The sequence below is a fragment of the Sciurus vulgaris genome, assembly GCF_902686455.1.
Source record: "Sciurus vulgaris genome assembly, chromosome: 2".
Lineage (NCBI taxonomy): Eukaryota > Metazoa > Chordata > Mammalia > Rodentia > Sciuridae > Sciurus > Sciurus vulgaris.
In genome coordinates, this window is record NC_136462.1 from 101,365,910 (window position 1) to 101,437,998 (window position 72,089).

The window sequence follows — 72,089 nt, forward strand, 5'->3', positions numbered from 1 at the left end:
GGGTGGGAGGTGGGGAAAGCAAAGACGTTAAGTGATGACGAGTAACAATCCGCAGGAAAAGGGGGAGAAGGATGAAAATCAATGAGCCTCCTCTCTAAATACCAAATCCAACGATAGGCTTTGAAGCTAGGTTAGCTTTAAAAGCATAATTTCTCATCTCATTTGGAGATAATAGAGTGCAATGGTTTAGAGTGTAGGCCCTGGCACTGACTACAATTTAGATTTCAACTGTGAAGCACTAGTCAGATTTGACCTCAAACAGTTTATCTGTAAAATGGGGCCGTTTATGCCTACCTTGCAGGATTGTTTTAAAAATAAAAAACAAGGTAAAATATGTGAAGCACTTAGCAGAACTATGGCAAATGATGAGTTCTCAATACAGTGCAGGTGGTAGAACAATTCTCTCTGGAGGATGCACCAAGAAAAACTCAAAATACTTCTTTGTCTTTTGGAACACAGCTTTTTGCATATTGTGCCTGGAGTCTACCCATAAGCACCTCAGGTTTGGAGGAACGTGGGTTCAAATGATTAAGGGTGAACAGGTAGCAGGAGGGCAACAGCTCCTTTCCAAATCTGAGTGGATTTATTCAGATGAGAAGTTGGTGGGGGATGGAGGGCAGGTCTAGAGGAGAACTGGGAGGTGGGCTGGGAGGCAAAATGTGAAGCCACATATGATAATGCAAACCACATTTCCTGGCTTGACCACTTAGTTCTTTCCCTTGGGAAATTTTTACTGGTATTTTGCCTTACTGTGAGTCTTTGCACTTCCTGTTATGAACTGGTTAAGAAGATGATTATAACATGGTTATGGGAAATGGTAATGAAATATACCTCACTATACAGCAAGAGAGAATGAGACCCTTGCCATTTGGGAGATACGGTAAAAGCACGTTGTTGTTATTATTATTGTTATTTAGTAATAGTAGGTGTAGTAACATGTATTATTTTTTAAATGATGAATTAACACTTATTTTATGAATTTTTGGAAAACACAGAAATGTAAGGATTATAGAAATGGCAAATGTTGCCACTATAATTATTGTTCACATTTTGTTAATTTTTTTCTCTCTGGAGTTTATATGTACTTCTGCAAGTATTGGCTATGAAACATATGATATTGAAACAGTTTATATAATATTTAGGGAAAATATGCATGAACCAGTATAAAGATATGTATTTGCATACAAAATTTTTCATGCTAATTTTAGCAATATTGTCTGGTAAATATTTCTTCATGTATTTCTTCTTAAAAGTGTATTTCATTATGTATTTAATGTAATTTATATAGTCAGACTGATATTTATGTTATTTCCAATTTTTTTAATGTAATGAATGAAGCTGCAAAAAGCAGTCTTTCACAGAATTTCCTGTGCATATTTGTGATTATTTCTTAAATTTCTTTCCAAGTATGTTAAGATTCCATGCATACTGCCAAGTTAGAATCTAGGAAGATGGGAGCTTGTTAAGGCATGAAATTTCTTATTTTAGTATATGCAATATATGAGAATTCTTAGTTTACTTCATCATCACCAAATTAATAATAAACTGTTGAATCTTGGTTAGTTTGCCATATAGACAGTTTCTTTTTTTTACTGTTTTTGTAATGTGTGTACATCTGTTTGTGTTGACTTTTTAATAATATAGATGAATTTGAAAAGATCTTAGCCATTTGTATTTCTTTAATTTGCTAAGTACTAATAATATCTTTTAACCAAAAATGGATGTTCTTACTAATTTTGTTATAAGACTTTCTATATATGCTCATGTGCACGTGTTTGTGTATAAATGTGTATTAAGGTATGCTGCTTGTCATGTTACAAACGTTTCCCTCTAATTTGTCATTTAGATTTGCATTTCGTGAAAGTATTATTTGATAGAGTTTTTTAAAATTTAGTATGTTCAACTCTATCAATTCTTTTCTTGGCATTTTAATGCTCACAAATTCCTGAGATCAATGTTTACTCTTAAAGAAAATGCACTTGTTAAATGGTTTCTGCTGTCATGTATAACTAAAAAGAACAAATAAAAAACAGAAAACTAAAAAGGCATAAACCCATTAAACATCAGGGCAAACAACAAAAAAATGGACTTGTATGGTTTAGTTTTTATTTGTAAAACAAAACCCTTTAATCCATCCAGAATTAATTTTGATATGGTGTATAAGATATTATACAAGTTAATAATCTTCTTTTGCATAAACCTAAAGTTTTTCTTTTTCTTTTAGGTAAGAAACAAAGATTGCCCTAAGCCAAGTTCAGACTGCAGAGGCAAAATAATCTGTCTCCTAGCTGCTGCAGGTCACATGAGATGGAATGGAAAGGGTGGGTCCCCGGCCCCTGGCCCTAGGGTCGTCTGAACGGTGGGCCAATGTTGCTGGGCAGAGCTGGCCTGTTTCTGTCTTGAGGGGCATTTAGAAGCTTATGCTCTCAAGGTTCCAAGTAAAGTCATAGAGGCAACAATCTTCCGTTGATTGAATTTTAACTTAATTTAATTTAATTTCCTGGGCAATCACAGATGGTGTCATCCAGTAGCTAGAGGCTAAAAAGGGGCACTCTACAACCTGAATGAAAACATATTGAGTTATAATCAGAAGCACAAGCAAATGGAGGCAAAAGTATGACTCTCAACAGTGAAATTCCCAGGAAAGGCCTGGACTGGATTCCAAGTGCTTCATCCAAGTTTAAGCAGGAACAGTAATGTCATCCAGGGGGTCTATTCTCAGGGTTAAAGTCTAGTAGGGAGGGTTCAAAAACATGAGATGAAACGTTGCAGGAAAGTATGGGGGTGTTCAGTAAAGGACTACAACCAGTGCCATTGAAGTTACATTTTATTAGAATCAACAGAAAGATTTTTTAGCAAAGAATAGAATCGTATCTCTGTCTAAAGCATGGAGAGACAAACACTTTGGCTTTGCTGTTTGTTCTTTGGTTTTTTCAAGGTAAAATATTTATTACAAAAACAGGGTGTGTTGGATGTTTGGTATTTCTTGTTGCCCGAAGTGACAGGGCCGACTGATGAAAAGATGAGGGCCGTGGGAGCGTCCCGCACGGGGAGAGCTGAGTGAGGAAGTCCGCGGGGAGGCCGCTCTGAGTCACAGCGGACCTCGGCCTCCAGATGTGTTATTTATTCATCCAGTTAACAGTGGTTTCCGGTAATCGGTGAAAGCTCCCGGCTGAAGATGGAGCCGAGAGGTGCCTGGCCAGGGCTTCTTCTGTGTCACTTCTGATCTATACACTCAAGGGCTGGGTGGGGGAAACGGCTCCTTCCGCTGGGCTGGAGCCGACCCACCCCAGCCCTCACCCCGCCGCTGCGGTCATCTTCACCGTGGGCTGTAGAGGTGCAGCCTGTGCCATTTTCTGATGCGACATTGATACGATGATTCTCTCTTTCTGTCAGTCTGTACTGTAGATTTCGATGTTTCCAGTCATATTCAATGGGGGTATGAATGCACTATTGTTCATTTTTTCCAATTTTGACAAATAATGGTATGCTTTCATGAAAAATTTGTTAAAACGCAACCCGATAAGCAAGTGGATCTAAAGGTGGCTGTCAAATATCCCCCTCCCCTTCTTTTAATAGAAAACCAGCACTCTGAAATGCTCAAATTGTACTATTTTCTATACCCTTGTAACAGGTCAGGTGCCAAAGCTTGATGAACGAGATAGAGTCGCACAATGGAATCAAAGGGACAGCCAGCCCAGTTTATTTCCAGAGGAAAAGCTTACCAGGACACAAAGGAGAAAAAAGGGCTCGGCTTGAAACCAATTCTTTGCTGGAGCACAAATTTAAGAAGAGCGGTGCTGTCTCTGGCTGCAGTCCACCTGGAAGCCCGAGCAACAGAAGTGAATAATTCGATGAATTGGCGAAATGTAAGCAGATCATTTGGATTAAAAGGAAATCCTCACCCAAAATATATCTTTAAAATTATCTGGATAATTCAGGTGAAGAACAGTCTTCTTTCCCTTCTGAATTATTTAAGTAATTGATTAAGTCCATCTGCTCCTCCTCAGAGAACTCAAGGACCAAATGCTTTTCCAGAGCTTCCTTTTCTATCCTTCCCTTTCATGTGACTAACTCCTGTTTGAGTCAGGAGAGTCTGTGAATAATCACCCGGCAGCTGTCTCCAGTTCTCTTTTCACCTGTTCTGTTTTTATCTGAGTCATCCCAACCTGCTGGGATAACATTCCCCAACTGGCCGAGAGTGCAAAAGTGGTCCTTCACCTCTGAGATTATCCTGTCACTGACCACATTAAAAAAAAATCTGTGATTAGTCTGCCTTAGGGGTATGTGAAATCTAATTGGAGGTACAGATAGAATTTTATTCCCTGGAGAGAGCTCCTTTCAGGGACAGTTGTCTCGACACCTGGAAAGTCAGGAATGTTTCTGGAGTCTCTTCTACTTGTGGTGATTCTGACCTGCGTGGTCATTTGTTTTCAAGTGGTTCGCTTGAGTTTCCTTGTGACTGGTTTTTGCTTGCTGGCTTTGGTCCTTTCCCTTGTGACTATGGAACATCTTAGACTCAAGAGATCAAATGAAAAAGGTGTAAGCTCTGGTTCCTGGGAAGGCTGCTTTCATCAGCTGAGGGCAAACCTGTGAACCTGCAGGCTGGATGAAGCCTCCTCAGCTGGATACAGAAGGAGATGCAGAGGGAACATGGAAGTATTCATTTTAATTAAATTAAATATTTCAACCAAAATTCTAAGTTGTGTTATATGTAAACAGAAGATCTCTAAACCTGAAACCTAAACCCTGGAGTCAGGTTCCCCTTTGATATTCATTAGGCTCACAGCTTTGGGTTAAACCCTTTAAACTTTCCAAGTCACGTAACTCCATCTGTAAAATGGGAATAAATTGTACCTGCCAGACATCCCTGGGATGTCATGAGATTTGAATGAGAAACTGAAAGCACACAGAGAGCTTTAAGCAAGCTAAGGAATTCCATAACGAAGAAGCACATTGTTCAGAATAATAAAGATGTGCACTGAGCACTTATTAAGTGTCAAGCATCTTCTAACTCTTCTAGATCTAACTTTGTTGTCACACCTCTTGAGATGGGTATTATTATTGTTCATTCCATTTTTTCAGATGGAGAAACTAAGTAATTGGTTTCCAAGAGAAGCTAAGTAACTCATCTCAGATGACCCATTAAAGAACCAGCCTGACTCTGGAGTCGCGAGCCCTTAACTTCTATACATCCAGTGCCTTTCTGGAAATAGCATGTATTGGTAAGTGGATGTGGATCCTTGAGAAGTGCCATTCTAGTCCTTGTTTTGGCTAAATTGGCTAATAGGGACCTTCTCCACCAGGGGATACCCAAGGCCTCAAACAGGTGGGCCCACAGGGCACGGGAGCTGTTGCGAAGAGCAGTGTAGTCACTGAGTGCCCCCCTCTGCCTCCCTCTCAGCTTCTCATTCACTCTTTTGGCTCTTCCATTGAGCTGTGGTGAAAAAATAGCAGGCTGTGGGGTATGCAGAGAGCACAGACAAGGAAATCTGGGGTCCTCCTTAAATTAGTCCTTCTTTCTGGTTTTCAGCACCCTCTGGAGGAACAGGAGCCAATAGTCCTTGCTAAATTCCAAATGGGTACCTACCAACCTCCTGTGTCTTCAGGAGTTCCAGGGCATTGTCCTGGTCAAATGCATGCCTGCTTACTAGAAATTCTCAGCTCCAACCCATGAGGTCCAATGATTGACTCTCCTTGGTCTACCTTTCTCAGCAGGATCAGACAAATCATCAGGAATCTTGAACATGTGTCTCTTAAACCCATGTTCATTTGCTGCTTGCTATACATGGTGAAATTTCATGATACAGCCTGAGATCCTGGCAGGACTCTGCTCATTTGCCAGTGAATTTTGATTTGGTTTTAGAGCAGTGGGAAGTGCAAATATAATTAGGTTTGAAAATTATTCAAGAGTAATTTTAATGCTACCCAGAGATTGCTCTGCTAACTCACATGGATTTCTTCTCCTTATTAGAATTTAACCACTTCAGAACAGCTTTTGATTTGAAAGAAGGTGTAAAATCTCTTAGATGAAGATAGTTTGCGAACTGACATAAATTATTGGACTATTGCCCATATTTGCTTAGTGTTTGGATAGTTATACTAGGATATAACAGATTTAACATTTCATATAATGTGACATCAGACAACTTGTTTTATGTGAAAGATTTTTTACATCATTATAAAAATGATAATGGCTGGGCTTGGTGGTGCACACCTATAATCCCAGCAGTTTGGGAGGCTGAGACAGGAGGATCATGAGTTCAAAGCCATCTTCAGCAAAAGTGAGGTGCTAAGCAACTCAGGGAGACCCTGTCTCTAAATAAAATACAAAATAAGCCTGGGGATGTGGCTCAATGGTCGAGTGCCCCTGAGTTCAATCCCTGGTAACAACAACAACAACAAAAATAATAATGATAATAATAATGGATAATAGCCATAAGTGTTAGCTACATTTTATGTAATAGATGCTTTATACCGTCTCTGTTATTTTCCCCAGGAATCTTTGCAGAGTAGAGATTGTAATTCTCATTTATTTATGATAGAACTATATGTATATATCTTCTCAGAGACATTAAGTAGTTTGCACAGTATCACAGAGTTGGTTTTCAGTCAAACTGGAATTCAAATCCTCGCCATTGTGACTCCATCCCCCAGCATCTTAGGCCTGCCGGCTCCTCAGAAGGAAGGGAAGGGCTAGGGACTTGAGCCTCACTCCTTCTCTGGCAGCACTAGTTACTGACTGAAATCACACCCTCAGCCTGTACTTGGCCAAGTGTAGCCAGGAACAGTCAGGAATCTCAAATGCCCTCAGGAGAGAAATTCGGAATAGACTCCTTTCATTCAAGGTTAGTTAAAATCAGATCATTGGCCCATTTGAAGTTAGGATAGCAGAACTTTTTCAGGTTTGGAGTTAATCAGACTTGATTCAAATTCCAGCTTTACCAATCTGGATGAATTTCTGGCTGTCTCTGAATTTAAGTTCTTTGGTTATAAACTGAGCATAATCATTGATTATAGCTTGCAAGAATTATACAAAGATTGTAGGCAAAGAATTGAACTAATATCTGGCATGGTGAGCTCAATACTGTGCTTTATCATTTGACATTATTGGTATTTGTTGCTGTAGAAGAGGAAAGGCTCATGGTTGGCAGAGATCATCCCCTTTATTTAGATTACAGCCTTCTCACATTTTTTCCTTGTTTTCCTAGGTGTCAAAGTCTCTTAAATAGTAAATCTGGAAAGCTGGAAGAAGAGCAAAGTGGATTTTATCTTATATCTGTGCAGTTTTTACCAAATACTCTCAAATATCAATGACATTGGGATATCTAAAGCAGATATCATATTCTCAACTTCACAGATAAGAATACCAAGGGATTCCTTAAAATAATTCATTTGAGACCTCTCCCTAACTAATAGCAGAATCAAAAAGGAAGACACAGGTCCTTTTTTGTTCATTTGTTTTTTTGTTTTTTATCTTTTCCAGTAATAGGGATTGAACCCAGGGGTGCTTAACCACTAAGACACATATCCAGTCCTTTTACATATTTTATTTAGAGACAGGATCTTACTGGATTACTTATGGCCTCCCTGAGTTTCCAAGGCTGACTTTGAACTCACGACCCTCCTACCTCAGCCCTCCTAAACCACTGGGATTATAGGGTGTGCCATTGTACCCAGCTAAGACAAAGGTCTTTAGACTCCACTCCCAGGGTTCTATTTAGTTCACAAGGGCAGGGTTTTGTAGAACCCCTGAATGTCTGGGATTGCCATCAGTACCATCACAACAAAAGTTTACAATGTACTTGTTGAACTGAACACTTTACACTCAGTATCTGACTTAGTCCTCAACACAATCTAAGAATTAGATACCTCTGTACAGATGAGGAAATTGATGCTTGGAGAGGTAAAGCAGCCTCAGGTCAGATATTACATGAATGCAGTGCCAAGATCCAAACTGCTTGTCTGTTTTTGTACTGAGATCTCAAAGTGCTATACCCTTTCTGGTGCAATTCCTTCTGGAATCAATAAACTCATAAATCAGAGGAACAGCCACTGCAGTAACCATTGAGACTCCAAGATGGTCTCACTGAGGCTGCTAGGAACATGGCTTCTCCGATAGAAGGATACGAAGCTCTGGAGGGGCATCGTCGGTGGACTGTGGGAATTACATGAGAGGGGAAACCTGTTCTTTTCATATTCTTTTATGTGAAAGCAAAAGTGGTAATAACATGGAAGAAGATGCTAAAGTACATAAATGCTAAAGAATGAACAGAAGGCTTCAACTACATTTTGATTCTATTTTGAAATTTCCAGTGAGCTCAAGCTTACTGGCTACAGTTGTCAGAGACACTTGGTAATAAAGTTTTGGAAATCCTGACTCAGCCAGTGCACAAAGTCCACTTCCTGTTCTGGCGAATGATGACCGTAATGATCACTGAGCTCCTATTGCTTTTTGCAACTCGTTGCAGCAAGATGCTGTTGGCCATTGATTAGCAATGGGCACATTTTTCACCAAAGGCTTTGCCCTCCCCTTGCTCTGCTAATCCTGTTTGCAAGCATTTCCCCACAGAGATCGCTACTTCCTAATAATGAATAAGCTTGCGCTTGTGAGTTCAAACTGGCAAATTGCCACCAGACATTTATTAGCTCTGGATTAATGGATCAAGACTCAAACTTTCTAGTTAAAAGAACAAGACAAGCCCTCAGGATTCAAGACTCTTAAAAAAAAAATCCCCATTCACTTGACATTACCATTTCTTGCAGTCCTACGAGTTTTTTCCTTTCTTTCCCCTCCCTTACAGAGTTCTATTTGTAAGTAAAGCAATAGGGAAGACTTACTTTTAAGCCGTTTTGGAGCAGGAAAAGTTATCAATTCCAGACTATGCTCATGTCATGGGAATTTTGAACAGGACTGATATTCTGGCAGAAGTTACTGGTCATTGCGTAGGGCACTAGAATATTTAGGTGGAAGGAGACTACATTGGGGGCTTAAAGTGTAGGTGGAGTCAAGGTGTGTTGGTGGGAGTCGGGCTGGAGAAGAAAAGACTGGAGGGGCTCTGTGAATTGTCTGAGGATTGCTGGCAGGCTGACTTGGGGGGAAACAAGTTCACCCTTATTCTTACTGCTCCAGATAAACTGTCCCAGGGCCATGGGAAACCCTGAGAAACAAATTTTCATTCAGAAAAAAAAAAAAAAAAAAAAAGGGATTTCTAGAATAGTTGAAGGTGCTCAAACTTAGAATGGCTACTTTGGGAAGCATTAGCTCCTCATTATTAGAGAGAAAGAGAGGGAGAGAGGGAGAAACTTGCTTTAGTTCCCTCTTGCTAGTTATCTCTTTTCGTCTTTTCCAGGACACTGCAAACTCTGTGCCACTACACTTATACACAGAAAGGAAAGACTCCCCAAGAGCTGCAAAGAGAGTGGAGGCTTGATCCACCTAAGAAGAGAGAAACAAAGTCACCGCTTGACAGGGAGATGATTGGGTGTGGGAGGAGGACATATGGCTTCAGATTTTCAAAAGGGACAGGTTAGTTAAGAGGGCTAAGTGATGATTTTTAGACTTTTGGCAGCTACAGTGAAGACTGTTTAAGGATGGAGTAACCAAATAGCTGTGAGCCAGAGTCATCTGGGTGGATACTGAAAGCCACAAAGAAAGGTGCCTAGCATTATGAGATCAGAGAGAGAATCCTAAAGAACAAATTTCTATCCTGAAAGCTTCAAGGACCAAAGGAAAGAAGTGAATAGTATTGGCTGCATAAGAACAGATTTTACTGATCTTTGGTAGAGAAACAATGATTTGGAAACCTTAGATGTTTAATAATAAGCCATCTCCCTCCCATTAATATCCTAAGCATTTACTGGCATAGTGTGCAGAACCATCATGTTGAAAGTCAGTGCAGCAACATATGAGTATACCTTTCTCCCCCACATCCTTGCCAACATTTATTGTTGCTTGTATTGCTGTTGGGACTATAAATTATTGCAATCATTATGGAAAGCAGTATGGAGATTCCTCAAAAAACTTGGAATGGAACCACCATTTGACCCAGCTATCCCCTCTTGGTTTATACCCAAAGGACTTAAAACCAGCATACTACAGTAACATAGTCACATCAACATTTATAGCAGCTCAATTCACCATAGCTAAACTATGGAACCAACCTAGCTGCCCTTCAACCAGTGAATGGATAAAGAAAATGTGGTATATATGCACAATGGAATATTACATAGTCTTAAAAAAGAATGAAATATGTCCTTTTTCAGGTAAATGGATGGAGCTGGAGAATATCATGCTACGTGAAATGAGCCAATTCCAAAAAACCAAAGACTGATGTTTTCTCTGATATGTGGATGCTAACTCACAACAAGGGTGGAAGGGCTAGGGAAGAATAGAATTACTTTAGATAAGGTAAAGGGGAGTGAAGGGAGGGGAAAGAGGTGGGGGTAGGAAGAATAGCACAACAGATCAGACATTATTACCCTGTGTACATATATGACCCCAGGACCAGTGGGGTTCTACATCAGGTAGAACATATACATTGTTAATGCCCAGGGAAACGAGAACTTATACTACATTCATGTATGATGTATCATAGTGCATTCTGTTGTCATGGATAACTAATTACAGCTCATTAAAACATATAAAATAAAAAATAAAGTCAGTGCAGGATCAAAAAGGAGCACTCTATACTTGCGTTCTTAAGGGTTTTGTGCTGTGCTTGGGTAGATAAGACATATACAAAGCAAAGGACAATCATGGGGACTCTTAGGTTTAGAACAGCTTTCTGTGCTTTTGAGTTTGGGTTTTGAAAGAACAGCCAAGGATCCACCTTGAGGGCAATGGCTTGAGCAATACTACTGAGGGGTGATCACTTCCCGTATGTTGTCTTAACAAAGCCGAATTATCTTATTATTGAGGTATTCCAGAAACACACATTTAACCAATGCTCATTTTAATCTTTAGTTCTCAAGACACCAAATAATGTTACTGAAGAGTCCCAAATCTATTTTGAACTATATATAACTTCACATTATTGTTCAAGACACTTTGCAGAGATTGCTTCTTGCCCCCTACTCTGTGCATTATTTAGTTGCCAGCATGATTCCAGCTTGGGGAATCACTCTCTTGTCCCTGATACTATACCTACAACATCCATATCTAAGCTCTGATGTGGGACCATAGTGGTCCCTTCTTTCTGGTACTTTCCAACCCCAAGAGAGTCTCCTTTCTTTTACTCACTGCTTCTGCCTACAATGGGTTCCTGCTCTGTGATTTTACTTCACCGAAAATTGATTTAAAATATCTGAAGAAGCCAGGCACAGTGATGCACACCTGTAATCCCAGTGGCTGAGGAGGTTGAGGCAGGAGGATCGTGAGTTCAAAGCCAGCCTCAGCAAAAGTGAGGTGCTAAGCAACTTGGTGAGACCCTGTTTCTAATTAAAATTAAAAAATAGGACTGAGGATGTGGCTCAGTGGTCAAGTGCTCCTGAGTTTAATCCCTGGCATCCCCCCAAAAAATCTGAAGAAAGAGTATTTCTTTTTTACACTGTAGAAAAAAATATCCACATTATTTAATGTTTCTCATGTAATATTCACAAAGAAAAGTCCTTTGGGAAATGTTTGTTGGGGAAATGTTTATCTTTCTTAATTATGTGATGCTTGTTTTTAAAACAATCAGAGAATGAGATAGTTTGTCTTTTATCTTTTAGTTTCCTTCCTGGAAGCTCAGACCTAAGTTTAGTGTCTAACTGTAGTAACCATGTTAGCCAAAGTTTTTGGAATAAAGATTACCATCCCCACTTTTAATGCAAAGCATTTGAAAAATTATTTTCCAATTTTACACTTTTTACCTCAGCTTGCTTCATCCAATTATTTGTTCATTCAACAAATCTTTATTCTACCACCTCTATACTTAGGTCCTGTGGTAGGTTCAGGGTTGGGGCACACTTGGTTTCTGCACGACAGGAATAATCATCATCATAATCATAATTGACAACTTCTTGTTGCAATTTTTCCATGACAAACCTAATGTTAGGCAATTATGACATTAATGATTTTTCACTCATGTAAACAAGGGAGACCCAAGCATGGCAAGAGGTTGAGGAAATTACTAGTAACCACACAGAGGGTTGGAAAAAACCTTCATTGCATTGAAGTCACTGGGACTGGGTCGTTACAGGTGAACAGGTGTTTGTCTTGCATGGAAATGGAATGACATGTACAAAGGCGGGAATCTCCCTAGGGACTGGTCTACTTGGGAGGAGGGGGAGGATCAGTGTAGCTATTGTAAGTCGTATTGCGATGACAGGCAAGAGAACGACACTCAAGTAGGAATTTCGTGTCAGGCAGCCACATCACTTGTAAGGCAAGCTGAAGAGTCTGTCATGAGGAATTCTTTAAAGAAGGTTGATTTTGGGGTATTACTATTCAGAGAGCAAGGCAGAGAAGAGATTGGAGAAGAGAGAGGGTTGTAGTGGGGAGTGTGTGATCTAGCCCCCGGTGAGAAATGATCCTATGGCAATGAGAATGAAAAGGAAGTGATTAAATCAGTGATTGGCATAAGAATGGCATCATTTCATTGTTTTGATTAGTTATAGAAATAAGAGAGAGGAAATTGATGAGGCTACTTGAGATTTCCCATATGGCTTGAAGGTGTTGTGTGTGTGTGTGTGTGTGTGTGTGTGTGTGTGTTTCTCTTTTCTTCAATAGTAGTCAAATTTCATGTGGGTGGTGATCACCTCTTAAATTTCTCTCCCTCAAACAACCAGAACAGTGGCCACTAAATGCTGGGTAATGAACATTTTCAGGTCCTTGGTATGTGCTCAGCCCTGACCAAAGTAGCACGTACCTAGTAACCCATTTAATATTCCCAATAGAACTTGGAGATAGATGTTATTTTTGCCTTCATTTTAATTGAAGAAACAGAAGCCAGGGAAGTTAAATGGTTTATCTAAGTTGCCCCATTTCTTAAAACCTGGAGTTGGAATTCAAAGCCAGGCAGTCTCCTGCCCAGAGTTCTTCTGCTTTTCCCACCAAGCCGCATTGCCTCTGCCACCCAGAACCAGCAGGCCAGTTTGCTGGGCACATTGGAATTCTGTTAACTTCACTTCAATGTCAAATTTCTAGGAATGCTGCCAAAAGATATTTTTTTTGCAGTGAGTCAGATGTGAAGGATAAAAGAGAATGGCAAAGACTTATGAAGGAAGGAAATATGTGATTTATTTTGGGGATTATATATGGAGAAACAAAAATAATTCATGAATGAAGAGTTAAGCAGGCTGAGGATAAAGTTTGTGTGATTTTTAGAAAAATGAGATTTAAAAAAATATTAGAAAACCCCTGATTGTTACAGGCAGTGTTTCAATGTGATTAAGAGAGAAAAAGTGTGGGAGACTGAGTTAGTGAGGGAAGGAAGCCCCAAATGAGCTACCTGTCTAAACAGCTTACTTGTGAGCAGAGAGAGAAAGCGTTGCCTGCTCATTAAATAAAAGCATCCGGTTAGCTCCTGCTCCAGGGCATTCAGTGAGGGGCACAGGTAAAGGTAGAAAGGTCCCACCCTGGGCAACATGGGTACAATGCCTGGGACATACTAATATGTAATGTATTTCTTCTAAATCCCACAGCCTTTGTGAGGAAAAGAGGGCATAACAATTATTATACTCAAAGCCGGCAATTGGGAATAGAAGTTAAAAAATAAGTTGTTTGGGACTTATGTGGAAACATTCATATTCCCCAATGCTGAAAGGGTCAGTTTTAAATCAATGCTAGGCAGTAACACGAAGCTAGATTTTCAGCTCTGTAGAGTTATAAAGAACTTTCTAAAACATGATTCAGCAAAGAAGCAGACTACCCAAATAATGAGCTTCCTGTCATCAGAACTTGCAAACTGGGCTGGAGAACCACAGGTCTGAGGTTTTTACACTGTGCTTTGTACTCAAATGCCTTCAAAGGAGCTACACAGAGAGGTTGTAAATCAAGTAGTAAGCACTGGAGTTGAGATTCCAACATGTACAACATAGCTCTGCCACTCTTTTTAACTTCTGTGCCATCGTCCTGTCCCAGGTGATCAATGAGAAGTATCTAAAAGTATTAACAAGATGGAATAAGAACTACCCAAAGCAAATCTGTGTGGAAGTGTACTTGAGCAAACGTTTTTGAAAAATATAATTCTTCTCCTCATTTAATGATAGAGGTACTATGTGGGAATTTGTTGTCAAGTGTTTTGTTGTGTGAACATCACAGTGTGTGCCTACACAAACTAAGATGGCTTTGATGTCACTAGGTGAAGTAGTCTCACCATCAAATATGCAGTCTGTCATAGACCAAACTGTTGTTAAGTGATGCATGAGTATACTATGATTTCCACTTCCTGTCTGTGTACCTGATATGGTTAATCAAGCACCAGTCTTATAAAATGATCCCTAAGGACATATTTAGAGTTTGTAAGTCATAATTGAAATGCATGCTTTTGCAGAAAAATCAGAAAATGGGCTAACCTCTGTCTACTATAGTTATGGGTGTCATTTCATAAGTCAAATCACGAAAGTGCATCTCCCACATTAATTCATTCAATTTGTTTGGCAAATATGAAGAACTTTCTACATGTCTGAAACTGTTCTAAACATCAGGAATGCAGCAGTGATCACAATCAACAAATATGTGTTCCTGTATGGAGCTGAGATTGCAAGGAGATGGGCCATAAATATTAAACATGACAAAATATAAATGATAGCTGACATGAATACAGAGGTGGTCAGCATAGGCCTTATTCAGAAGGTGACTGTTCAGTAAAGACTTGAGGAAGTTGAAGGAGTATATTAGCTATGTGGATACCTGGATAAGGTGCATTCCAGGCAGAGGGTACAGCCAGTGCAAAGGCCCTGAGGTGGAAGTATGACTGTGTGTTTGAGAAACAGTAAGAGGTTCACTGTGGCTTTAATGGAGTGAATGTGAGGGTGAAGAGGTAGAAGATGAGCTCAGAGGAACAACAGCCAAATAATTCTGTATCTTATAAGGCCTCTTTAGAATAAATTTTATTCTGAGTAAAATAGGGATCCATCAAAAGATTTGAGCAGAAACATGACAAGATATCTTTCTGGCTACCAAGTTGAGGATAGATGGTTAGGAACAAAGGTAGAAGCAGTTAGGGGATTATGACAGTAATTTGGGAGAGGTGATAGTAGCCCCAATATGAGGTATTAGAAGTCATGCTGAATAAGCTGTGGAGGTGACAGAATTTCATGACAAACTGGACTTGGGGTATGAGAGAAGGATGCCAAGGGGGAATACTATTAACACCGACTGGGGGAGGGGATGAAAAAGGGTTGTTTTAGATATTTGACTTTTGAAATAGCTATTAGATCAAGTAGTCAGTTGATATTGAAGCTGGAGTCCAACAGATGTTAGCAATAGATTGCATCTAAAGACATGGGCTCTCATGTCATCACCAAGGATGTGAACATGGATAGAGATCAGGAAAGAAGTAAGTCACTTTAACATTAAGAAGTTTGGGGAGAACTGAGAAGGAGCCACCAGTTGAATTGAGGGAAAACCATAAACGTAGTGTTCTGGAAAATAATGAATGAATAAATGAATATATGTGTCAAGTACCTGTGAGAGACCAAGATGGCATTACCCACATGACCATTAGTGAATTTGACAAAAACAGGGGGAAATACTCTGTAATGGAAATGGGGTCAGGCAAGACTATTTAACCTTAAAGCATATATAACACAGCACTTGAAAACTACTTGCATAAACCTTTCTTATGGAAATTATGCTTACCAATACGATGACCAAGTATTTATTCACCATTACTCTGTGTTCACCATTCTGTGGAGTCCTATTGGGGAATTCAGAAAATATGTCTTATAACATACCATACAATGGAGACTAGTGGAAGTCATGACTTAATTGAAAATGCTGGAAGAAATGTGAGCAATTATGAGTCTAGAGAAATGCAGAATTCAGTCTCAGTTCCCAAGTATGAATGCCCAATGAACCCGGGAAAATAAGGGAGCCTAAAGATGTGTTTTTCCATGGTCCTGTTATGCACTTACCCCTCCAAGGAATATATTTGAAGGATGGACAACCTTAACAAACATTTGACCTCGTGGAGGTCCTCTTGGTTGTGTAAACACAGCCAGGGGATTCTGTTTTCTTGATGTGCTTGTGTCAGGTCATGGCCAGTGGGAGAGCAGTGATTGGGACTGCCAAAGAAGGAAGACCAGGGTTGGCTCACAATGAATGTAGATACTCCTGAATTCCCCAGCAGGAGAGAGCCCTAGGCAGAAGCCTATGCAGGTTTTCAGGTTATACTGAGAAATTTTGGTATTCAGCAAAAGCAAATGTTTCTGAAAAAATGAAGAGTTAACAGTAGTATATTTGTCATTTACGATATATCAGGCACTATACTAAGTTTTTAAACCCTTTAAGGCACTTAATACTCATGGTATTAGTCCTACGAGGTAGCCGTATTTAATATCCCAGTTTTCAGATGAAGAAACTGTGGTCTCGAGTGACTTGTCTAAGGTCACAGAACTATTAAATGGCACAGTCAAAATTCAAACTCAGATGTTCTTATGTCAGGTTATCTGAAATGTTACTACTACTCTGTATGTCTCAAGAAAGTGTTTGGCAAAATTATCAATAAAATACTATGATAACATTATTTTAGTATTCACATACATCAGAGGAAATTGAAGTTACATTTCTCATCTGAGGTCAACACAGCAGAAAAGACAGAGGGCAGCTGTGAGCCAGTATCAGCATGGCTCTAAAGTCTGTGAAGGGCTCCCTGGGCTGCTTCCAGGAGAACTGATTTTGGAGTTTGGGGCATTGACCCTGTCTGTGGAGATTAGTGACCACCTGTGAAAGATAGAATCTCAAGAATCAGCCTGACCTGGCTGTAAGTTCCTGAACTATTCCTCTCCAAAGACCTGCCCTTGAGCACCTTTACCTCTAGGGAACTTTGAACCTCCTGTTTAACGTGGAAATGAAGTACCCACATCCCAGAGTTTTGGGTACAGATTAAATGAACTTCAGCACCATGTGTATAGTGAAAATTTCCTCAGTGGTGATGGATGTTCTTACTTTATAGCCACGCTTAGAGGTGGCCACACCTTTCAAGTTTCAGATGAAACAGAGTGTAAGAATAAAACCTACAGTGTTTTCTGGAATATCCTTCTTTATAACTGAACTTGATGTAATTGCTGTGCTTCCTTTTGTTTATGTCCATTAGCTTCAAACTTCAAATGCTAAGATAGAAACATTCTCTGAATAAGGAAGAGGGGAAAATAAAAAGCCTTCTGTTTTTTTTTGTTTGTTTGTTTGTTTTGTTTTTCTGAAGGTCTCTTGCGAATTTCAAACTAGAGCACATCATATGCAAGAGAGACCCCAAGTAAAACTGCAATGATTACTGGCTCAGTGAGTTAAATGTCAATTGGTTGTCTTTTTGAAACCAATCTCTAATTGATCAAAAATTACAGGTTCCAATATCAGAAGGGAATATGATCTTCCTAGCACTAAGCAGTATTAATCTGGTCCACGTGGGAGATCAGGGAATTGCTAATTCCGGCAGAGAGTTTGCCTTCTAGAAGCATGATGTAGTTACACCTGAGTCAGTATGGGCAAACAATGGGATATTAGGAAGGGGATATTAACCCCTTTACAAAGAGTTCTTCTATTGTCACAATATTCATTGTTGTATAATAAATACAAAATGTTGTCCCCAGTACAAAAATCTATCCACAGGATAAATATCAGTGGTAAGGACGTTTGCATGCTCTGATAGCTGTGTGAGTTGGGGGAAGTCACTTTATTTCTGTGCACCTCAATTTCCTCATGTCAGAGTGCTTTTCTGACACAGAAGAGCCAGCATTTAACTATTGCCTGCTTACTTTATAGCAGGAACTGTTCTGAACAGTTAATATGCATTACGTGTTTAATCCTCAATTACTGTTTATAGCCCAATGAGATAGATACAGTTTTCACCCCCCATTTTAATTATTTCAATTGCCTAATTTGATGTTCTTGCAGCTTATTTAACCTCAGGGATATCTATGGACAATAGAATTGCTCAGTCCAGAAGGGAGTCTGGGTTCCTAAGTGATGTTTCCCGACACAGCATTGACTCCGTCCATTCTCCCTTCCATGTTACTAGTGGAAGAGACTTAGCTCCAGCCCTCTGCATTTTAGTTTTGCTTTTTTGCTGAGATAGTTATCTTCAATTCATGTGTAGTTTGAATAATGATCACAGTACGTTCTTTTCAATACATGCTTTTTACTAATCAATCAGTGAGCTGCATTTTAGAAATTGTAGCTAAAGTGTTTACATTTTAACTTACAAACTATAAAATAGACCTATTTACTTAAATTAATAAAACTATGGTGAAATGTGTTCCATTTTGCACATTTAAATTTTTAAGCCAGACACTGGGAAACTGAAAAGCTTTAGTTCTGCCAGCAACTTCTATAATCATCACCTTAATGGTGCTTGCTTGAGTATATTTTGAGTATTGACTTTGTTATCACATATTTATTGGTGCCTATTGACAAAAGGGCAGAAACTGGAGTTAACAGAATTACCAATAATAGCAGTAATTATATGAAGATAAAAACTAATATCAGTTGTGTTCTTTTGGTGGCTAGCATTGGGTTCAGTACTCTGAACCCAATTATCCAGTTTAATTTACTTCTCCAAATGATCCTTTGAGGTTCTGTGATCACCTCCATTTTATAGATGAGAAAACCGAGCCTCCGAGACATGATGTGGCTAGGATCATGCACATGTTCATCGATGGGCACCTGACATGCACTACAAACTCCTGCTTCCTGTTCTCAGTGCCAGCTCTTATCACCTGCCACCTCCATGCCTTGTCAATATTTCCACCATCTCTCTGTTCAGGTAAGAGCTGTGCCTTGTGTTTCTCAGCAGATGGCTTTGCTCTTGCTGCCACCTCCCTTGGAAAACCTTTTCTCTCACTCTTCAACTATCAAAATTGTTATTTATTCTTTAGTATCTACACAAAATATCAATGCCTTCTAAAATTTTCTTGGTTCTCCAATTGGGTGTAATTTCCCTTTTGATTGATTCCTTATGATACTTTGCTTTCATTTTACATCTTGTAACAAAATAGTAATGATGATAGGAGAAAAGGGATGGACAGAAAGAAAGGAGGGAGGGGGAGATGGAGTAAGAGAAGATGAAGACAAAAAGAAAGAGAAAGAGAAGGTAGAGAGGGGAACCATGACGTTTTATGAGCTTCACATGTACTATCTCTTTTTGTCTTCACCACCACACTCTATGTTACATTGTTATCACACTTTATAGATGTTAAAAGATTGAGGGTTGGCTAGATCATGTGAATGTACATGTCTGATCCCATTTAGTAGATGGTTCTTTCTGACCACAGGAACTAGGATATCTTTATCTCAGGGTCCCCTCAGTGTGTCCCATAGTGCCAGTAGGTTGTCAATGAATAGTTTTAAATCATAACGAAGGTGATGAGGCAATTAACTAACAAATTCTATATCTCTCATGCTTAGGTTAGAGGTTGCTCCTCCATCTTCTTTCTCTTGATCTTTCTCTATGAACTTGGCTGGGTGTGGCAGAGCCAATACCACGTGTTCACGCAGGAAGACCACAGGTCTCACATCTCTTGCTTTGAGTGAGGTCATGTGACTTCTTCTTCCTGATGGAAACTGGGTGGTTGTGTTGGGCAACATTGCCATGACTGCTCCACTAGATCCCTCCCACTCCATCAATTTCTGAATTCAGAACATTCGACAGAGAGTCCTGAGGCCCTGAGGACTGATTATCTTGGGGATCTCTGACTACCTACATGAAACTGAAGCCTTCTTCCCAACACTCTTATTGACCTGCCCTAGACTGGGCTTGAAAGAGGTTTAATCTATTTTCATGTGGAGAAATTGAGATTTGGGGGTTATAACAGGAGCTGCCAGTGCTTTTCCTTATTAATAATGCAGTTGACATGGAATCCAGGCATACGGGGAGGCAAATGTGCTCTACACAGACTTATGGTTTTACATGAAGCTTCCTGGATCCAGGTGTGGCCAGAGTGAGCATTCTCCAGGTGGAAATCATCTGCATGTGATCCTGCAAGGGATGTCTGTCTTACTACCTCAGATTCTGACTTAGGGAAGAGGTTCAAAGGAAGATTTTTCAATTGTCTATGTAGTGACATAAAATTTTTTTCAGATAAAACAATAATAGCAACAAAGAAACAAAAATACTTACTTGAGACTTTTTCTCTTGTTCACCATTCTCTGCCCTGATTTTTCCATATTAGAGCTTTTTCTTTCCAAACTGTTTATGATGCTAGAAAATTCTCTATGGCTTCCCTGGATGACTCCAATATCTAAAGATGTCCCTCACCTCTGGATTTATTACTGGGCTTTTCTGAGTGGGGTCAAAGGGCATCCCAAGCCCCATATTCTGAGCCTCCTCCTTTCCTTATGTGCTCCATAACTCTCCTTTGCCATTTATTGACATTTGAGACACTTGATCTATGACTGCCTTTCTCTCCCTCCCCCCTGTATCTATGCCTTGGTTTCTAGGGACAGCAGGAATATATTATTTCAAGAGTGAGGACAGGGCCAACTTATTTAGGCTCTGTGAGTGAATTACTGGATAGAATTTTGCATAAGTTGACATTATATCTAAGACTGAAGGTTCAACATGGCACTAAACACATTTTTAAGATTCTAGATCCAGTAACTTAAGACTGGAATCAGAAATGAATTAAGATCCATGTCATGCTTCTCTAATTCTTGGCTTGCCTGTTCATTGTCTCACTGGTCCTAGGAGTTAGGGACCATCTCTGTGTCATGAGGAACCAAGACTCAGAGAGTGATTGATCATGATTCAGGTAGAATTGGAATTGGGGCTGGAAGTTCTGGCTCTTTCCCCTGCACTGTGGCAAACTTCCTCTTCATAAATAATTACTCAAAAAATATGTTATTTATGTAGAGCATAAATTAGGAAATTCTTTGAAAAGAAGACTGGTTTTGAAATTTCTGTTTCTTAGAAAATCAATGGGACTTCATTGCCAGGAGTACCTGCCAGCTCACACTTGGGTGGCTTCTTAAGGAACCCTAGCTTGTCCATCAAAGGCTATAGCCTGGGTCAGCGATATGCTAAACCAGAAGGGGCTGTGTGGATTTTGGAGCTATTAAGGCTTTGGTCTCTTTATTCTGCCTCCAAATCAACCTTTAATTCTACAGAATGACTTAGAATATTGATTTTAAAAATCATCAGTTCCTGGGCTTTAGGGAGTGTGATGATATTGGTAATACAGTAACTTAGCTCTGTCATTGCCAAACTCTGCTCTGTGGAGGGTGCCTGTCCAAGATGGATTTTCTACCTGTGTAGGATAAATGAGAAAAGAGGAAACTAGTGAGTTTTCTTAATAAAGATATTTGAATTCAATTTAAAGGCCTTCCCTTTGTTATGAGATCATATTTGTCCTCTTTTTGGTAGTAAAGTGGTAGTGATGATAGATTTTATTTTTAAACTCTTAATTGACAAATTAAAATTACAAACTGTATATATAATTAAGGAAGACTATAGAGTGTAATATATATATCACTTGTCTATGCAATCAAAAGTTAGGAAACTACCAGGTTAGCAGATTTTTTCCAGATATAGTAAACTCTGTCATTTGGGGGAGGGAATTTTCTTTTGATGTGTTATCAGTCTTGGGCAATCTGTCTTTATTTTATCTGAGCAAAATAAAAATTTTATCTTCACCTTCATATCAATCAATTCATGTGTGGAGGAGCTTTGAGTTCCTTTGGCTATAGGCACTTAAAACTTCTCTTTTCCTCTCTCTTTCCCTCCCTCTCTCTTTCTCTTTGTATGTCTGTTTTAGGAGACCAGAATTGGCCTAAAAGGACATGTCACAGGAAGTTACTTAGGGCAGTTATGGTTTTGTGACACAAAAGAATTAATAGCTATCTTGCTGTCATCTAAAATTAATATTGGATCAATTTTATTTTTATACCTAATATAATATTTTTATAATTAATAAATTATTATAAGACAGCAGGGTTTACAATGCTACCTTCATAGATACCCTCTTTTAATAAATTAGATCAGGTATGTCAAGAGTAAAAAATGATATTTATTTCTAAATTATAAATATTTCAATTAAAGATTTAGGACTAATTGTTAAGAATTGCTAGAGTTCTAGTCGGGAGGTTCTCTGTTGATTCCTGCTAGTCCTCTGTTGATTCCTGTCAATCTGAATAATAAAGTTGAGTTGGAGAGCCGGATTCCACAATCACTCATGTTGTTAAAATAAAGCATCACTAACATACATTTCCTTAAAGCTCACTATGGTCTTTCTCTGACATACAGGCACAATCGGGAGCATTTTGGTCTTTATTTATTGGGGCTGCATAATCTAATTATCTCTCATTAGTCCACAGCTGATTATTTCATTTATCTTTGTAAATGTGACAACAAAAGGCTCACTTTAATTAAGCAGATCAGCAATTAGCTCTTGTTTTATAGGAGTTTTAAACATCCCTGTACTAATAGCAGGCAGCATGATTATAATCAGAAGCCCAGGGAAGAATGGTGGCAGAGGACAGTTTGATTTAGAGCCCCATTTAAGTGAAAGCTACAGAGGCAAAGTGGCTCTCCAATGACAAAGGTCCAGAATGGGCTGGCCAAACCCGAGGATAGACTTGAGTGGACCAGGCCAAGACCTTCACTCCTCCATTACCACAGAAGCAGTGACTTCATTCCTTTGTTAAAAATTTTTATTCTTTTGTAATAGTAATGCTATTATCAGTCACCTATTATACCCCAGACTTCATATCAATTATTTTAGTTATATTAATCTAAAGTCTCATGTCAGTTATTTGAGGTGGGTATTATTAACATCCCTATTTCACAGATGAGCTAACTGAGGGTTAAAGAGATTAAGTTACTTGTCCATGTTTATGCAGCTAAGGATTAGAACCCTTACCTGATTTTGCACTTTGCAAATTAGTTTCTTCTCTTCTTTTAAAGTGAATATAAATGACTTATGCTCCTCCATCTCCCTCCTTGCTCCTTCCTTCCTTTTCCTTCCTGTCTTTCACTCATTTCTTGGTGATATGCTGAGCATGGTGTCCTGGCCTGGAGATATTAAGAGGAGCGGACATGTCCAGGACTCTTGAGAAGTACAGTGTAATGGAGACAGACACAAACCAATCATTGCAATGCCTGAGACAATATGAGGACAAAGCTAGATAGAAAGAGTGTGACCTACCATGATTGGCATATCGGGGGGCTTAATCAATATTTATTAGACTGAACTTGCCTGGCCCCTTCCATTTTTTGCATGTTAGGGTTTATCTTTCTTTTCCTAGTAAGGAACTCTTTCTAACTGCCCAGAAGTTTCCTGGGTTACCCACATTGGTTACACTCTAATGTTTAATGTAAATGGGGCTTAATCTTTATGCAGAAGTCTGGCATGGCCTATTATGGTTTGAATATGAGATGTCCTCCCCAAAACTCATGGGACAATTAAGGAATGTTCAGAGGTGAAATGATTAGATAATGAAACCTGCAACCTAATGGATTTTGGGGAGGTAACTGTAGGCAAGTGGGGCATGGCTGGAGGAAGTAGGTCACTAGGGATGTACCCTTGGGGATTATATATCTTGTTCCTAGCTTCTCCTTCTCTCTGCTTCCAAGTCGCCATGAGCTAAAAAGTTTTCTCCAGCCACGTGCTTCCATCATGATGCTCTGCCTCACCTCAGGCTCAGAGCAATGGAGTTGGCCATTTATGGACTGAGAACTCTGGAACTGTGAGTCCAAAATAAACTTATCCTACCCTAAGTTGTTCTTGGCAGGTATTTTGGTCACAGCAATGACAAGCTGACTGACACAGTCGAACATATGTTAACTTGCAATCTTGTTTAGGTTTTCAAAATTAGTTGGAGGAATAATGGGGTGGAAATGGATTTTTCAGAACAGAGAAGGAAATGGGAAAATAGAAGGAAGCATGGATTGAAAGAAAGGGAGTTCTACAAAATTGGATAAAAGAATGGAAATAATGAGATGGGAGGCTGGAGAGTGTTTTTTTGCCTTTCTTGGGGATGGGGCTGGTGACCAGCAGTAGATTTTCAGCTGGTTATTAGACTGATGGGCTCTAGTCTTTTGTAAGATCCTCATGGGGTCTGATTATGTCTCCTTGGAAACATGGACAGTGCTGCTATCTCTATCACATACCTGTCACTATCAGCTATCTGTTCTGATTATCATTACTTCTGTTAATAGTTTGAATTACTGAACTTTTCAGCATTACAGAATACTTTACACAGAAGATTTAATGTTACTTTTACAATTACATAGTAAAATTGGTATAATGATATTCACTGTACAGATGAGAGAATGGAGGCACATATAGGTATACTAACATACATGTATTCATATAGTAATGGAGGCTAGATTGAGTCTGTGATCTTAACCACTATGTAATAATGGCCATCCTTCTTTGGACTTTTTGACCCTCCAAGAGCATCTGGTCTTCAGAAATTATAAAATTTTATTTTGCTTATTGCTTCTGAAAACCTTTCTATATATACATAATAAGTCACACATTAAAGAGTCTTACTATAAGCAATAGAGAACCACTGAAGGATTTAGACTAAGGTATGCTATGACCAAAGTCAAGTTTTAGGATGTCTGGAGGATGATTTAGAAAGAAGTAGCCCTGGAGTTAAGGATGTTGATTAAGATAATATTGTAATAATCCAGTCCCAAAAGGTTGCAAGCCTAGTGGTAATGGGAATAGGGAAAAAAGGTATAGGTGTGAGAAAGATCACAATGAATGATTGGCAGGCTTCAGGGCTCATAATAATAGGGGGAAAAGATGGAAGATAAGAAAAAGGTTACTGTCTTTTTTCATTTGCATGATTAATAGAAATAGAGAGTCACATGTCTTGTGAACGACACAAATCGTTGAACATGGTCATAGGTATTTGGTGACTAAAAATGATGAATTTAATAGGGCTAGAAACCAAATTAGAGGGGCTTACAGAGACTGGATAGTAAAGAGGGTGGTAGAGAGCATATAGGATGGTTGAACTCATGTCTATTTCAAGATAGAAAGTGCCTGAGCCTTCCCTTAGTCTACCCTGCCTGAGGAAGGATCAATTATGTGGTAGCCACCCACATCCTGCTTATGAGACTGGTATGCAATGTGAGAGTAGGGGTTTGATTTATTTGATTTATTTCTGCATTCCTTGTACCCAAAACAGGACCCAGAGCAGAGTAGGTGCTCAATAAATAACTGTTGGTCAACTGAATAATGAGTAAGAGAGAAAATGAGGCCAAGACTTCTGACTCTAGAATGACCTTGGGTGTGAGGGCTCTGAAGAAAGAGGGGTCAAGAGGATTATGTAGGGCATCTGGGAGTGGGGAAAACAAAATGACAACAAGGTAAAGAAAGAGTTAAATTTTATCATTAATTCTGAGGGGGCAGATGGGCAATGTAAAGGGGAAATCAAGCAGGGATTAAAGTTTTGTGACATCAGTCGTTTTGTTAAGAAAAATACTTCTGTCCCTAAGGTCATATTGATTGATTACCTGTGGTTTGGCATGCGGACAGGGTAAAGCCTGAGAGGTTTTAGTGAGGGGGTGGGGAGAAAGAGAGAAAGAGAGGGAGAGGGGGAGAGAGAGAGAGAGAGAGGAGGAGGAGGAAGAAGAAGGAGAAGAAGAAGAAGAAGTAGAAGAAGAAGGAGGAGGAGGAGGAGGAGAAGGAGGAGGAGGAGGAGGAGGAGGAGGAGGAGGAGGAGGAGGAGGAGGAGGAGGAGGAGGAGGAGGAGGAGGAGGAGGAGGAGGAGGAGGAGGAGGAGGAGGAGATGGAGGAGGAGGAGGAGATAGAGGAGAGGAGAGAGGAGAAAAGAGAGACTGAGATTTGAAAGGTCTGAAAAAATGATAGTCCGGTGTAACAGTCATTCTTCTTCCCCACGGAGGACCATGGAAAAAAGGTGGCAGTGTGGTGGGGTTGGGGGCAGTGGGTCCTTGCCAGCAGACAATGTATTTCTTGCCACCTCAAGTAGGGTTTAGAACAGGATTGAACGAGACCATTCTGTTGTTTTATGAGTACCCAAGCCCAAGGCAACTGGGCCTTTTTTTGCCTAAGAAAGTCTGATGACCAAAGCAAGAAAGTTTCCATTTGAACTCAAGCTCTGGGCATCCCTTACCAACATAGTAGTTTTGTACTTTTACGGGTACAGAGTTGGTGGCATCAGAGAGGAAAGGAGTCAGTGAAGTAGAAGAGATTTAAGATACTGACTGGAAAGAGGATAATTGAATGTACAAAACCATAGAATTACAGAATGTCACATTTGGAAGAGATGCCCTATCTTGTGGACAAATGCATGTAAAAATTTCTAGAAAAATAATTGTACAAGGGCTAGGAAGGAATGGGATCAGGCAACAAGAAACAGTATTCATTCCATTCTACTATAAAGGGATAGCTGTTTCTCTGATAAAGAGAGGATAAAGATCTACACACATTATTTTGAAGTAGAGAGAAGGAATATTAGGGCATTTATATCAAGAAGTAGCAGTTTTACTTCTTCCCTCACAAATATTAGTTATTTCCCTCTTCTGCACAGAGACTGAATGGCATGGGGCATGCACGGATTTTCACTTACTTCAATTCACCTCTCATACCTTGCCACTCAGAAGAGTGAGCTTGTGGGCCACAGCTAAACCAAAGGTGCTTTCGTTCTGAAATGGAAACTTGAAAGGAAATCCTGATCGAAACAGTTTTGAAGCTTTTGAACAATGATTCTCCTTTACAAAAGAGAAACTATTAACGCTCCACAAAACAGTATATAGTTCAGGTAATTTTTGCTAGTCAAAAATAAATAAATAAAAGTTAAATATGTACATATTTGGTCATTCCAAGTTGATTTAAAAATCTTTGTTATATCACAATATAAAGGTGGTACAGAGGACTGATGGTTCTTGGGACAGAAAGTTAGGATGTAAAGTCTTCCTAGAATGAATGGAAGTAGGTAGGTATTCTGACACATTAAGGACAATGTCTCCCAGACCAGAAAGAACCAGTGTTGGCCTGTGGCCTGGTTGAGAATGATTGGCATGAAGGGGCACCTGTGCTGTGAGTCAGGCGAGGTGGGCATCAAGCTGGAAGTGCAAAAGCCTGCTGGCTGCCAAGAGGTAGGTGTTCTACTTCAATCCATATGAAGCCACGCAGAGGTTTTAGATGAAGATTGATGGTGGTTACGTAGCTTGCAGTTGGTCACATGGCTTCAAAATGAAAGGGACATGGAGTCTCTCCTCCCAGAGCTCAAGCTCTCTCATTTTCACGGAGCAGTTAGAAGGCTCTGTCCCTGTGGCCTGGCCTCCAGGGACTTGGGGATGGACACTTTAAAAACACCGTCTGGCCTTCCTGCTTGCTTTTGTTCCTTTGGTTACTTCTTTCCAGATTAGGTTTTCAGCCTAATGGTTTTGGCTTTGAGGTTTTTTATAAAACCAGTTATTCTTCCTATCTTGCTTAAGAAGTCGTCTTCCATTTGATATTTCTGACCTGACTCTTGGGTGGAGGAATAATAGAGTATTTACACAAGAATGAATTGTGATGTCGTAGGTGAATGTGTGGGAGCTCATAAATCAACAGTGATCCCCCGGGGACTGCGGAGGGCCTCCTGGCCCTGGCCAGTGCTCTTTAGACCTCTTTATGCTAAATAAAACAGAGATTTCTCTCTGAAGGCTCCACCTTTGCAAATGACACTCATAATAAGCTTGGAGCCGTGTTGCAGTGAAGGGCTGTTTACCTGCTGGTAATTGGTAATTTAGCCAGTGTAAAAGGGCTAATGGTCTAACTTGTTCCATATGGAAAATTAAGAAGTCAAATTTGTTCAAAAAAACTGCATTTGTCTGTGGAGGGCCCTGGAGGGAGACAAGGACAGGTAGTACGTTTTTCAAGGTTAGCCTGGCTGAAAATACCGATGTGTCCATAACTGTTATGGAAGGCACAGAATTCACATATCTGAATGTTGTGAAGATGTTTGAAACTGGTCCAGATTTCTACGTGAATTACTTGAGTTTCTGTGAAGAGGTTTTGTTATTTATGTATCTGGCCATCTTGGTAAGTTGGACATGGGGCAATTTAACAAAGTGGCAAAAAAAAAAAAGATTATCCTGATTTCTTCTAGTAATTATGACATGGAACAATGAATGCTAGTGGAAGAGTAGTATGATTATTTAAAAACATATTATTTTAGTCTACTAGTATTAATGTGAATATTTTGTTAGAGGGTCTGTGTGTGGGAAAAGAAAAGAATGTTATTTTTATGAATGAAGTGATCACAATTAGGGCTTTTAAAAAGTGATGACATGTCAACTCAATGAAGAACTATAGAGTCATTAAGATAACTCTGAAACTATATTGTGTTGTTTTCTGATGAGTTGTATATAAAGTAAGTGTATATTGAACAAGTTTTGGGGATCTATTTGCAAATATGAAAATACCTGGGAGAATGTGGGTTTGTCAATCAATAGAATGGTGCAAGGGATCATTGTATCAGATACATTTGGCCAGTGGGACTCAACATGTGGGTTAATTTGTTTTTTTACTACAGTAAACAATCAGACTTCTAGTCAGACAGTCTTGGACTTACTTCATCTAACAGTAGGAGTCATATTGACCAATATAATCACAGACTGATAGAATAGTGTTTGTGCTGAGAAGGGAGCATTTCCTTCTGCCTGGACTTCATATAACATTATGCAAGGAACAGATTCACACAGTGTGATGAATTGTGTCAGGTGGTGATGGAGCTGAAGATTTTTCACATGCAGGAAGACTGCATACTGAAGACCTGGGCTAGGAAAGGGCCAAGTCTGAAAATGCATAGAGATGATACAGTACTTGGATGGGCATGAAAGAGAATGGGGGAGGGGTAAATCAGGGGCAGATTATGGATGGCCTTGAATGTCTTACTAAGTACATACAATCTCCCTTGCTCCCCTTCCCCTGCTTTAGAAAAGATCTGTGTCATCTCTCAAAGTGCAAATTACTGACCGCCTCATCATTTAGCAAGTCATTCTTCTGGTGCACACCCTCTGCTCTGGTAGTAAGCAAAGTACTCTTGGAAGTCGTATTATCTCATTCTGGTCACCTTTATAGTACATTTGCCAATGTAAACAGTTCAGGCTTTGTGGAGGGTGCAGGGATCTAGTGGTTAGAAAATGTGCTGAACATTTGTACTTTTTGGCTGGACTAACAGTAATACTTTGGGCAAGTCACTCATCCTGAAGCTGATCTTGCTTTGTCAAGTGGAGGGACAGTACTTTTCCATTCCAGCAAGGCACTGTAAGCCCTTCCCTCAGCTTTGCAGACAAACCATCCGCTGAGAATGCCTCTTCTCTCCCTCAGTTCAAGCACAGTTCTCCTTTAAAGTCACCTTCAGATGCCACCACCTTTCCAAGTTTTGCTGTTTCACATCTCTCTGTTGTCTTCTCGACACACTACATTTCCTTACACTAATTTTATTTTGCATTCATCATTTATGTACTCACTCCATGTGGAGTTTATTTTGTGTGAATGCTGAAGCAGGAAACCAACTTTTGTATTTTTCTATAGAGTGAGCCAGTTATTTCAAGTCTACTTACTAAACAGTTCATCTGTTTCCTACTGACTGTATGCCATTTCTAACATACAACAAGTTTCCATATACATAAAGCTCTATTTCTGATTGCTCCATTATTTTACGATAATTTATTTATCTTCTTGCAACAACAAATACTAATATTGTCTAATTGCTCTAATGTGAAAGATAGTGTTCTATCTCTTGCCTTTCTTTTTTTTTTCCAAACTTTTTTTAGCTAGTTGTAGACCTTTAATTTTCCCATGTCAATTTCAGGTACGTTTTTTCATTTTTGTGCCTACCCCCCTCCCTTTTTGAATTTTGATTGGGAATATATTAAATTTGTAAATGAATGTAGATAAATTGATACTTTCATAATGTGTCACTATCTCATTCATTGATAGAGTATCTTCCCCTTTTTCAGAATTTTCTTTTATCATAAATTCTTTTTTTTTTTTTTTTTTTTTTTTTTTCGGTACTGGGAACCGAACTCAGGGCCTTGTGCTTGCAAGGCAAGCACTCTACCAGCTGAGCTATCTCCCCAGCCCAGATTATAAATTCTTGACTAGGTTAATTTCTAGATTCATTACTGCATTGATTGCTTTGGTATCTCATTCTTTTTCTATTTTCTAATTATTTATTGCTGATATAGAGGGAAGTTTTAAACTTTTTATATTAATCTTGTATCCAAAAACTTGGATGAACTTTCTCATTAATTTCTAATAGCTTGTTTATTCTTTTAGGACTATTAATGTAAATAATCATATCTAAAATGCTGCAAAAAAATGTCTATTTCCTTTTAAGACTTGCATCACACATTTTTTTCTCTTTTACTAAATTGCCTGGGAACCAACAATATTAGATTGGGCTGAAACTCTTATCTGATGTCCTCTTTCTGGACTTCAAAAGGCATTTAATGTTTCTCTCTTTTGTATGGCTTATTATTGCTATTGCTGTGGGGTTTTGAATGGCCTTTATCAGATTAAGGATGGTTTCATCTCTCCTTGATTTAGTTTTAGTTTGAAATCATAAATAGTTGTTGAACAATATCAAATAATTTTCTGCTGCTATAAGATGCTCACATGATTTCTTCTTTGGGCTCATTAATGTAGTCAACTGATCGATTTTTGATATTAAATTCAGAAGGAATAAATTATATTTAATTATGATATGTTAGAAGTTTTTGGTTTTAATTAGTTAATTTAATTTTAATTAATGAATTTAATTTTAATTTAATTAATTTGAATATTTTATTCAAGTGTTAGTGTCTATTTCTATAAGTGAAACTGGTCCACATTCCTCCCATCCCCCCTTTTACAGCTCTCTCTTGGTTATGGAATAAAGGAATTATAAGATTCATAAAATGAATTAGGCAAGTTCCTCTTTTATTTGTCATCAAAATTGTGTAAAATAAAGATGATTCACTTTGCTACAACATGTTTTAAGAATCTTCTGTCAGGCCTTTTTAGTGAGGGAGAGATGTAGGTAGATGGCAGATTCTGATGGCTGGTCTTATGTTCTTTATTGGCATTTCCATGTGTTTGTATTTTTCTAGTCTAGTGTTGGTATTTTATAATTTTATGAAATTGTTTCCTTCATATCCAGGTTTTCAAATTTTCTAGTTTGCATTTGTTAATAACATTTTTCTGTTTCTTTTTTTTCTTTCAGAGTTTTATTTCTCCAGCAGTTTGTCTGTCCTTCTAATCTTCCCTAATAAAACATTTTAATGATTTATTAATCACCTTTACTAATTTTTTTTATTTAATTAAAATTTTAGCCTTATTTTTTCTACTTCCATTTTTCTGTTTATTTTGTTGCTACTTTTTCTAGATTTAAGTGATTTTTAATTTATTTTCATTTCTTCTATTTTTCTATGTAAGTATAAATAAGACTAAATCTCCTCTTATCATTGTTTTAACCGCAAACTATGCATTTGTGTATTAATACTTTTATGTAACTCATAATTTCTCTTATAATTTTCTCTTTATTCTATGGAGTATTTACAACAAAATATTTAGATTTCTAGACTTATGATTTTGTTATATATATTTTATTGCACTGTAAATGAAGAACACATTGTATATGATGCTTGTCATCAGAATTTACTGAAGTTTTCTTTGTAATTCATTATATGATTGATTTTTGTGATGTTTTATATATGGTCTTCATGAGAATTGTTTCTATGCTTGTTGCTATAAAGTTCATTTATTTAGGTCAAATTTAATCACTTGGTTAATTTTGATTTATCAATTCTGGAGAGGACCTGTTTTTATATTTCTTCTGATAATCTTAACAGTTGTTATATTGTCCATTTTGATGCTATATTAATGATTATTGCTCTAGGCTGAGTACCTGGTACCACATCCCCATAATCACATGTTGAAATCCTACCCCCAAGGTGTTAGGAGGTGGGACATTTAGGATATGCCTTGGTTATAAGAGCAAATCACTTCTGGATGGACAAAAGAGGACTGAGAGAGGTTCCTTGCCCATTCCATCAGGGGAGAACACAGCTAAAAAGATGACCATTTATGCACCAGGAGGATGACACTGCAGTGTCCTCAGACATTGCTGTCAGTTCCATCTAGGGCTTCCTTCAGAACTGTGCAGTCATGACTGATGGAGATAAGCACATTTTTATTTATGATGTATATTTGTTTCATTATTTCTTTGCTATAAAATGATGCTATTTTTATCATGCTTTTTCATTATCCATTTTGGCTTTCTTTTGGCTTATATTTTCTTAGCTTTTTTAAACTTTATTTTCAATTTCCCTTTGTCATTTATGTTTTAAAATGCCTTTTGTGGACAATATCTTAAAAATTCAATCTAAGAGTTCTTTTTAACATAAAATTATACTTTATAAAATATCCAAGTTAACTTCTTTAACTTAACACAAATTCAAGGAATTTCCCACTGTCCAAAAGAACTTATTCACTCTAAGAACCATAAGTTTTAAAGATTTTTAAAATAATAGACTATTTAAAAAATTTAAGAACTTGTAGTATTTACTCTCAGGGTTGCAATCCTGTGCTATGAAAGATGGACAAATGAGTACCCTTACACTGTCTCTGACTTCCCCTCTTATTTTGTTATTGTTCTCATTATTATTATTACACTGTTGACGGTTATAACATTTAAATTCTATTTGACTCTAATCATAGTTCTCCATCTTAGTTCTATAATCAAATACAATCAATGCTTACCATGATTTCTCCATTACTGTTTTTTATTTGATTCTTTGTTAAATAATTGGATTGTATTGCCTTGTAGTAGACAGAGGCATGGTTCTAGTAGTTGTAATGGTGTTTGTTTTAGGAGGGGTCTATGAGGGTGAATCTGAGATGTATGCTTGTATTTAAAGAACAATAACCTTGGTGTAAATATACTAAGATAAATTTATTTCATTAATAGATATGTTGACATTGTTTTACTGTCTTCTTGTATGACTGTTTTGCTGTGGTTGGAGCCTAAGGGCAAAATTATTTTTCATTTTGTCTGTGATTTGAGTTTTTTGACTAGTGAGTGTAAGTCATTTACATTTATAATACCATTGTTTTTTATTTTGGCCATGTGGGTTCATTTTATATTTGCTGTTTTTATTTGTTTTATTTTTTTAACCTCCATCTGCACACCCAGGGCTTGTCATCCAGTGGATCAGCTAAATTTTATTTTACTGGTTTGAGTTATGCTGCTAAACCATATTCTGACTTCTGCTTTCTTAGTGAATACTTGTTTATACCAAAATTCATATTGATTTTATTCTTCTTTTTAGCTTCATGTTTCTGATGGTTTTTCTAAATTCCTTGAGATTTTTCACAATGTATATTTTAATTTCTTATTTTGTTCCCTTAGTTTTGTTTCCTCTGATAAAGCTTCACCCATGGATTGCTTTTCTTTCATATTTCTTATACTTCTCAGATTCTTATCATCTGTCCATTTTAACTCATTTTTATCCTCTCAGGATGTCAGCTAACTTGAATGGTAATGTCCTCCTGTGAAGGTGGAAGAACCTAGCCAAGGCTCCTTAGATGAGTTTAGGGGATTGTGGGTGTGCTTTAGGGAGAAGACCTTCAAGCATCCCAACCCAGTTTCATCCCCTTCCTGTGTCTTCCCCAGGTATTGTTCTTATCTACCAGTGGACCTCTGTGAATGAATGATGGAAAAATAGAGGAAGGAAACTCTCATGGTCCTCTAGCTGATGTATCTACTTCATCATCAGGGCCTCGAAGAGTAAGTAGTCATTGCTATAGTCCAGTGAGTACATTTATGCTTATGGTTTTTTTTTTTTTTTTTTTTTTTTTTGGTATGGAGTGTAAGTCTCTATGTCTCTGTATTCTTCCTTTCCTAGATTTGCCCAAAGTAAATAATGGGACAGGAACAAATTTGGATAAAACAAAAATGAGATGTCAGTGTAGTAGTGTCAGGAAAGCCATGTTCTAGATTTTACAATTAGGAGTTAGTTTTTCACTCCATCTCTCTAGAGAAGCATTTCTATAGCAGTTAGTCTTAGAAGATGTTACAGATGTTATGATCTGTGGTCCCCATATATTCTTTCCTTCCTGCCACCCCAAGAGTCACAATACATATCAGCACTAGTAATTCCTGGAGGATAAAAACCTGCTGCATTTGTTTAACCCAGAGTGTATTAGTTAGAGTTCTCCAGAGGAACAGAATCAACAGGAAGTATGATTATAAAAAGAGGATTTATTAGATTGGCTTACATGAAGCTGGATAGTCCACAATGGCCATCTGCAGCTGAAGAGCTGGAAGAACTAGCAGCCATGCAGTCCAAGATGCCGAAGCCTCAGAACAAGAAAGATCGATAGTGCTACCATAGTCCCAGGTCAAGAATTCTGGAAACTACCTGGAGAATCACTGGCAGAGTCTGCTTTGGAAGAGTGAAGAAGGAGAATTCCATATCCTCAGAGAATCAAAGCGGCAATCAAGAACCTGCTCAAGAAGACCCAAGCTTGCATCTGCATCTGCTTCCTTGTTCTTCTAGATTTTATTCCATCCTATTGGGCAGTGCTGCCCATGCTTAGGGAGGGTCTCCACTTCAGTTCCTATCCCACATTCCAGTCATTCCTAGACATGCCCTCATTAGAATCTCTTAATCCAATCAATTGACAATTCAAATTAACCATTACACAGAGCTTCCCAAATTTATTTGAACTTGGGATTCTATTACTGAGGAAAGCCTATTAGACATGGAGCAACTATTGAGTTCTGTGAAAGATGATCTAAATGAACTATGAATTGTTCCTATTGGTTATCCCATATTACTGTCTTCAGGCTCATTTAGTGTTCTTTTGCCATGTCCATTCTCCTTTCAATATTCCAGTTCTTTAAGTAAATTGCAACTGCAGATGGATTACGGTGTTAACCCCAGACCTCTACATACCTGACATATGTAATCTGGTGGAGATTTGAGTATCAGAATAATTTCAAGACCCAACTCAAAGAATGTTTTCGCTAAGAGAATTTCAGGCACTGTGACAAGTGCTTGACAAATGTTTTCTGGATCTTTGGGGCTTTCTCATTGTCCTTCCAATAATGTCATCTATTTAGTTACTTCCTCATAAGACCAGTACTATTTGCGCTAAGTGAAGGGGCAAGGAGGTAGCAGCCTCCTGTTACTGATTCTTTCTTTGAAACACTTAATAGATATAAAAGCTCAACTTTACAAGGGGAACAGTTGTTATTTCCTCCTTGGATAATGATTTCTTTATCCAAAATGTCCCCTTTGTGTCTTCATGACAATAAAATGGAGAAAATGGATTTTTCAAAAAAGTAATTACACAATTGAACATGTGATAAATCCACTTAATAGGCAAGAATTATTTGCTCTTGGCTGCCTTCATGGCCCAAATTCACCAAGTAATTCACAACTCATTCACTGAAATTTGGCTTTATTTCCTAACTTGGGACTTATAATGAGACAAACTTAAATCCAGCAGTATGGCTTTTCTGGGAAAGACAGTCACACAGGCTTAGGAGTGGTCAGCTTCTTTGATTATCTGCCTGGTGCTACAATGCAGGGAATGAGATCCACCCTCTCTCTGACTTTTGGCAAGTGGGTGAGAATGTGCGTCAAATACTCATGAGCCCTGCCGTGCCAGGCAGAGTGAGAGGGTCTTGCTGAATAGTTTGACGTGATACTTAGGTGATCACTTTGTCTTCCTCATCAGTCAGCCAAACCTCCATCCGAAACAAATGTCTTAACTCTGTTGACCTTTCGCTTCTGCCTGTTTTGCAAAAGTTGTCATTGTTATCACTATTTGATGGAGGAAAAATTTATTCCTGTCAGTGGATTGTAAGGAAACAATGTGGTACCAGGGTAACAGATAGATGTGGGAGTCAGAGGGAATTCACCACAAATAGGAACATTGTTTCTTGGCTGAGGTTGTACAGTAACCATTAGGACCCCAAATCACTGATCTGTTAATATGACTCCACCTTCCTATGTTAAATACACATTTCCTATACCATATTCATAGGAGGGGGATTTGGATGGTAATATTTTCTGTTGGAGGGAATCTTTAAGTTTTCAGACTTGTCTGAAAACTTACTATGTTTTTAGGAAAAATGGGCATAATAACACTGAGGGTTGTTATAAGGATGTAATTACTAATTAGTTATGAAGGAATTTAAGAATATAATCACATATCACAGTCTGTCACATAGTAGGCCACCTCAAGAAATGGGGGCAGTAATTTTAATTATATTAAACTGTTAGGTTACTGAGTATTAGTGAATGGAACTTGTTCCTTGGTTTCTTTTTTAGTTTCTAATTGTTTTGTCATTTTTATCTCTTTTTATTAAGTTATCATCAAATATTGTTTGAAAGCAGCTGGGATAGTATAAAATATTCTTAAGAGGTATAGTAGGATAGCACTGTGGCATACTATATTGAACTTATGTTTTTTATTCTCAATACTTCTTGTTATTCTGTGACCCTCCTCTTACCCAAGTAGCAGCCAAAGCATTCTAGGGCTTACTGCTTCAGGGAAGGGATGATTGCAGTTGAATAAAAGCCAAATTCTTGTTTTTGAGTCTCAAATGCTGAGATCCTGGCATAAATAATAGATTCAGGACAGTAAGTGATCAGTCAGTGCCCATTTGTCCCAGCCGAGAGGAAATGAAGTTTCTCCGGGGGAGAGAGAGGAGCCAGAGTGGAGTTGGCTGCTAGGGAGCTGGGGAAGGGCTCATATCCTGCTGTTCCCCCCATGGCTCTGCTGGAGGAGGGGAGGTTAGGCAAATGACCCAAGAGTGCATTTGCATACTGCCCTCCTTCTTGGGCATATTTGAGGCGGCTGTGAGGTTTGCCTACCTAGCTGTTAGCCAGCATAGTATGGTGATTGCAGAATAAAATGGCCCTGTGCAGTGTCCAGAAAGATGGTACAACCTCAAGAGGCACTGTGCTCTCCTGTGTGGCTAGGAGAGCAGCACAGTATTTTCCTATGTGACAAAATTAGTGAATCTGAACAGGACTTTGGCTGGATTGAGGCAAACACAGTGGCATCTGTATGACTTACATCTGGACCTTAAATAGATCCAACAGTGGATGCCACTGATGCCAGTTGTTGAGATGGACAACTGAGGTTCAGGCAGGTGCTTGTTCCCTCCATCCCACCAGTATTCAGTATCCACCAGGGAACAGCTTGTTGTAGCACCATGGATGGATCTTGGATGTTGCAGATCAAACATGGTGCTCCTGTTCTCCATCCTAGCCACTGGTTTAGAACCTAAGATAAATGCAACTCAGGAATGACATTCCTCTTGGTGATTATTATTTTTCTGAAGGTGGGCATTATATTAGATGCTCCAGAGACATCTGAGGCTACGAGTTGATTTCTATCTAATCTAAGATAAATCAATAAAAGTAAAGGAAAAAATTTATATTCCAGGAGTGGGAAAGAGGCTTTTGTCTTTCCCTTGCGTGGACCCAAAGAAACGGGTTGCTGCTGGTGGCCATCCCGATGCCAGGAGTCAAGCTCCCTCAGGGACAAAGCTGAAGTTGATAGAGTTGCTGGAAAGAGGAACTGAATCCCACCCTTCATCTGCCTGACCTGTTATATAAGGTAAAAAAAATTAAAAAAATTTAAAAAATTAAAAAAACTTCTTTTCCACACCCGTTTGCACAGGACTTTCTATTTCTTGTGGTCATAATGCCCCTGTTCTGCTAGTTGTAGCTGTAACAACTCTACTAACTTATTACATAGTTTCAGGAGATGTCTATTGTGATGAAATTCAATTTTATCCTGTAGATGATACAGTAATTTAACTGTTGTTATCAGCTTTTGATTACAATATTCTCTTATTTACAGGCCCTATGAAAGAGAATACTTATAGCAAAGAATTATGTTACCACCAAAATGTAAGAAAACAAATGGAATATTTTAGTTTTAAATTCATGTCAATATACTCAGTTGCTGTTGTTCCTTTAACTGGTGCTGATAATAATCCTAAAAGACACAATCCCAAATGCCATAATACCAAATTTAAAATCCCAAAAAATCAAAATTCGCAATTGTCTAAAATCCCCCAAATCCAATCCTGAATGATTAAAATCTCTAATGTAGAAATCCTGAAAATCAAAATCCTGAAAAATGCAATCTCCAATGAAAGAAAAGACTACAAGAGGAGGTAGAAAGTTGAATTCTGAGGAGGGATTAATGTGTATTCAGTTGTAAGTAATATAGTTGTGTCATATTAAGTGAATAGATATCTGGAAACCTGGTAAGGCATTACTCTGGTGTCTGGGAAGGTGTGTTCAGAGATTAGTGTGAGTTTGAGTGGACCAGATGGGGATGATGCACCCTGGAGAGAACACATGCAGAAGGTGAATCAATCAACCTCCCTCTGAGAGCCACTGTCCACAAGCCATAAGCTCAGGACCACATTCCCATTTCTTTCAGAAGTGATGGAACTGAAGCCCAAAGCTTAAGGTGGTACAGAAAAGAGAAACATTAGATTTTAACTTTATAATTATATCAGACATAGGTGACTTATACTAAAATGTACACTATTATTTTCCAAAGGTTTTGTAAGGAAAACTTAGTTCCCCAAAATATTCCTAGCATGGAAAAGTTCCTTGTTGATCACAGTTTCCATTGTTTTATTAGACGCTCCAGAGACATCTGAAGCTACTAGTTGATTTCCTCATGTTTAAGTCAGTTCTTTCCTAACTTCTTTTCAATAGAGTCCCTTTGCTATGCGGTCTACTGGAATAAACACAGTATTAAATAGAAAAGAATATTGTTTATAAAATATCATTCAAGTTAAATTTTCCTTTTCAGTCACCTGGGGTTTTGTAATATCCTACAGTGTTTTCTAACCTATATCATATAAACAACTCCCTGTCACTTGGCAAGAGAGAGGGAGTAGTGAATTATCTATTTGGCTAAATCTACTGCCCAAAGTCACTGGATAACCCTAGACTTGACTTTGGCTCTGTGCAGACTTGTCTCCAACATAATAACTCCTAAGTTGCAGAGTGATTTAGAGGTAGATTAGGTTTCTTTTTATCCCATGACTTGGTGTTTCAACCTTGACCTAGTAAAATTGCCCTTTTTCAGAGGGAATGGTAATGAAATCAGTGCCATCACTCAATTGCATATCCTTCAAAAGTCAAAGAAAAAACAAATAGGAGAGTTTCTATGAGAGAAATTTCCAGTGCAATATTTTAAGCCACAGCAAGTCAAGGAGTGGGATTTTTTAAAAATGACATAAAAAAAGATGGACTCAAGAGTCTGTGGAACTTTTCTTATTCCAAATTTCAATGACAATACTATAAATAACTTAGAAAATCTATTTTGAGTATTAGAACATGATGCATGAAAAAAAAGCCTCAGAGTTCCTGGGCCTTTCTCTGGGCCATTGTTTTGCTGTCAGATCATGGTCAGAGCACCTCACCAGCCCAGAGGAACATGGAAGCCTTGTGCTTGTGATACTTTCATTCTGAAAAACACTACCAAAATTTCCTAAAATATATTTTGAAAATAAGATTAAAAAAAAAAAAAGAACATGATTTTCAAATGAGAGTGATTTTGCTCCCCAGGGGATATCTGGTAATATCCAGAGATATTTTTGGTTGTCACAATTTGGTAAGGGAGTGTTATTGGCATTTAAGGCCAGTTATGCTGCTAAACATCCTACAATGTGCAGGACAGCTCTACAAATTAGCTGGTCCAAAATGTCAGTGCTGAGGCTGAGAAGACCCACTACTCTAAATGGTATATTGCTCAAATTGGCATCTCTTCAAAGACACCAGGCTTGAGAATGCATTTGCTAATTAAAACATCTGCATTTTGTTTGATGTTTGAAGATATAAAGACTTGAAATTTTGTCATCTCAAGTAGTTTTGGAATTTGTGATTATGCAAAATGAGTGTAAGTATCATGTTATGGCATCCTGTTACTTTTTTGGAGACAAAAGAAATATCCTCAGAAGGATATAAAAAAGCCTAGTGTTCTCTGACTTAATTTGTGATGTGTTCATTATGCTCCTCACCACAACTGACTAAATAAATGTAAGTGATGTTCTTGATTCAGGGATACTGATACCTCTAGTCTTCATTTTTCCCCATAAGGCAAATGTGTAGCAATGGTTCCAAGGGAAGCACACACAACCAAGTGAATCGAATGTGCTCCCACAGCCGTGGCACACACACTCACCCCACAACAGCACAGTTCATGCTGGGCCTAAATTGTTTGCAAAGTATGGGAAGCAATTACAGAACAAATTCCGATTCTCAATCTGCCTCCATAAAAGAGGTCTGAATCTGAGAACGCTTCTCCGTTATTTATGCTGGAACAAACGGAACGCTTAACTTATGCAGATAAACTTCTCATTCTTTTATATGAGGCAGCAAAGTAAACACCTTAACAGTTCATGGTTTCCAGAATGCATTAGTTAATCGGTCCAATATCATTCTAATTCTCCTCGTAGCTCATTGAGTCGGAGCCTGTGAGCAGATAAAATGTATCTTTAGCTACCATGTACTTATTCCAATGACTCTGGTTGATGGATGACTTTCTGATTTTTTTTGAAACAATGCCAGCTCAGAGCCTTGCAGCGGCTGCACAGTGCCCGAGATCTCTTGTGCTTTGGGGCACAGGCAGGGAGGGGGCGGGGAGGGAGGGAGGGAGGGGGCTCCGCAGTACGAGGTCTGGCTCAGTCATTTTTAAAATCAATACTTGCTCTCCAAGCCTTAGATAATTTAGAGAACATAATTCAGAATTCTCCCTTTCAGCATGTATCCTCCATCAAAGGGGTGTTTTCATCCGAGTCAGCACAATGCTTGTGTGACCCAGGAATGCACAGATAAGGTTAAAAAAAAAAAAAAAAAAAGAAAGAAAGAAAGAAAAAGTACATTTATTCTCTATCTCTTTCTCCAAATATCTTTTGGATCCAGGATATGTGTGTCTGTGTGGCATACTGTGAATATCTCTACTTAGAACAGATAACTTAAATTACAATGGCATATGGTATTATTTCATATTTAAGGCTTTTTGGATTGTTTTCCATTATAAACCCTTAGCCTAAGGGATGTCAGCCTTAGATAATTTATTCCCAGCAGGTCAGATATAAGATACAAAAATTTCAGCCCAAGGGCTGTTAAATCCCGCTTTTCACCTCATTTCAGAAAGTGCCATCAACAGTAGTGTTTCCTTGTAAGGATAAATTTTTGTGTTCTTGTGCAGGGAAACAACAGGCTTCATTTGCTTAAAAACCAGCATGACACCTATTATTTCATCCTTCAGAATCTATTCACTAGCTTGCTCTAAAAAAGGAGCCCCTATGGAAAACATCTTGGTCATTTAAGTACAAAGAGTCTGAGATTTTACAGCAATTTTCCAATACTAATTACATTTCATACTATCTATCATATGCATGGCTTGCAAAACCCTATTGATTTTAATGGATACTACTGCATTGGGAACAGGTTATTTTATGACATGTTGTGTTATAGGACCTCTATGAAATACCTAGATCTTAAAATGTGGGCACAGATATACTCTCAATTATCCACAAGTGGATTATCCACTTGGTCTATTACCCCACAACATATTTTAAATTAAAGCTGCTGTCATTAGGTGACTCAGTAGCCCTAGGCCAATCTCTATCATCAGATTTTTTGTGCCTCTGAAATGCAAATTTATTTTGATAGCTTTTGCTAACATGGTTAGTGAGGGCTTTTTCCATTAGAGTTGTTCCCTAAAATGTAAACATAAAAGACATGAATATTATGTCTTGTCGTGGATTATCCTTGTTTTTGCAAGAGAAATCAAGAAAGTGATTACAAACATCAGCTCATTAACATGTTGTAAATATACACAGTATTCCAAGAAATATCTCTAAATGATTGGTAAAATAATATGGACTGAAGTGCTACTTGCTTTGTGAAGTCTTCTGGTATTTTACCTTTCAGAATTGTTTCACTTCTTTTTCTGGGACAGGCTTGAGTAGTGAAACAGGAGTGTGGGTTTAGAATCAGAAAGACCTGGGCCTAATTCTGTTTCCACCACTTATTAGCTGAGTGATCTGGAAAAAGGATTTCACCTTGCACCTTTCGTTTCTTATAGGTAGAAATGGCTGTACTAATATCTATGAAAAAAACAATACATGCACAGTTCATAGCTCAGTGTTTGGTAAATACCATGCACTGAGCATAAGAGCATTTCTTTTCCTTTCCCTCCTCATATCTAATTTTCATTAGAATCTCAGTTCCCTGAAAACAGTAGTCATATGTAATTCTTGCTTGAGACTCCTGGTGTTTATTTGATTACCTTATGCATAGGATTTTAATACTTTGCTCAGTGAAAGTGTGAATTAAAAACGTTTTTGGTTTTTTATCTGAAATAAACTATAAATTTTGAATTTCTACAAATCTGTTAAAATTATTTTGCTATTCATTTCATGGAAAGGATGAAAGCTGGTCAGTGTTTTCATATATAATATTAGTAATCGGTCCATAGGCTTTCTTAAGTAAACAAATTTATCCTTAAGAATATTAACATATGTATATGGTTGTACTATGTATTATATATGCACGAAGATCAAATACCAACTAAGATTAATCCCAAGAAAGACTCCTTACCAAATTCATAAATTGTTTTATTGTTTTTTAGAGATATTCTCAAGGCTACATTGTTGAAAACAAAATTCTTGCCATGATTAAAATAACATATATTTTAAATTTACAATATTAAAAAACTTAGTTAGGAATACAACACAACAAAGCTTCCAGAGACTTATAATTTTAATGAAAGCAGAAGTCCTTACAGTAATAAACAACCCTGGGAAGTCAGAGATTTTTGTCATTGTGTTTCTTAGCCGTGAAATTCTCCCTTTCTCTCTTCATGTGTCCATGTGAACTAAAATAACTATAGTCACTCCTTAGATATTAATTTTGTGCCTTCCCTGTCCATGGTACTGATTGGATCCTGTGGTAGTAATCAATATTGCAACTGAGGCCAAGTCAGGATAACAATTCTTGCATCCATTGTGCAAGCTTAGATGATTGGCAGTGTAACAGCAATATTTTTTCAATTTATTTTCTTAATTTTTGGACTACATACCAGTTTTATTAAAAATTATAATTATAAAGGTATAATATATTATAAAAGCATATAATCCAGAAAGTTTGTCTTTTATTTAAGCAAGCATACTTTACTTATGGCTCTTTGATGCTAAAAGCATATGAACCTAGAAAACTCTTGGGCTTAATCTGTTTTAAATCTGTAATTATATTGGGCAAACATTTGTGGACGTATCTTTGGAAAGAAGCATTCATGGATGCATCTTTTTCCAACATCCTGTGTATTTAATTCAACAACAAAATTGCTAGGCATTTGGACTTTTTCTCCTGGAATGTCTCTGATTTACCTTGACAGCTTGAGTAATTCAATCAAAGACAACACTCCTCTTTATTTCAGTAATGAGACAGACTCACTTATCTGAAACCTGTGTTACATTCATCTCACAACACAGTACTAATGAAAAGGACAAATAATCGTGTCTCTCTTGGTTGCCTGCATGCAACAGCTTAAATACATAAGTGCATAGCAACGATATGTGAATAACATATCAAAATAAGTATGTTCAAGTGCAGCAGGATGAGTGGGTTATATGGGGTCAGTGTGGTGAATGGGGGTTAATTTCTGTTCAGTCAGGTGAGGTACAAATGCATCAACTTTGCTGGAAATGGCTCCAATTGTGGGCTGAATGGGTCTAGTTTCCTGCGGGATACAAGCAGACTATTATTTCATGTTTTAAAAGGCCTTGTTCAGTTTGACCATTGGATGGGAGTCAATACAATAGAGGATGAGGACAAATATTAGAGATAACACCCATGCACATCACTGAGACCAGGTTTGTGTGCCCATAATTTCTCTCATAACCCCAGGGACAAACCCCTTTTGGTCAGGCAGTGCAGGGCTAGATGGCCCATGTCATTATTGCAGGTCTCACCCTCATTACTGATAAGATGCGTTAGGGTGAAAATTAGAGCTGGTAGACCTTTAGCTACCTAACTTAAACCATGATTGAAGTAAATCAGTCAAGAGGAAGCAAAGTTGTTCCATGGTAAATTTGATCTAACCAGAATAGCTGTCTAGAAAAGACAGCTACCACATGTGTTTTATGTAAATGAATGTAAACTGCCTACAAATCTGCTGAAAATTAGTCAGAAAAGTGATGGTTCTTATGTTGCATAGTAGGTAAAATGGAACTATAAATGGATGAAGCAGGTTTTCCATTATGGTTTGTGAAAATAACTTCTAACTCACCTATTTGTAAATTTGTTTTATAATGAGCAAAGTCCTAGAGGCATTTGCATAACATTATGATACACACCAAAATAGGAATGTTTCTTCAGACAATTAAGGAAGTGTTCCAATCACAGGTATTGGATTACTGAGATTTCACTTGGTAAGGTATGTGTCTGAATCATTTGAATTCAAAGATAGGATTATACTGGTCAAGTTTTCTTTGAACAAAATAAGAGTCATGGCAATTTTGCTATTATATTTAGTTTTTGCAAACGTCAAATATAATTTAGTAACATTCTACGTGGTATGATTTTTTTGTACTTGATTTTGCCAGGCGATTGCTTCATTCTCCACATTATCTGGGTAGGGATCCCACTACATCTTCAGTGCAATAAAATCATCAAACTTGACAGACTCCAATCTGTGTTGATGCTAGGGTCCTTAGCATGAATAGTTTGGTTTCTATTTTTTAGTTTTTGGTCCCATGAAGTTGTATGAATTTGCACACCAAAGCAGCCTCACACAAACCTATCCTCCAGCTCCTCCTCTGGCATATATCAGAATGAGTTTTTGCTGCAATGGGGAACTTTGTCCATTTGCCCAAAGTGACTGTCATTTCTAAGCTGAAGAGCTATAGAAAGATGGTCTAGAGAGCATGAGTAAATATTTCTGATCCAGTCTTCTTTTGGCAATTGCAAACAGAGAAATCCTGGCCATTTGGCCAAAAACATCACCTGAAAATGAATCTTGTATAGGGACTACAACTGATGGCAATACCAGGAAGGGAGATAGATAGACCATTCCTACGATGCTGTTTTGCATATTCCTAGGAGCGCCTTTCTAAGAAAGTCATCACCTTTGAAATTTACATCAAATACTTTTAAAAAGAAAAAAAAAATTAAAAAGTAGCCTGTGAAGTGTTTACTTGTAGCAGTCATAAGGTAGAGAAGAAAGACATGTATCCACATAAGAAAGAATCAGTTTTGTGAGGAACTCTATGAGAAATTGTGAAGTAAATAATTACTAAGTTAAGAAGAGATAATTTATTAAATTTTGCTGAATTGTCTAAAATATCTTTATATAGGAACTAAATAGGATCAACTGCATAAGACTGGCATTAAAAAATCAGGAGTTTTTGGTTTTTTGGTGTATTGTAATTAGAAAAGCTTTAATTTTCTACTTCTACCAAAATTCATCTGCAATAATTGTGCAAGATGATAACTGAAGATTACCTTAAAGAACTGGAAATTTTCATTTTCTTCTCTTGGAGGCTACTTTGCATCTTAGACATCTCCCTTATTTTTTCTTAAATGAATCTACAATCCTTATATTCAAGTAGGAAATGCTTCTAAGCCTATTTCGTGCTATAGGAAAAACTGAAATGCTTTCTGGTGTCCATTCCACCCTCCCCACAACACAAGTCACTTCGTGGGCCTCATATCTCTTAAACCACCTGCTAATCATAACAATTGCTAATTTGAGCCCTTTTATAAAAGTCACTTCTGGTGACACTGACAATGCCATCTAGTTTGTGAAGGCCATGTGGCCAGCCCCCCACCCATCCTAGCAGGCTGCTGCTGTGCCTTTAGCTGGGGTCTCCATTGTTCTCCCAGCCTCTGCTGACCATAAGCAATTCCTTCTTGCCTAATCTCGAGGGATCTGCTTCTTTCACAATGGGGGCAGGGCTGTTTGCTTTGTGTGCAAGATAATCTTCCATAGAATTGTTCACATATGCAAACATACACGTAAAAAAACCCTGACCTCTCAATGTGTAGGATATATATGCTCGATGTGGGTACGCATATTCGCACACAGAAACATTTTACTATTAGGACTAACAGTTGTTTATCAGTCCCTGCATCATACCTAGAGAATTGGCTTTAAAAATTTGGTAGCCTAGATATCCTTAACATATGATTTAGGGTTCTTCTAGACTTGTTTTTACATTATAATTTTTTTCTTCCTAGACAGGACAGTGTCTTAAGTTCTCCTTCACCTAAGCTTCTAGAAGCCTCAGTCTACTCTGCCCATGCATTAGGAAAGCAACTTGGGAAACGAATGTGAGATGGAGGAGATGCATGCCCCCTGCCCTGGATAATGACTGGAATTGAGGAATTGATCATCTAACTCGGCAGGGCTGCGCTCTGCTTGGGAGCCTACCCTCAGCAGAAGAGCAGATAAAATTTACTGGATTTCCATGTCTGAACCTTTGTAGTCACACTCTACTCTACTTTGATGATTTAAAGCTGGTCATTATGTTATGGGGCAAGTTAGAGCAGGAATAAAAGTGAGTCGTTCTAACCAGCCATTTAATCAGGAGACGGTGCTATTCTGTTACCATTAAGCTTGACATATGCCAAAGAAAGGGATAGAAACACACTCTTGACTTCTAGGGCAGATTTTTAAAAAAATATTTGAATTTGAAGGGAGGCAAGGAGGACAGGTCATCTAACAAATTTATTTAAAAAATATTTCTCTGCCTTAGAAGCAGGATGGTTTTTGTAAGTCCCCTTTAGAATCACGTCTCATTTCCCCAAATGTTAAAGTAAATGAAAAAGAGAAAAACCCTCTGCTCTCATTTCAGTAGTTTTGCCAGGCGCGGCGGTGCTGCGGGGCTGCCAAGCACGCCGGAGAGCGCCCCCTAGGCGTTACCACGTGACACAGCAGGGGAAGCTGCTGCGGATCGATCAGCTTCTCTCTGCAGGAGTCCAAACCCTTGCATAGAGCCCTGGCAGCCGCCAGGCTAGTGGCTTCTCTCTTCCCCTGGGGCGAAGATGAGCTCCCAAGCGTCTCCTCTTGCTTCAGCAATTTTAGATCGAGTCATCTCTGGGTGTCTTTCTTTGTGTACTTATGACAAAACTGTTGTGGAAAATGATGGAAATGAAAATTAAACATGCTGGCTCCCAGAGGTCCTTGTTGATGTCCTTACTAAGGCTTAGGGCACCTACTCTGTGGTTTGTCCTGTGTCTCCTGGTGCTCTGAGATTTGACTGGCACTGCCGTTGCCTGGGAGGGAGAGCACCACTCTGGGTATCTTGGTGATGACAAGGTTGTCTCCACCTTGCAGAAAGGATGCCTCTTTATGCTTGCGGTCAAATACCCAATGCAGTCACCTAGGCCTATGTAAAAAGTCACCGGCCTTAGAGACCAAAGGCTTCAGTTTTCTTTCTGGCTCTGCTGCTTAACAGCTTTGTGATCTTGAGTTAATCACTCCACCTCTCAGTCTAGATTCTATATAAATGAAAAAGATTTGATCAGACATTCTCAATGGTTCTTCTCAGTTAGAAAGCATATCTTTAATACTGAAATTTTTCATTTTAAAATTTGCTAACCAAGTCAATAAGACACATCATAGAAAGGTTCAAATTGGTTAAAAAGAACAGAGGGGATTTGTTGGGGGTGGGTGGCATTTGGCTTCAACCAGCTAAATACCACTTGGATTCACTCTATGTTATCTTCATAACTAACCTAAATTCCCATTTGATGTCATTCTTCAAAGGTGAGCCAAGTTGTCCAAATTGAGTGATGTTCCCACATTCTGATGCTCACTTTCTGGCCACATTGATCAACAGTCACATTGATCCAAATGGTGGTGCTCTCATACCCTCTTTCCTTCCTGCCAGTGGTTGCCTTGATCACTGATGGATAAATGGCCTTCCAGTCACAGGGTCACTGTGGCAGTTTCTCTGGGATGGAATCCCTGGAGTCACTTTTCCTTGAGACGAGCTCATCTGCAGCTACTTGTCTATCAAGCTGACTGGGAAAGACTTACTTGTTTTTATGTATGTGAAAGCTGCTCTGAGCTGAGCAATTGAAGGAGAGGGTGTATGTGTCTAGCCTGAGAGGGGATAACAGGGAACTTACCGAAGGGTGAGGTTTGTGATGAGGTCGAGGTCCCAGATGTTGGGATTTAGGTATGCAGGTAAGGCCAGAGCCCAATGCCTCAACAATAGGACCAGTTTGGATTTTTGGAAAACCCACATAGCCATTCACTTAGTTAAGGGTGGTAACTTGTCTGTGGATAATAATGATAGTACTGCTGAACACACTCCCTTTCTTAGATAAAATTCTATTGCTGTTTATTTTCTGTGCATTTGCCCAAGCTGCTCTCTTTCCCTGAAAGCCCTCTTTGAACATGTTTAGTGGGCAAGGTCTCAAACCATAATCTTCCTTACCACCTGGTATTCTGAGCACCCTGAGTCTCCTCTGACATTATAATGATATTTTGTTCTGTAGTAAGCACCGATAGTCAGCTGGTATACACAAGTATGGCTCTACAGCTGCTTCAGTATGCAGTGTTTAGGATGTCCCCCATTGCCCTCCCTCACCTTTCCCAAACCTCCCTAAATTCCAGCAACTCAGCAGTTATGACTTGCCTTTAGGTGAGGGGACCTCTGGGGTTCAAAGCCAGGGTCAGTGTTTGCTGATTGACTGGAGACTGAATTTTATAGGCTTTTGATTATTGTTAACATTACCTCAATATAATTAGTAGTTGTTTATCCCATTAGACTACTATTCCTAACAATCAAAACCACAGTGCCTGAAACTTTGGTGGTTGATGGAATGGATTTTTCAACTGCCCTTTTATGTATCAGGCTCCAGGCTAGGTGATCTGCATATATGACAGGAAGTTGATAGTAATATTATTTTCTATTTTATATAATTATTGGAGAAGATTCAAGGAAGAATGCCAACCAGCTGTGTCTTATGTTGCAGGAGGTCAAGACTGTTCTAGAAAGTGAAGTTAGATAGTCCTAGAAAAGGTTGGGCTCCAGGAGATGAAGGAGAAATAATTTAACCAGGCACTTGTGTTTGCATGGTGTTGGTGAGCAGCAAGTGGTCTCTCTTCTCCCATGCAGCTTCCCTTAGTGGACAGGCTTTCCAAGGAGTGTATACCTTGATCTTGGCAGATGGGCCAACTATATGTGAATTTTAACCTCTGTGCTATGGCTTTTGTGATGGGCAGTCTGGGAGCCCTCACACAGCACTAAGGGAGGAAAGGCCTACTATCTTTAGCTCCCTTCCGTGGTCTTGGGCAGTGGTGCCTCAGTGTTGAATGTTCATGGGCCAAGTTTAGCAACCTTGCCTTATTTCTGATACCACAAATGCCTCATATTCCTCCCTAATCCCACAGAGAAATTGGAGAGAAGCAATAGTAATAACAGAAGCTGAATATCTTTCCTCCACAGTAAAGAGTAGGGGCTAGAGCCAGATTTAAGATTTGACTTAGAAAAGTAGAGCTATATACATTTATTTTATGAATGTGGCAATTTGCACTATTAACACATGTATTATTTGAAAAATAAGTAATTAGGCTTGAAATGTATAGCTCATTTGTAATCATTTTATCTTATGAACATAAGCTTCATCTTTTATGGCAAGATTTTTGGTTAACTAGAGCTTTGGACATAGATCTTAGAAATTTGTGGTCCATACATGGAAGAGCATCATGTGGTTCTGGATTTTTTTTCAAATATTAAAGCAAATTATTATAAATCTCTTAATTAGCTGCAGTTGTTTCAGATAGCACATGACTGTAGTATTGATCATGAAAATTTGATTTAAAAAGCAGCATTTTTTTTTTTTGTCCTTTTCTAGAGAGTCATGTGTTAAGGAAAAAAATTGTTTAAGCTTAGAACAAAGTAATGTTTTTGAAACCATATATCAGTCAAGTAGACAATCTTCTTGGTTATTTATTTTTATGCCTTTTGTTTGACTCAGTTGGCTCAAAATATGAGAGGGATATGATCATTTGGAAAGTATATGTGGCTCTAAGTATCTTGTTCTTAAGATAACTTTCAGAATTGACCAATACATAGGATGTAAAGTTGATAAATTTGGGATGCCTATAAAGTTGCTGAAGCTTTCTTTATTTCAAGTAATAATAATAACTCATGTTAAACCCCTTTAATGTTACTAAAAACCTCCACAATAATCCAAAGAAGTAATCATTACAAGTTACATTGTACCTATTTCTCAGGCAAGAAAACTTAAACTCAGGTAGGTTAATTGATTTTGGATAATACAGTGCTAAAGAGAATAGAAAAGACTGAGATCAAGTGTGGTTTCATTGTTCTTTCCTTTGGTGTACTGTTATTATAATGGGCAGCTTGTATGGAAGCTAGCAATCATATTGGATTGGCAGGGGTTTAAATAAAGGAAGTATGTTTGTGCATGGGTGCTTGGTATGTAAGAACTCATCAAAGGACAGAACTATCATTACTGCTCAAAGAGTTTAGTTTACTGTGAGATTGGTATTGAGACTAGATTCAAGACACCCCTAGTTATGAATTAAGGTGATTACAAGGAGGGGAAAAGAGAAAGAAGGTAAAAATGAAATGACAAAAGAAAGAAGAAAGAAAGTAGCTACAAACTGTTCTCCAATCCTATATTCATCCTTTCAATATATATATTGTATATAATGGTGAATTTAATTCATCCTTATACCAGCTGATGCTTTAAGTTTTTATAATCTCTGTTAGTAAAGATGATGATGGGAAAGAGTCTGTGGTTCTGCCTGACTTGGGTGTGAGTTAGAATTTGCTGGAGAACAGTTCTGCCTTTGTCTTCACTGGAGTCCGTGTACAAAGGCATCCCCAAAGACCATATGTACCATCTTTTCATACTTGCAAAGCTCCTTTAGAATTCACAAATACCATGAGAAATAAACAGAGGAAGCATAGCTATTTCCATTTCAACATGGGGAAACTGATTCTCAAAGAGCCCGAAGCATGGGAATTCTGATGCATTGCCTAGCACACAGTGGATACTGGCTTCCTTTGTCTTCAAAGAACTGGTGGAACCAGTTCATTCTTTTTTTTTTTTTTTTCCAGTAAGCTTTGGTATTTTTGTCTTTTTTTTTTTTTTCATTGGTAAACAAATGAGATACATGGGATACATTTTGATTCTCTGTACATGGAGTAAAGGCATACCATTCGTGTAATCATAAATTTACATTCTTGAGTCCCCTGGCTTCTGGGGACTCTGCCTTTCTAGACTTTGTGTTTGGACAGAACTATTTTTGAGTGGCATATCATTATTTATATGGAAGTCTTTCTGGCACTCTGGGGATTCAACCCTCCCCAGGCCCTTTGCTTACAGGCCCAAGTTGCCTGTGGAATGTGGAGTCCCTGGCACTGCCTAAAGCACTGTTGCCTGTGTTGTGATATGATGTATTACCCCTGCTTTTTCTGGCTTTGGACTATTATAAGACTTGCATGAGTTTTCTCACCTAATTGCCAGGTATTTCAGAACCTGACAGTCCAAAAACTCTCTAAAAGTGCCTTTAATCTGAGTGCTGTAGTGTGGGCAGCCATAGAGTCTGATGTGATATGGAGGTTACCCCATGCGAATGGATGAGCTGGATTTCTCTGACTTGACTGTGTAGACAATGCCATCGGTGTTTCCCTGTGGATAAGGCTCTTATTTATTCACATTAATTATTCTTCCCCACCTCCCACTAATACAATCAACACTGGATTCATGTTTTTTTCTTCTCACCTTGAAAATTTCATCTACAGAGGAAAAAAAAAATCACAAAGACAGTATAAGCCTTAGAAATCTATGTTTATTTGTATGATGAATCCTAAGTACTTTCCTACACTTGGAGATCTTTGCCTAAAAGAAAGGGTTACCTAAAAATAGACTTGTTCTTGGAAACTGGCTTGAAAGTTCTGTCAGGCTTCCTTTTGCACAGGTCAGATTTTCCACAGTCAGACAATTTTCCAGACAAAGCAGCCCTCACCCTCCTCCTCACCTGGTATTTTCTGTGGCCTTGCCAGTCAGATAACTGCTTTTATTCTCCACTCCCCTCTGGCCTCTGGATTGTTTCAGGCAGAAGCTCTCATTTGGATAGCAAGCATCTGAGGTTGCACTGGTGAGGAAAGGGCATGCTCTGCATTAGTCCTTCAAGGGATCTCAACACATGCAGGGGGCTGGCTCTGCCTTACTTACACAAGCCATTGCTTCCTCCTTCTGTTTTTGAAAGGGAGATGAAGCTTTACTTTCCTTTTTGCAACATAATGCTCATGCATTTATTCATTTGTCCACACACTGACCCTTCAAATACATATATACAATTTTTTTTCTAGCAACTATTTTGTTTTAGTCTCTGATGACACAAAGTTTACTGAGACTAAATTCCTGCATTCAAAGAGCTTGAAATAATGCTCAGTAGGTTATGGGACTCTACTCCTTCACTATAGGGAGAAACTGTATCAAAAAACATATTCCACTATTTTTAGACTTTATCCTTTCACTCCCCAGCTCTCTCCTTATCTCACATGGCCAGGTCACACAAGTCTCCAAGACTAAGCTCTTCATTGCCCTTCTTCCAGGCAGCTTTTCTTGATCACCCTCACCCACACCTTCCTCTGAATACCTGTAACATTCTTTCTTCCCATGGATTTTATTTCTACATTTTCCTATGGTTATTTATGTATATGGCAATAATCCTAATCTAAAATTGGGTTTTATGCTATACGTGCTCAATAAATATTTGTTGAATGTTGGATAAATGTTTCTTTTCTATTTCTTTAAAAGTAGCTTTCAGCTGAAGAGAGATTGAATTGTTGCCAGAGAAAGACGCATTATATTATCCAATGTTAGTAGTGAAACAAAAACGTTGGAATGACATACCCTTTTGAGGACTGTATTGCCAGTCCTGTGCACAAGAACAATGGTGGACTGAAGGGGAAGGAGGTAGAGAGATTTCAATATGTAAAATGCCTTGTTCATATCCCCTGGAGAAAAAAACAAAAACAAAACAAAAGACTGGATACATAAATACAATAAAATTAGGCAAACTGTCTTTTACTAAAAGTTAAGCAAAATATTTCCTTTGATTTCATTTCCTTTGTAAAGTCAGCTAAAATGTTTACTTCTGTGGTTCTTGAACTATATTAGAGGGACAATGCTGTTGACTGAGATCTTGCAGTACATTGACTCATCATTTAGACTTTAGTTATGATAGTGCCACATGATAGGCATAGGTATAAATAGTATAGGATTTTCAGTTGCATTTATTTTAACTCGAGTCTAAATTTTTTCAGATTTTCTTTTCTTAATGAAATTCTCTGATATCATCTTTTACTGTGTCAGTGTAATTCGCTAGAAGAGTACTGGGCATTAGAAAGAATAGGTTTTGAATTTCAGTTTCTCCCTTTTTATGAGGCTTTTGACATATTTAAGTGTTGGTTTCCTCATCTGTAAATGGGAGCAATAATAATCACATTCATCTTTACAGGTTATTATATGGATTAGATAAGATGCTATAAAATCATATAACACATTCTGGCACAGAAGGATCAATAAATATTAGTTCAGATGATGGTAGTGACAATAAGAAGAATATAGCCTGTATTAGTTTCCTATAGCTGCTGTAACAAATTGCTATGGACTGTATGACTTAACAAAGGCCCGAAGTCTGAAATCCAAATGTTGGCAGGGTTCATTCTTTTTGGAAGCCTTTTCAAGAAGCCATTCAATACCTCTCTTACAGCTTCTAGTAGTTGCTAACATCTTTAGCATTCTTTGGCCGATAGTTATATCCTTCCAATCTCTGTCTCCATCCCCGCATGGCAGATTCTTTTCAGTTTCTCTCTCTGGGCCTTATCCTCTTCTTAAAAGGTCACCAGTTGGATTTAGGTTCTACCCTAATCCAGTATGACCTCATCTTATCTTAATTGCATCCTCAAGGAACTCATTTCCAAATAAGGTTATATTCTGACATTTTGAGTAGTGAGGAATTTTGAAGGACATTGCTCCTCCCACTGCATAATTATAAAAAGAGTTATAAAAAATCCTAAACGTATTTGGCAGATGAGAGTCTGTAATTAGATGGGTCATGGTCAATATAGGTTTTATTTGGAGTAGCTAAGGGAAAACTCTATGACTATATTATTGACAAGGTCTAGTTCTTAATTTTTTTCTCTTTGGGTAGGTCTGTAGGGACCTTGAAGTAGGTAATTTATAAGAAAAATGGTGTTTTTCCGTTTTACCAGGTTATAATTTGGCCTTGTTATTCATCTTACTTACTAGGCCATATCTTTATTCACTATCACTGGAGAAATCATTAGACGTCTTTGGCTAATCAGTCTCTTGTTAATGGTTGATAGTCAGGCATCATACACTTGCATGAATTCATGACCAATTCAGGAAGAATTTTAAGTGCTGCAAAATTCACACTACTTGGTCACATTGATGAGTGCAATATGGTTCAGCTTTAGTGATTCAGAAATGTGTGAGGGCTATGCATTTCAGATTAGAAGGAAATAGTTGTTCTCTTTGAAGTTAATAAGTGATTTGGGGCAGTAACTGGCTTCACCCATTTGCTTTATACTTCTACATTTCTCTGTATAATGATGGTCCCTGGCAAGGGTTCAGTACATTATATCAGAGACCAGGGGAGGAGTCTCAGGTGGCTTGAATTCAGAGCACTCTAGGAATTGTCTCTTTCCATGTGATCTCCAAAGAAGACATAATCATTCCAGAGGGAGAAGAAAATCACTTTCTATAGAGATATAAAATTTAACGATTTAATGTGTACACAGTGATTGAGATGCCTAGATGAAATGCAAAACAATGCTTACTGGAATTTGAAATCATTCCCCTTTCTTTTTTTTTTCCCCCAACTACTTTATGTTATTGGTCAAGTCCTAATGGGACCATTAGAGTGATTGTATCATGTTTCCATTTTAAATCTCTATTTTCAAGTATTTTTGACATATGGCATATGTTTTCAAGCCAGAGGGGATTGTATCTTAAACAAAATGTGAGGGAAAAAGAAACACAATACAATTGTACATCTTTTAAGGGAACAAAATAAAATAAAGCAAAAGAAGTTAGTGTTCTCAGATAGTATTTTGTACCTCTATAATATAAAAATAAAAATTTTTTAGCATGATTTTGATGACTTTCATATTATTGTACATTTGTATTAGGATTTGGGACTCAAAAGCAAAGAAGGGTTTGGTTCATCAGAGAGGGAAACAAAGTCAATAGAAATGACTAGTTGGGGATAAATAATATTGCACCAGAGATAATGTGTTGAAAATGTCTCAGTGCTGATTCCTCGTGTTACCATCATTTAGTTACATAGGCTTTTGGTCCATCGCCTTCCTATGGCTTTTTCATTTTTCTTTACCTCAGCTTGTTATTATTAAGAAAAGCTAAGGACCACCAAAAGAAATCCAGTAACCTGGAAAATTTCAGTTAGTATTTAACATATTCCAAAGGAAAGGCAAACTATTTTCGCAAGATATTCTTCACAAATTTAGGTTCAAATTTTTCCTTCGGAGCTGCATAAAAATATGAAATGGGTCTATAAAATATAAATATATAATTTCATCCCCAAATGGCTAGATTCTCCATATCTTATCAGAGTCTCAAGTTTAGAACACAAGGTGTGTCTGTGTGTGTGTGCGGGTTATCTCACAAACTTAGACTGGTAATATTTTGCTTATGTGCTAACCCCTTTGCTCTAAATAATCCCACAAAGCTAAACTTACACACCCTTCAAATATGGGGAAAACATGAACGTTAAATTTTAATCATCAACATGCTGTATCTCATTATAATGTGTCTTGTGTTGGCTCATATAATAAATGCAATTACTTTGATTTTCTTTTTATTTATATAAACCGATTTCCAGTGAACACAGAGTTGCAAACTCCCATGAATGAAGGCAATGAGTAAACCTTAATTTCCTAATCATGACTTCATCAGACTATGTATATTTGTGTGTGTGTGTGCGTGTGTGTGTGTGTGTGTGTGTGTAAAATTTGTATTCTAAGGAGGAAAAGAGCAACCTTTTTATAATTAGACCACTCTTGGGCCTCAAGGGTGTCCTAATAAAGAAATTTCATACCCTGATGTGCTTCCCATCTCTTCATTTCTTTGTTCTATCACCCTGTTGTTAATAACACCCTGCAGCAAAAAAATGTTTGTGAAGCTAAGAGCTGTCCAGATAAGAGAAAAGGTCATGATCCCCCTCCTGTGTGTTCATCAACCAACGAACACCAATCTGAAAGTAAGAGGATGCCTGTCAATATGGAGAGGGCAGGCGGCAGCTTACCATCAAATTGAAGGCAGCAAATGCTCACACAGTTGTACTGGGCTCCAGCCCTAACCAAAAATCAATAATCAACAACGTATTACAATATGAAGGGACTGAATCATAGGAGGCAGGGGTGGAGGGAGAGAACACGCGGGTGAAGCTTTGTGAATGTTAAGAGTGAGGAATGTGGGATGTTTCCCGCCATCTTCAGATTTCCAAGATGACCACTAAGTGAATAAAATACAGTTGGAGAGCCCAAGACAAGCACCATCATCCCATTTATGTATAGCCTGGCAGATTTCTTAAACAAACTTCTAAACTCAATGAAATGGGGAAAGTGAAGATGCTTACTCAATTTCAGGCCTACATTTTAAGACAAACAAATATTATTAATTTGTGTGCATTTTGAAATCATTGACTTAGATCATTGTACAAACAGTGACTGTCACAGGACAAATGGCATCCTTAGGATGAAGTGGTAAAAAGATCCTTTTAGATGAGATTTTAAAAGGTTGAGTGAAAAGTCATAACTTTTCTCATATTAGTTCAAAAAAAGTCCCTTCCCTTCTTCCCCTGGAGAGTGACTCTGAGGGATCACTCATGTGGTGAGAAAACCCTCTTTCAGGAAGATGTCAGACCCTGTGGGGTTCTGCTAAGAGTTTCTCATCTGCGGGCCTGAGGACTAATTCCCACCAAGCATGAGGGGCTAACTAAAGAAGAAAAGGGATTCATAAACTATAACATTTCAAAGGAAAATGATATAAAACTTAGTTATTTGTATATGAGTTCCTTCCTATAACTAAGTCTGTCACTCCCTTCCTTAAGAATCCTTAAATAACATTTCTTTGAGGGGAGAGAGAACTGTAGCAACTTTTAGACACATTAGAGTAAATGTATTTGTTAATAACAAGAGTTTTATTTTGCACTCTCCTTTAAAAGAGTAAGTAAATACTTTCCATTTCCAGTAATTTCTTGATTTCATTCTTTCTATTTCATCTGTCTAATGGAGAAGTCAGTGAAGGAATGATGTTTGGGGACTTTTCTGGGTTTCTGCATTATCTTCTTTGAAGTCTATATGCTGCATTGGGTGCCTGGAGATCTGAAGAGTGCTGAATCCATTTTCTCCCATTCTCTCTCTCTTCCTCCCTCCCTCCTTTACTTTCTCTCAAACACAAGAGCCCTACCGCAGAAACAAAAGGGCAAAAAATTGTTGAAGCTTCTGTACTATGAACTAGAATGTTTATTAATGATTTTGCTATGATTTTCAGGGAGAAATAATATCAATTAAGAACACTGGGTGAGATTAAATGTTCAAGTTTTAGGGTTAACAAATTGAAAATGAATGACGTAAGAGAATAATGATAGTCTTACCTTTATTGCATACTGCAGAGTGTTTTGTTTTTCTGTTTTTAAATACTGCAGAGCAGTTTCTTAACCTCTACTTCAGGATGCAGTCTTTCTCACCTCTGGGACAAGCTACATGGTGAAGCAGGTAAAAAGGAATCTGCAGCACCCTGAGGCACCCTGGCAGCTCCCGTGTAGTTGAGTGAAAGGTGCCGGGAATGGAGTTTTCTCTTTCGATTAACAGCTGCTTAAGCAGCTATCTGGAGAAAGCTTTTACAGAAAAATGCAGGTCAACCTATACCAGGTCAACTCTATGCCTTGAAGAGTAAGTATACAGCATTCCCATTCAGCACATAATACAATGCTCTTCACACAGAAATAAATCAATAAACGCTGTTGACTGGTGACTGACTTTACTTAATGTCTACCTTTTGCGAGCCTCAAACTGCTTGCACAGTGTTCATTCACTGAGTTTTTGAGCAACCCTGCAAAATCTCTTCCCATTCCCCATAATAACACTGAGACTCAGGGTTAGGAGACTACGGTCCAACTTGGCCTCCCTTCCTCACTAACATTGGTCAAGTCATATTCCTTTTATGGAGCACAACTTCTTTCCTACGAAACAATATATTTAACCAAGAAAGTCAAGGTTTCTGCCAGATCCAAAACACACCCTTGAGAGCTGATGGCAATCTTGCTGTGAGAGAAGGAGCAACATCCCTCTGCAATGTTAATATAGCACCATGACCATTACTGTCACCATGAAGTCCCATGTTGACTCTGCTGAGCACTTTCATACATGATTGCTTTTGATCCTTACACTGAACATACAAGGGAGTAGCTATGTACCTCCATTTTATAGACCAGGAAACAGACAACTCAGAGACTTGCTAAGGTCACACAACTGTGAGCGGGTAGAGGTGGTATTAATTATTTTCTGTTTAATTAGATTGCAAACTCTTAGGGTTATTTTCTCTCCTTTTTCTTTCCTCCTATAGTCTCACCTTCTTCCAAACAATCAACATATACACACATGCACACACATGGGCACACCCACACACAACACAGCCTGGTCCATGGAAGATCCTTGAATCATTTCGCATACTGAATCCACAAAACTCTAAAAGTAAAATCAAACCTAAGCTATTAATTTACAGGAACAGTGAATTCTACCAGCCTCAATATTAATTTATCCTGAGATATAACCCATCACACAATTTTTCTTTTTTCCCTCCCAAAGTGTTCCAATTTATATAAGTGACAAGGTCTCAAATTATATAAGTGCCTGGAATTATATAAATGACAAGGTTGATTTTCATGTGTGACAAGTGGAATCAGTATCATTACTTTATAGTCACACCTCACGTTTTCCTAAATTACTGAGCCAGGAGAAGATGAGAACATCAAATTATTCTCTGAAGGGAACCTCATCTGAATCGATATTTTATTTTGTTGGAGTCTCTGATAAGTATTGATTCATGGATTAATAGACTGATTTGAATCTGAGCCTATGTCAGTCTCATTAGAACATACTTCTTACTTAAAATTTTGGGGGATCACAAGAGATTCTTTTTGAATTAATATTAATAACTGATGCTCAGAATAGAAGATTTTTGAAAGCTCAGGAAAGAAGACTTGGAAGCAGGGCTTTTAAAAATTTTTTGATGCAAATGTAAATTTATGGAACTTCCCTCCATGCCAATGCTCTATTAATACATATAAGTAAATGGATCTCAATATATTTCCTTTTATTTCTAACCCCAAGGACTGTATCAGTTGCCTTTATATTCATATTCCATCAGGACTAGGTTTTCCAGTGTTGCCTGTTCATTGTAGGATTGGCACTCTGGATGGAATTGACCTTCCCTGACCTTCTCCCTAATATAAACCTTAGAAAATGAACATCAGGAGTGCTGGGCAGGCCATTCGACTCTCACTAATCATGCAGAGCTAAAGCCTCTTCTTGCTCACTGCTCGAGTAAGTTAGACCCCCAACACACTGTAGGCCACATTTTCATAAGCTCAGGTTTCTTAGGGAGCAAACAAAAAAATTTGGGTCATCAACATTTTGGAGCTTAACCTAGTGGGTACCCAAAAGCTCCAGTCTAAAGCAAAAAAGAGATTGGAGGCAATAAGCAGCAGAGGATCCCAGGACTGACTCTTCCGAAGAGATATAAAATACACTCTCTCCAACTAGGGCATTTCTCCTCCTGTCCCTCAGGTTGGGGGTGGGAGATGGCAGGGCCTAAAAGAAGCACAGGGAATAGACCACCAACCTTTCCAAGTGCTGATCAATTGTCAGAGTCCTACTTTTGTTTTTTATACCCTTCTAAGTCTAACACATTTTCTTATCCTGTAGGGGAGGCTTACCTGGCACGAATGAGTGTTGAAAAATGGTCTCATCAGCAAGTTGGCGAGTTACTACCTTGTTAATTAGGGTCACCACTCACTAATAATTTAGCCAAGAGCATGGTATTTTTTTAACAAGGCATTTAATGCATTTATTTCCTTTGGCAAGAGCGATAATAAATATAGTGAAGTTTATTAATTTATGAAGCTTTATTCTAATACAAATGCATTTGCTATGGTCCTAAATTTCCTTCAAGTCTGCCTATCCATATTCTATTGCTGTCATGTTTTCCTAGCTCTGACTTACTTGCTTTCCCTACCCCAAGGAGCTTCATCTGTAGCAATACCTATCTTATGGGATGTTTTAAAGATGAAAAAAAGATAATACATAGGAAATTGGCCTAGTAAGAATTTAGCAATGGAAAAAAATAAACTAGTATGTGCTACTCAAACACTAGGATAACTATCTGAAAAAAGTTAAATCACACTCTTAAAAGTTTCAGATGGTTTAAATACTTACACATTCACACACACATGTATACTATACTTGTAGAAAACAGGGGTACCAGCTTGGTCTTTGTAAGCACAATCCAAACCCTAACAAAAAAGAAAGTTTGATACACATAAATGACAGTAAGTTAAAATAAAAAGTATCTGGAAAACAAAATAATTGAGTGGGGGGAAGAATAAAGCTTACTTTATATTAGGCAGAGGGAAGTGAAGGAAGGAGAAGGGGGTATGGGGAAGGAATGACAGTAGAGTGAGACAGACATTATTACCTCATGTACATGTATGACTGCATGACCGATGTGATACTGCAGTATGTATAATCAAAAAATGAGAGATTATAATCCATTTATGTATGATCTATCAAAATGTATAAATGCGTTCTACTGTCAAGTACAACTAATTAGAACAAATGCAATAGAAAAACTTGAAAAGTTTAAGAAAAACTAGAAAATCTCTTTAATTTTATCATGAAAATCTCTTATTTTCTTATTATAGGAGGATCTCCAATGGATCAGAAAGATGAAGACCAATAACCCAAAATAAAAATGGGCAAATAATATGAACAAATAGCTCAGAGAAAAGAAAAAAAACAAATGGCTCATAACATATCAAATCTTGCTCTACAGAGAAATCGCAGATTAAGTTAGAAGTTTTGTGAACACTACAGCTGTTCTGTTTACCAATTGGTAACACCATGCTATATGTGCTTAATAGATAAAATATAAATTAGTTATATATATGCACATGATCTATACAGAATATGATATGACTTATACAGATACATGTTCATACATATTTTATTACAATGCTGTAAAAGATCATACCTTGCCCTTTAGTTGTCATGTACTTTGTCTCTTTTAATCTGGGAAACATTCTTCAGCCTTTTAAAATCTTCTTAACTTTTCAGAGAGTAAAAGATAAAATGTCCCATAAAATCAACCTATATAAGAGAACTCAGAGTTTTTTCTTCCCATCTCTACTCCCTTTCCATACTCCATGAGGTTTAGGGTTAGTACCATTTTTAAATTTTATGATGTATTCTTACTGTGTTTCTCTTTGGCAAATGCAATAATAGAGGTAGATGATGGGTAGATATAGATATATTTCCTCTTTTTCATATACAGAAAGTAGTATACTATACATACACTTTTTTTGTGCCCTGCTATTTTGCTTAACAATGTATTCATATCAGTACATAGAGATCATCCTCATCCTTTTGGGTGGTGGTATAGTACCTGCAACATAGCTTTTTCCACCAAAATATAATGATAGGCATGCAGGTTATTTCCAATATTTTGCTGTTATAAAATGCTATAATGAATAAGTTTATGCATACGTTGCTATAGAAGTCAGTCTTTAGGGTAAACTATTGATTTTTGAGGCTTATTAACAATGTTTTCATCAAAATGTTATTTGTGGGTGTCATGACATTTTTATGTGCTGCATATACTGTTAGCAACCTGTATAACTAAACCAGTCATGATATGTCAGGCGATATGCTTAGATCTTTATACTAGCTCTGCTAAATATTATTTTATTAGGCCACACAGACATAAGAATAGAGTGTACCATTAACCTCTTCTCTCAGCTCTTCTGTTACTTTGATATTTATTTAAAAATGGGACATACTAATGCTCTTCTGCTTAAAAACAAGCATTGTCTACTGTTTAGAAATAATATACAAACAAGGTGAGCTCAAGCATTAGGGTCTGATCAAAGAGAAATGTGAGGACTTTGACTCAGTGCAGAAATTTAATATCAAATTCTCCACTGAATATTTCTCTAAAGATCTGCAGGGATGTTTTGTATTTTCTGCAGTTGCATCAGAGGATAGAAGTACTTGAAAGTCACCTTTCCCTCTTTGTAAAGGGATCTTACATTTGTTTTTAAGTGCTTGGTGCAGGTTGGTTCAAAAACACAACAAACAACAAACTCAACCTGAATTGCATTTATTTCTGGAAAATTATGTTTGCATCAAGGGCTTGGCTTGGGGACATGTGTGGGTGCTCTGCAACTACTTTTAAGGGATACAGAGGAAGCCGGATAGGCCGATAATAAGAAGCAATGTAGGTCATTGGGCCTGCTGTTTCTCATCCTATTTCCCATCTTGTCCTTTCTATGACTCCAAATTTTCTTTGTTGTTAACTCTCAAGAATTCCATTTTCTATTGCTCTAGTAAAGGACCAGGGAGTAGAGATGTTGAAGGTTCTCAATGCTGCCCATCTGCCTAGAGGTCTCTGAATGCTGACTCCATTCTTCTCTGTGAAGGTTCCAATCTTCTCTAACTGGTCCTGTCTCTGTCTTCTCCACTCCTGCTATTTCACAGGATCCTGTCTAGGAACAAAAGCTTTGGTCTATCTTACATCTCCCGGATTTCTTCCCTCTGCTTATTCCCTTAGACCTAGACTTTTGAATCTCAAATGCCAAAAGCAGATCTATATGGTATGTCATCCTTCCCTCAAGACAATGCACACAGACTCTTCCCAAGGGGCAAAATGATAAAGGGGGATCATACCCATTATTATTAGGCAAATCCTCATGATCCAACGCCCTGGCCTCTTGCTCACTCTCCTCATTTGCTTTCCCTCCAAACTGTGGTAGGAAACACATCAACTGCCAAAGGAGAATTATAAATGATCTGTCAGCATTATTACTTACTGGAGGGCCACAAAATAACAGAAGCTTTATTTTAGTGTTTTCTAAATCTCTTTCATCCATCATTCATTTCTTCTCCTTGGCCATTCCTCATCCCAAAGCTCAAAGCTGGAGTTTTGGAGACAAAAAGAGCTGGGACTAAATCTTGACTCTGGAAGAAAACAATTTCATTCTCACTTTCGACACTGTAAAATGGGGACACCTATACCTGTCTAACAGCTTCTTGATTAGGATTCAACCAAAGGTATTTACAGGGCCTAGAGCAAAGTAGGTGTTCACCTTCTCACCTCTATGCTCTTGTTTTCTCTTGTACTTTCCCCACATATGAATTCACTGCTCCAATATTATCATTAACAATAATAAAGGAAATAAAAATAGAATCAAGGCTAACACCCCACAATCTCATAACCATCTTATTATTTTTTCATTTGCTGTTCCAATTCTGTTTAGCCCTGAAGGAGCTCTACAGTCTTTAGTGAAAAGACAGCATCCTTGAATGAACTTTCATATTAAAGCAATTCAATATTCTTTCAGAGTGGCTGAAATGATATTCTCTGTTTTTACTTTTAAATCTTGAGATGGAGGGTTTGTGGTGAAGACTGTTAAGGTAAAGATGAGTAGAGAGGGAAGAAGAGCAAAAGAAGATGAGAGGGGGTGATGGGGGTAAAATAAGGAGAATTTTAAGGATAAAGAATGGAAGTTATGGCTTGTCTTGCAAAATAGAACTGAGAAAGCCCACTCTCTGAGATTTTCTCCCCCTGCCTTTTTTTTTTTTACCTTCTGTACTAAGATAAATTTTCTTTCAGATTGCGATTATAGATTAATTTATGACTTTCCTTAATTGTCTGAGCAATGCAGGGTTAATGTCCTGGTAAGGACAAGTTCTCTTTTACTTTATGAGAGCAATCACTTAACGAAAATTAGGCTATTACTTTTTATCTCCTTCTCCTTGGCAATACCTGATACCATGGGGCACTTCTGCAAATTTCCCTCCCCTTGTCCTGTGTTAGGGAATAGATCTTTATTTGGCTTTGACATTTTGAAGATTTTCTGATACTTGAAAATAAGATTGAGCTCCAGAACTGCCATCTGGTGGATCAGGTTGGAGCAGTACATTGTCCCAGAGATGTGAAGGCTTTTTTTGCTGAATAAATAATGTTGATCCTAGTTTAGGCTACTACTAGGAGAGAATTTAGTATGCAAAGAGACCCAAGGACTAGGATAGCATCTCCTTCTGTTTCCCAAAGCATTGAACCAGGGCTGAGAAAAACAGAGTATTGCTGTTTAGGGTCACAAGTCAGCCTGGAAATGGTCTCTGGCTCTCCCAAGTATTAACTGTGGGAGCTAGAGCAAGCTATTTACTTTTAACCTTGGTTTCCTCATCTGTTACATGGAGCTATACCTACTATTTTATGGGATTCTATTAATAGTAATCGAATAATGTTAGACACATTACTAGTTTTTCGGCAGGTGTCTTTGTTTGGGGTCCAGAGGAATGCTTCCAGGAGAAAACTGTTACAGACTGGTGGAAACAGCAAAGGAGAAGAAGCCTAGCAAGAGTGAGATTTCAGGCAAAGTCCCTCAGCATGTGGTTAGCCTAATGCTGCAGTGGGTCGCTGGAGTATGTGTTATACTGCAGCATTTGTTTTGACTTATGACAAAGGGAACTGGGCTTTCATATTTCAGTACCAATCAGTAAGTGGCCAAGAGCTGTCCTATGGATAAAAGGTGAACATAAATTCCAGACATTTCCAACTCTTGTCAATACAGGAAAAATGGCTTCCTTTCCTTAAGTTCAGCCCTCCAATGAGATTTATGTACACAAATAGAAGCATACAGAAGGCAGAGAAGGGAAACCCAGAAATGGTAAAGAACATTTCAGAATACTGCAATGTTCCCTACCTGAGATACAGTTGGGAACAAAATAAACATGACCTCTGACCTCACAGGTTTTCTGCTGTTAGCAGAAGATGCAGATAACTAAGTAGCAAGGCAGTGCTGAGTGCTATAAAGGAAGGTCAAAGTGCTGTGGCAGTACAAGGAAGGAGACCTGGGAAAGGATCAAGAAGCCTCCCAAAGGAAGTGAGGTCTAATTGATGAGGTCTTATGGGAACAGGGTCTGCACACATGTTGTTCAGAACTAAGAGAGTATGGCGTAAGCGAAGGACTATGAGAAATCTAATCCTGGCCTGAATGTGCAGTGGGGGATGGGGGAGGACAGGTTCAAACAACTGATGTGCAAGTAGGGTTTCAATAGCACAGAATCTGCAAGGCTGGGTCTGGATTAGAAGATGAAAGTTGTGTCTGACAAATGCTCCATAAATAGCATCAAGTATCAGAAGTAGCAGTGTGAGGTAGAGGTAGTAATTATTAGCAGTATCACAACTACTACTACTTCGATTATTACTCTCCTGCAACTATTACTATTAACTTGGGACCAAAATAAAGGTCTGGCTATATTGGACTATTTATTTATTTATTTATTTATTTATTTATTTATTTATTTATATCTCTTCAAACAGTCTATAAGTTCCATAAGGATGGGGACTGTGTGTGTTCTGCCCATTCATTTATATATTTATCATATTTGTTAAACAAGTAAACAAAAGTTTTTTGAGCCTTAGTGTGTGTTTGTGTAGAGTGGCATTCAAAAAAGAAATAAACACAATCTCTGTTCTCAGAGGTGCACTCATTTTTTTACTCAATGACTATTCATGGAACATGTTTAGTAGTGTGTACTAAACCTCTGCAAGGTGGTAGGGTATGAGCAAAACACAGAGACAAAAAATTCTTGTCCTCGTGAAACTTGCTATCTGGCATCGTGGTTCTCTATGGGCTCAGTTCTTCCATAGGCAGAATTTGGGTTTGTGGGGTATGTTTTGGGTTATTGCAATGTTGGAGGATGATGCTGGCATTGGTTTGGCAATATCAGGTTCCCTACAACATGCAGGACAGGTTCACATGATGGAGTTGCTCTTTATCTCACACAACTTTGAAACATCTTGAAGACCATGCATGTAAGTGAAAAAGAACTCTTTACAATTACCCCTAGGACCAAATTTTTTTTATACAAACACTATTATATAGTTTTGGTATGGATTTAATGTACCGAGTTTTATTATAGTAAAATGCAACATCATAAAATATATTAACAGCAGACAGCTTAGTAGTGTTAAGTTTATCACAATGTTGTGAAATAGATATCCATAGCTTTCTCATCCTCCCAAATTGTAGCCTATACCTTTGTGTGTGGATGGGTGGGTAGGGGGACTGAGAATTGAGCCCAGGGTGCTTGACCACTAAACTACGTTCACAGCCTTTTTATTTTTCACTTTGAGACAAGTGTCTTTAAGTTGCTGAGCATAGCTCCAAACTTGGGATTCCCCCGCCTCAGCCTCAGAGTTGCTGGGATTACAGGAATGCACTTGTGCCCGGCTCCATGCCTTTTGAATAACAGCTCCCCATCCACTGGCAACCACAATTCTACTTTCTGTCTTTATGAATTTGACTACTGATTAGTTTCTAAAGTGGAATTATATACTGTCTTTCCGTGTCTGGTTTATTTCACTTAGCATAATGTCTTTAAGGTTTGTCCATGTAGCATGTGTCAGAATTTCCTTCCTTCTTAAGGCTAAATAATATTCTATTGCATGCATTTACCACATTTTGTTTGTCCATTCATCTGTCAATGGAACTTAGGTTGCTTCCACCTAATTCACTATTGTGAGCAGTGCTGCTATGAACATGGTCATATAAATGTCTCCTTGAGAGAGATCTTGCTCTCAGTTCTTTTGAATATATCTCAGAAGTGGAATTGCTGGGTTACATGATTTTTTTCTTCAAAAATGCAATGGTAAATAAAGGAAAAATTGAATTTTATTTTGTTCTCAACTTTTCCAAGAGATGTTCACCATTTAGAAAAATCATGCTGCCAATGGGAATGTCCCTCAAGGTGTTTGAAAGTCATCAGCTCAATACCCCTGGATTAGTTTGTGTTTGCAGATATGTATTCACTGTATTTGAATATACAACCCAAATTTAGATTATTCGGTTGTATCATCTGATATGATTGTGCCCAAGCATTTATGTAATAATGTACATATATATAATTTTGTTACAAATTATTTCCTCATTATATTATATTATATTATATTATGTTATGTTATATTAATGCTAGAGAACATTATATTGATTTTTTTGGGAAATATATGTATGGTAAGTTATATTAGCTATGAATTTCATTTTCAGGATGGTAAAGAAAAGTTACAAAATACTGTTTTAAAAAGGAAACGTTACTTCTGGTTGGCTTAAATGTTCTAAACTTTTAAGATAAACCATATTCCAGTGAGAAAGAACATGAACATGATATTTATTACACATTAAAACAAAATCTTAAAAACTGCTCTTATTTTATAGTTCAGGCTGTTTGGATATGGACGTCTAAAAAGACGTCTGTAGACGACTAAAAAGTAGGACATATATTTGCCTGCATCAGATAAACTCCTTCTGTCTTCACTCTCTGCAGATTATTTGAATGGCCGAAAATGGTGGATCTGTCTTGGTTTTATGCTTTCAAACATCTCCCAGTATTAGATTTTCTTGGCACTTCTCTGGATGGGTAAGTTTCCAGTGGATTTGAAGAAGAAATATTCACCATTTTGGAAAATGGCATTGTGATGATTGCTTATAGTACTCAGATCTTGGAAAGGTCCTGTCAGTATCCGTTTGCATTAGTAGCATCGCATTCATAGTGACTTCACCCGTGGGGCAAGTGGCTGACCTCTTCCTCTTTAGGTTTCCTTGTTAGTCATACCGGAGTATTCATATATTGAAATATGTACTACTTTATTATAACTTTCCTTTTTTTATTTTTCATATTACTGTTAGTAAATTATATTGATTTTTTAAAAAAATGTTTATAGGCAGATTATATTATCCATTAATTCAATTTCAGACTAGTAAAAGGAGGTACTAAAAAATATTTGTCATAAAAAGGGAATTTGGACTTGGTAGTTTTGAGAACCATAGGACTCATAAATAAATAATTATATCAACAACTGATAAATTATATTTGTGATAAGTGCTACTCAGTGGAAGAACTAATGACATAGCTTACAATTCTATTTGGGACTCATGCTATTTTCCTGAAGTAGTGATTTCTGAAAGTCCTCTGGTTAGCTGGGGTGCCACATGACTCGCACCATTCCAAATGAATCTCCTCATCCTTGTGAAGAGTGTGAGGTGGGGCCAGGGGTGGGGAAGAGTGTGCCATCCCTTGGAGGGTTAAGAAGGGGTCTGGCTGTAGCATTTGAGGCCTCGATAAGTATGGCATGGTGGGATTTGAGGACTATGAAGCAGGCTTCTTGGGTTTATAAGCTAGATGGAAAAAAACACCACACCCTAAGAAAGATGTCACTTATTTATTCATATAACATATTTATTAAGTACTTTCTATATGCCGAGTGCTTTTGGAGATATTATAGGGAATAAGACAAGAATCTTTGTCTATCTAACGCTTAACTTGTTGGGGCAGCCAGTGAACAAACAAACAAATAAATGTATAGTACATTAAATGGTGATAAAAACTATGGAGAAAGATAAGGCAGTATCAATGGCATGGGGAGGCTAGGGATGGGATGGGAAGGCTCCTTTATATCAGGTGGTAAGATAAGATGGCACATGAGCAAAACCGCAGAATGCTTTCCGTACAGCCAGAGCAAACCAGCCCACTCATCTCTCACATCAAGTTCCCCTTCAGTCTCCATCTCCGACTGATATTCTTCATTACACTTGGTTCAGCCCTAGCTCCTCATTCTGAAATAAGTACAGCTGGCTTCATCCTTTTTCCTGCTTTTCCAACCAACCATCCCCCTCATATATAAGTGCAGCACATTTTGGACAGATTGTTCTAAAATCTAGTTCTAAATATGTGTCAAAAACCTTTGGACACCTTAAGTTTTGTGAATGAAGTCCAGGATGCTGAGTGTGGCATTCAAAGTCTTTCAGATTCAGATCTCCACTAACCTTTTCAGCTTCCTCTCTTACTATTAACTCTAACAGACTCTACTCTCCAGTGAAACTAAAGCCCTGCTCACCAAGACTGACAGTGTTTTTCCTTTTACCTAGTGAACATTCTTTCTCTTATTCCTCTTTCCTAGAACCCCCTCCCGTCAAACTCATCCATTTAAATAAATTCCTACCCTTCAAGCCCCATGACTTCCTATATTCTGGGATGACTTCCCCACTCCCTTAAGAATATCTACATACCTCTTTTTCATTTTATATTGTGGTTTATTCTCTATTAAACTTAACCATGATAATTCTCCAAAATAACCTGTTGGAGAGTGTATCAGGGCAGCAAACTGAACTGCCTCTGGGAGCCATGCAAGTAGCATATGGGAGTGTCCTAGTGTGAGAGAGATGAAATCAGATTGACATGAACTTAAATTCTAGATGTGTTATATATTAGATGTGCAAATTTTGATAGGTCATTGAACTCCTTTGATTCTCTATTTCTTCATTGCTAGCTTAGGGGCATAAGTATCCCTTAAAAGCATTAATGAGGGCTATATGAAGTGTCTGGCATGTAGTAGGTATTCAATTGTAGTGCTAGTCCCATAGTAGTAATCCATAACTGCTTGATGAATTGGACTTTTCTATATAAGAAGTAAGGAGAGAAGAGGCAGTTGAGGGGATGTCCCAGCCATAGCTGATAAGAGTATTAAGAGGGAGAATTGAGCATGGCCTGGAGGGCTCAGGGGAGACCTCAACGAGGGGCTCAGGTTTGTGCTTGGCTCTAAGACTGAGTAGGGTTTAAATGAGCAACTGGACATGGGGCAGGGAGAAGGTGGAACAGCATGATTGAAGGCTCAGAAGTGAGTGTAAGGAAGAGACCATTTTGCTCCTTTGGTAGGTAATTTTGTGGAAACAACATTGCTGGTGTGTAGGATTGGATCAAACCAATTAACAAAAATCCCCTTCCCTTTAGCCTGAGGGGCAGGTGCTCACCCCTGAGGCCTTCAACCATCAAATCCTTAAGTGGATTCAAGCACTGCTTTGTGTGTAAGTGTGTGTGTGTGTGTGTGTGTGTGTGTGTATTTGTCTATCTGCAGATGGGCTATTTCCTTTAAGAAGCATTTGATGAAGCTTCTTGGTTCCAGGCTCACTGGGGTGGGATGTAGTCGGTAGAATAATGAGTCATTATTATTGAATAGGCCCATGTAATTAATCTAGGAAAATCATGTACTGATGTACTATATTACTGAGTAGAGTGAATAGTGAGAGTCTTGTGTCCTAGGGGAATGTACACTTCTTTCAAAGCATTTTTAAAATGCAGATTTCCTCTGCTCTGGATTGCTCATTTTTCATCTGTCTGCTTTTCCACCTCAGCTGAGAACAATGTATTTCTTTTCAGTTCAACAAAGAAAAAGATGTTTAAAGATGGTAGACCAAGAAGGTCACTGCAAACATCTAAATGTGTGTATTTACTATATATATTGGTGTATATCTGTGTATGTGTCCCTACATGCATGCAAAGTTTACAACCTCTCTGATCTAATTTTATGAAAGACACTTGGATAAATCAGAACATAATTAGATTTGTTCTTCAATACTATATTTTCTATGGAAAGTGAAGAGAATGAATGTGATTTTGCAGATAGTTTAAGAAATGTGAACATTCATCATATGTATATACACATACATATATCTATGTGTACATATGTAAACATATATAAATTGAAAGTGGATAAAACAGTCTTGCATAATTTCCCTGATAAATAATAAAGCTGATTCCCAATCAGTGTATGTATTGCATTATTTACAAAAAGTGAAGCCAATATGAACAATCAGAAAAATGAGAAATTATACTACATTTATGTATAATTTATCAAAATGCATGAAGCATTCTACTGTCATGTATAACTAATTAGAACAAACAAAATATTAAAATATAAAGAAAGTGAAGCCAATTGCTAAGGTAGCTTTGATTCAAGTACTAAACATATTCATCTTAAATAATCGGAAAATGGAGACAAAAGTTGACAAGTGAGCGTAGATAGCTTTTAAAATTTTTGTTTTGTTTTAGTTTGTTTAATTTCTGTCCCTTATTATAAACAAAAACTTCTTATTAAAAATTCATTGTCAGTCTTTTAAAAGAGTGATATCTTAATCAAGAAAAAATGGATTGTTACCTAAAATTTGAAAATTATTATAAGGAAAAAGCAAAGTAGTATATAAGATATTTAAAAATGTGTGGTACCGAGCTGGCATATAAATAGTTTGCACAAAATGGAATGGAAAGAGCCTAGGATGACTCACATTTATTGGAAGCATAAACCAATCTGTTCTGAAAACAATGTGGTAAAGGATCTTTAAAAAAAAGTTTCAAATGAAACCTGAAATGTTTAATTACATAAATTGAATAATTTTTGCTGCATGATCCAACTTACTGAGTCAATACCAGTTGGTTATGACATTAGCTTGCCATTTGAATCTTTACATGTATCTTTATACCTTTACCCTATAAATGACAGACTTCCATATTTTATTCAAGCTTCCATTTATATTGAAAACTCTTTAAAGTAGTTTATGTGAAATAATATTAAAATTGATACCATTTTGACTAATTTTTTAGGAATGCTTTTAAAAAAGTCATGATTGTTTCCTATGAAATGAAAATTCCCAGCATTATAAATCAAAATTACTAGTTATGATGTCCTCCATACCCAATGGATGACTTTAATAAACAAAACAAA

The 72,089-nt window shown here is 37.9% G+C and overlaps 1 long non-coding RNA gene across 1 annotated transcript; it reads left to right on the forward strand.

The window, feature by feature from the left end:
• The first annotated feature begins 3,643 nt into the window (after positions 1-3,643).
• LOC306653533 lies at positions 3,644-37,671 on the forward strand. The gene is made up of 4 exons (XR_013761747.1): positions 3,644-3,941; positions 5,086-5,225; positions 33,764-33,881; positions 37,558-37,671. It is a non-coding gene; the product is annotated as an uncharacterized lncRNA (long non-coding RNA).
• The last annotated feature ends 34,418 nt before the right edge of the window (positions 37,672-72,089 follow it).